Here is a 72,089-nt window from a genome sequence, read left to right as displayed (position 1 = left end):
TAGCTCCACTACATGTCTCCGTAGTTTACACATCAGAATAGCCTACTACATGTTCCTTACTTACACATTAGAATAACAGCCAATCATCACATTCCTTACTTGCTGTACATTATTAGAATATCTCTCAGTACATGTTCCTCCTTAATCTACACATCAGAAGCCAGCCCACTACATGTTCCTTCAGATTTCACACATCAGAATAGCTCTACTACATGTTCCTAACTCACACATCAGAGTAGCCCAGTAATCATGTTCCTCTTTACTTACACACAACACACAGAATAGCCCATCATATGTTCCGGTACTTAGCACATCATGAATAGCCTACTACATGTTCCTAATTTACACATCAGAGTAGCTCATCACCATATGTTCCTTTACTTACACATTAGAATAGCTCACTACATGTTCCTACTTACACATTAGAATAGCCCACTACATCGCCTTTACTTACACATCATCAGAATACTCCAATATATCGCCCTCGGCCATACATCGAATAGTACATGTCTTTACTTACACATCAACAGAATAGCTCATTACATGTTCCTTATTTACACATCAGAATAGCCCAATACAACATGTTACTTACTTGCCAGGACCCTCCATATTGGTTCTTTTATGAACCACTGGAGGAAGCTTAAATAAGAAGTGGATGAATGGGTAGTTCATGGAATGTGCAAACAAAAAGCAATGCAGATCCACATATTTCCTAAATTAATCAACACATCAACATTTGCTTTCCATCTTAGCTCTCCATGGTTTGATTTGTTCAGTCTAAGTTTTCCATAGCCTCCTCAGTGTGTTGTATGTTGCTTCTAAGAACTCCCATTAGTAGAGTGTTAGCAAGCGTAAATAAGTGATGCTGGGCTGTGTACCTTATGTTGAAGCATTAAAATGTTCCTTTCTATACTTATATTCACCATAATGTTGCATGTTGTGGCGTGTTGCAAAGCTCTATCTGTGTAGCCCAAGATCAAGAAATCATGCCAATGAATACTCAAGCGGTAATATCACACACTTGTAAAGTGCACACATTATTGCACTACTATTCACCCAGTGAAACATTTGTGCTAGCATCCTTCCAGGTGCCAAATGCATACTCACATACTGCTGCAGTGCTGCATACTGCTCCTTAATGGTTCTTGGAACCAATGAGTATATTATGTGCTATTCATTCATAGAAGACACACAGTGCTATCCCTCTCCAATGCTCTGTAAAGTTGTTTCTTGTTGTAGGCCATACAATTCTGTCGTATGGGCAGTTAGAAACCCAATTCAGCATTTGCCCCTCAAAACACTTTTATGTGCAGTGCTGTTGTAGGTAGTTCAGGTTCATAGGTTCATAGGTTCATAGGTTCATACTAGGTATCTGCCCAAGTAAAGGCATTTATAAGCCTAGCCCATAGTTATGGCTTTCGCCAAATTCCTTTAGTTTGAATAAAAACTATGCCTATCATTTTGCTGTGCCTCTGTCAAGCAGTGACACTGAAGTAATCCCTGGGGTATATCTGTAATCTCCCATCCATTGGTCAAGATTCACTGCCTCTTGAACAAGGCCAGAGAGGTGCTCTAGCCCACATGTACCGGGATTTTGTTCCACAGCATAGGGAGTCTCACAGGTGATGAATCTGTCCCTCCAGCAGCACGCTCTCTATTTATAACTGCCGTGTCAGGTTTAAGTCTCCATACCTTGTGGGGTTCTGAGGGATCTAGATTTTTGAGGTGAAGCATATTCATCAAATCTGGGTTTGACATGGCCTTTATATGTCAGGCACAGGTCACCCCACTATGAGCAAAGCGGTATGAGACTGGAATAGAGCTGGAGTTCTTCAGTCGGGCAGCATAAGACATATTTTTGAGACCCTTTATCCTTTTGGTGAGGAACTTTTGCCTTTCAAGCTGCAGCAGGTGCCCGGTCAGATACATTCCGAACGGGGGCATTGTACCTCAATCATAGGTCTAATGAGTGATGAGAATTACAGGGGACGATGACCCTCCCTTGATCTAGATGTGAATCCCTTCATGATCAGGTGGGTGATATAGAAGGTTTTCCCTAACTACTTTCTTAGCAACATACGAGTGTCAAACGAAGGCTACTTTGGTCAACCTGGGTCCCCAGATCTCTGTACTGACTTTTTCTGTGCTCAGTGGATTGCCACCTATATGGTAGCTAGGTAACCTTGTTTTTCCCGAAGGGTATGACTGGGTCATTTTTTAGCGTTTAACTTCAGGGCCATGGCTCTGGCACCCAGTTATCCGCTTTCTGTGAGGCCCCTTCTGGAGGATATCTGTGCTGATGTAAGTGTTTTCGACCTATGGCGCCTAGTTTGCAAGTCATCCGCAAACTTTTGTCAGCCATTAAGCAACCCTCCTGTGTTTGCTTGTACTTCAGAAAAGTTAGATGCCAAACAAGAGTGGACCCAGGACTGAGCCCTGTGGGACACCACTTGTGACAGGCTTTGAGTCTGGGATATGGCTCCAGCAACTCTGACCCTGTGGGTTCTGTCACTAGCTGGGAAGTTTGCAACCCATCTTGTGATGTATGGGTTTATTCAAGCTGATGAGTTTTTTCTGGATGATACCTGAGTGGGAGTATTGTGCCTCGAAGGCCTTTGCCAGGTCAAGGAAGGCTGTATGGACTGCCTCTCATCAATGGCCTTGGTGACTGTCTCGAAAAAGTCAACCAAGTTTAAGAGGCAGGATCTGCCTTGACAAAGCCAAACTGGGTTGGATCCAAAGTCTGCAAGTTCCTATGTCTTTATTTATGAGTTCCATTATGATCCTCCATGGCTTTGCAGATAGCTAAGGCTTGTCCAAGCTAATGGTGGGGCGGTAATTTCCAGGGTCTGTGGAGGCACCGCCTCTTATGTAAGTGGGACCACAGTCGCCGTGGCGCCACTCCTTGGGTACGTGTATCCTGAGGTGAGGCTAAAGATTAAACAGCTGTCCTAACTTTGTGGGTTTTAATTCCTCGTTGAGTTCATGAAGCAACAGTCGGGACACTCATCCGGTCCCATGGATGCTGTAAGTTTTTTGCCTTAGTGATGAGGGCAGTTCTCACCTGAAGCGTTGGAGATGTTTGGGGGGCTACAATCCTCTGGAATAGATATCTCTCCTTGCTTGGGGAGGGGAAGTTTGCACTGGAACCTGTCAGCCAGTATGTTGGCAATGTGTGTAGGTTCAGTAATTTTTCACATCATTTTGAACTAATTCTGAGGCATATCTGGGAGTTTCCCTCCTAGGTTTCTAAATATAGCTAAAAGAAGGCCTTATGATTCTCTTTAGAGTCCTTGGGCGATTTTTCTCTCAAAATTTGCCTTGATGATTTTATGAGAGCTCTTAGTTTTTACTTATAATGATCAAAGGTGCTCTTACCTTTCAAGGATTTTGCTCTATCTTTGTAGTAGCTTCCCCTCCTTTGTTGTAGAGCTTGTTTATGGCTGGGGTCCACCAGACTGATGCTTGCCTTTGGTACAGAGAGTCTTAGTTTTGTTTGGGATTGCCTGATCCATGCAGTCCTGTAGGTGCTGGTAGAAGGCATTTGTAAGTGATTCAGCCGGGTTTGAGTAATGTTTATCACCACTGGCTCAGGGGCCTTAAAGGAGTATAATTCACACTAGTTTTTGTAAAAGTGTGAAAATCGGGCTTTGAGAAGTTTTTCACTGTGGTCTTTTGGTGTTTGTTTCCAGGTGGGAAGCGGATGAGGACCTCCAATCGAGATTAGGTTTATGATCTGATCTCACCAGTGAGGGGTATACTTCCGTGTTGAACATTTTGATCCCATGTTCGTGATGATGAGATCAAGTATGTTTTCTCCTCTTGTGGGGATGGTGACTAGTTGTTCCATGGCATTTGAGTTTATGAACTCCAGGAATCTTTGGGTTAGAGTGTTCTGGAGGCTTGATAGTGTTCCCAGTCTATATTATAGGTAGTTGAAGTCACCTAGTATGATGGTGTTTGAGATACATTTATCCCTCCAATGTTTCAGTGAGAAGGCCATGTGAGGTTCCTTGAGTTTGAGAGGGTGGCCTGTAATAGCATGCTACAAATTGCAGAGCAGTCTTGCCTATGGTTATTAATTGCACCTGGATGGTCTCCGATGATCGCAGCATTGGTTACTCAACCTGTGAGGTGTGGGTGTCCTTATGAATATGGACACCCCCTCCTTTCTTGGTGTTGTCCTCGGATTTTGGGGTCGGGAATCAAGATGATATGAGGTGAAACCTGTTAGGTGCTGGGGTGCTTCTCAGGAGCCTTGAACCAGGTTTCTGTCACAGCACAGACATCCCGATGTTCTCCATATTGAGAAGGGCCTCGAAAAGTGCGTGGGATCTTGAGATTGAGACTTCTGTGGCATTGAGCAGTATTACCCTTTAGTTTTTTTTCCTTTTGGTGTCTCTAGGGTGGTAGGTTTAGAATTTGAGCCTTGCCTCAAAAAAGGCACTATGGGAGGTGTGCAAGAGCCTTGCCAATATCCGGAAGCCCAGGGGAGTGACAGGTGTCAAGCCGTCCCTTGCGAAGCAGCGTGGCTTAGTCCAGCATGTCATCCCAGGCAGACAGACATTGGATCCCCTTTGAATGACACCAGAATTTAAGCCAATTATTAAAGCTGATCATCTTATCACTGTATTGTGGCATCATTCTAGGTGAAGGTAGGATACTGCTCAAGGTCAGGGTCACCTGCCTGGGCTACACCATGGCATAATCATCAGAGAGCTCCTCGATGTCCCTTTCATGTAGTCCAAGGAGGAGGTACATGCCTCAGGTCGCTGGACACCAGCGTGGACAATGACTGGAGTCGGATTTTATTTGTACCTGCTGCTGAGAGACCTGAGTGCTTGTGCGTTATGTGGCCGGATTCTAAGCGCCCGACAGGCAGCTTACTGTGACCTTCACTCAGTCTGGTGGAGCTGACGTCAGTGTGTCTGACTATGGAATCACCAATGACAAGTGTGTCTGGCATTTTGTTTGGCCTTAAGGGCTGTGACTGTTTGACACTCTGACTGTGTGGTCTATATGCCGTTGCATGTGTTAAATAGGAGGTGGTAGTTGTTTGGGGTGTCTGCTTTGGTGGCCCTGCTGTTTTGGTAAATTTTTGATCAGAGCCTCCGAGTATGTCTTGAAAGTAGTATGTGTATGATTTGAAGTTGTGATGGTACCATGTGTGACTGGGTATGTATTGTGTGTGTGTGGTTACCTTCTCCTCCTGTCTGGTCTTGCCAGTCCTATGTTGAGAGCTCAGCTCAGCCCAGTTTGGCCAGTATAGGAAGCATCTCTACAGCATGTATTGCATGAAAAAGCCTTTTGTGGGAGAAGTGGAGAGGATTGTCGTGTGTACATGAGGCAGTTGTAACATTGCCTCAATATTCCCAGGTTCACTGAAGTTGAGCTGGAGAGGACACTAGCAACTGATCCTCTCGATGATACTAGAAGTAGTAGATAAAGTGACTTTCAAAGGACTCCGGGGGAAGTGGGTTTTAGGCTGGTGGGGTACTATCTATAATAAGAGTGCTTTATCAAGGTGCAAGTACTGTAGGAGTAAGTGCTAGGTTTATAGATAGAGAATAGTCTACTTGGGGAATCAAGTAGAGATGAACTTTTCAGTTATAGGATATGCTGGTTAGATCAATAAAGCAGTACAGCCTTCGTAGGAAAGGTAGTTTTAAGGAAAATTGGAAGAAGATTGGAATTTAGATGGCCCAAATAGTTTAACCTTGTTTAACCGCCACTGCTCTGTGATGCAACAGTGGAATTCGGCTCACATAAATCTCGCTTACGCCGGCTTAGCGTGTTTTATAGTTAGGCTGAAGGGGGAGCTAGAAATTCTGGCCCAAAGCGACCAATGGACTACTAGTTTCTGGCTGAAACTTCACCAAATCAGACAAAAAGGGCCAGCTTCAGTGCTTCCCACTCCCACTGGTAAGCAAAGAAACTCTCCTTCCTAATAGAAGGCAATGGATCCCAGTAACAGGAACTAAAAACAAAGCCCAGGATCGCAACCTGAAACTGACTACTCTCTGAAAGTTCAGTAAGGTGGGAAAACAAGAGATTTTTTGTTTTATTACAGAGACAAGGAAAACAGACAGTAAATGCTACTAAATGCTGTAAATCGGCTGAAGCTTAATTATTAGTGTGTAGCCTACAGAAACAATTTGCATAACAATTAGTAACTTAAAGTGCAATAAACAGTGTAAATGCAGAAATCACTTAAAGTAGCAGTAAAACAGGCGGAAATGCAGTCAGCTTAATAACTGGGTGGGAAAGCCACAAAAATACTTATATCTGGTAGAAAGTCACTTTAGCTCTCCTGCTGCTTTGGATCACTCTGCAGTGCCACCACGAGGATCTGTGCTGAGTTTTGGTACAAGCTGGAAAACGCAGAAGTAGTCGTGTTTTATAAACAGGGGGCTGAAGGACTAGGAATTGCCCAAAACATTCATTAATGGACTACTAGTTTCTGGGCTGAAACTTCACCAAATCAGACAATTAGGCCGCTCAGTGCTTCCCACTCCCACTGGTAAGCAAAGAAACTCTCCTTCCTAATAAGGCAATGGATCAGCAACAGGAACTAAAAACAAAGCCCAGGGATCGCAACCTGAAACTGACCACTTAGTTCAAAAAGGCGGAAAACAAGAGATTTGTTTTGTTTTATTACAGAGACAAGGAAAAAAAACACATCAGAATAGCCCACTACATGTTCCTAGTTTACACATCAGAATAGCCACTACATGTTCCTTACTTACACATTAGAATAGCCAACTACATTCTTACTTGCACATTAGAATATCTCAGTACATGTTCCTTAATTACACATCAGAATAGCCCACTACATGTTCTGCTTACACATCAGAATAGCCACTACATGTTCCTAACTCACATCAGAGTAGCCCACTACATGTTCCTTACTTACACAACAGAATAGCCCACTACATGTTCCGTACTTACACATCAGAATAGCCCACTACATGTTCCTAATTTACACATCAGAGTAGCCCACTACATGTTCCTTACTTACACATTAGAATAGCTCACTACATGTTCCTTACTTACACATTAGAATAGCCCACTACACGTTCCTTACTTACACATCAGAATAGCCCAGTACACGTCCCTTACTTACACATCAGAATAGCTCATTACATGTTCCTTATTTACACATCAGAATAGCCCACAACATGTTACTTACTTGCCAGGACCCTCCATATTGTCTTTTATGAACCACGGAGTGTGAAGCTTAAATAAGAAGTGGATGAATGGGTAGTTCATGGGAATGTGCAACAAAAGCAATGCAGATCCACATATTTCCTAAATTAATCAACACATCAACATTTGCTTTCCATCTTAGCTCTGATGGTTTGATTTGTTCAGTCTGTTTTCCATAGCCTCTCAGTGTGTTGTATGTTGCTTCTAAGAACTCCCATTAGTAGAGGTTAGCAAGGTAAATAGTGATGCTGGGTTGTGTACCTTATGTTGAAGTATTAAAATGTTCCTTTCATACTTTATGCACCATAATGTTGCATGTTGTATGTTGCAGCTCTACTGTGTAGCCCAAGATCAAGAAATCATGCCAATGAATATCAAGGGTAATATTCACTTGTAAAGTGCACATTATTGCACTACTATTCACCAGTGAAACATTTGTGCTATCCTTCCAGGTGCCAAATGCATACTGCATACTGCTGCAGTGCTGCATACCGTTCCTTAATGGTTCTTGAACCAATGAGTATATTATGTGCTATTCATTCATAGAAGACACACAGTGCTATCCCTCCCAATGCTCTGTGTGTTGCTCTGTTGTAGGCCATACAATCTTGTCGTATGGCAGTTAGAACCCAATCTAGCATTTGCCCTCAAACACTTTATGTGCAGTGCTGTTGTAGGTAGTTCATAGGTTCATAGGTTCATAGGTTCATAGGTTCATACTAGGCTATCTGCCCAAGGGCATTTATAAGCCTAGCCCATAGTTATGTGGCTTTCGCCACCCCTTTAGTTTGAATAAAAACTATGCCTATCATTTTGCTGTGCCTCTGTCAAGCAGTGACACTGAAGTAATCCCTGGGTATATCTGCAATCTCCCATCCATTGGTCAAGATTCCTCTTGAACAAGGCCAGAGAGGTGCTCTGCCTCACATGTACCGGGATTTTGTTCCACAGCATAGGGAGTCTCTGGGTGATGAATCTGTCCCTCCAGCACGTTCTATTTATAACCGTGTCAAGGTTTAAGTCTCCCGCCCTTGTGGTTCTGAGGGATCTAGATTTTTTGAGGTGAAGCATATTCATCAAATCTGGGTTTGACATGGCCTTATATGTCAGGCACAGGTCACCTCTGAGCGGTATGAGACTGAATAGAGCTGGAGTTCTTTCAGTCGGGCAGCATAAGACATATTTTTGAGACCCTTTATCCTTTTGGTGAGGAACTTTTGGGGCCTTTCAAGCTGCAGCAGGTGTCTGGTCAGATACATTCGAACGGGCATTGTACTCAATCATAGGTCTAATGAGTGATGAGTACAGGGGGACGATGACCTCCCTTGATCTAGATGTGAATCCCTTCATGATCAGGTGGGTGATATAGAAGGTTTTCCTAACTACTTTAGCAACATGAGTGTCAAACGAAAGGCTACTGTCAACCTGGGTCCCCAGATCTCTGGTGACTTTTTCTGTGCTCAGTGGATTGCCACCTATATGGTAGCTAGTTGTAGCCTTGTTTTTCCCGAAGGTATGACTATGCATTTTTGGCGTTTAACTTCAGGCCATGGCTCTGGCACCAGTTATCCGTTTCTGTGAGGCCCTTCTGGAGGATATCTGTGTCAGATGTGTTTTCGACTATGGCGCCCAGTTTGCAGTCATCTGCAAACTTTGTCAGCCATAACCCTCCTGTGTTTGCTTGTACTTCAGAAAAGTAGATGCCAAACAAGAGTGGACCCAGGACTGAGCCCTGTGGGACACCACTTGTGACAGGCTTTGAGTCTGACATGGCTCCAGCAACTCTGACCCTGTGGGTTCTGTCACTTAGCCAGTTTGCAACCCATCTTGTGATGTATGGGTTTACATTCAAGCTGATGAGTTTTCGATGATACCTGAGTGGGGTATTGTGTCGAAGGCCTTTGCCAGGTCAAGGTAGGCTGTATGGACTGCCTTTCCTCATCAATGGCCTTGGTGACTGTCTCAAAAAGTCAACCAAGTTTAAGAGGCAGGATCTGCCTTTGACAAAGCCAAACTGGGTTGGATCCAAAGTCTGCAAGTTCCCTATGTCTTTATTTATGAGTTCCATTATGATCCTCTCCATGGCTTTGCAGATAAGGCTTGTCAAGCTAATGGGCGGTAATTTCCAGGGTCTGTGGAGGCACCGCCCTTATGAAGTGGGACCACAGTGCGCCACTCCTTGGGTACGTATCCTGAGGTGAGGCTAAGATTAAACAGCTGTCCTAACTGTGGGTTTAATTCCTCGTTGAGTTCATGAAGCACACAGCCGGGGACACCATCCGGTCCCATGGATGCTGTGTTTTTGCCTTAGTGAGGCAGTTCTCACCTGGGCGTTGGAGATGTTTGGGGCTACAATCCTCTGGAATAGATTTCTGTCCTTTTGGGGGGGGGAGAAGTTTGCACTGAACCTGTCAGCCAGTATGTTGGCAATGTGTGTAGGTTCAGTAATTTTCACATCATTTTGAACTAATTCTGAGCATATCTGGGAGTTTCCTCCTAGGTTTCTAACATAGCTAAAGAAGGCCTTATGATTCTCTTTAGAGTCCTTGGCGATTTTTCTCTCAAAATTTGCCTTGGATGATTTTATGAGAGCTCTTAGTTTTTTTACTTATAATGATCAAAGGTGTCTTACCTTTCAAGGATTTTGCTCTATCTTGTAGTAGCTTCCTCCTTTTGTTGTAGAGCTTGTTTATGGCTGGGGTCCACCAGACTGGATGCTTGCCTTTGGTACAGAGAGTCTTAGTTTTGTTTGGGATTGCCTGATCCATGCAGTCCTGTAGGTGCTGGTAGAAGGCATTTGTAAGTGATTCAGCGGTTTGAGTAATGTTTACCACTGGCTCAGGGGCCTTAAAGGAGACCACACTAGTTTTTAGAAGTGTGAAATCGGCTTTTGAGAAGTTTTTCACTGTGGTCTTTTTTGTTTCAGGTGGGGGCGGGATGAGGACCTCCAACGAGATTAGTTTATGATCTGATCTCACCAGTGAGGGGTATACTTCCGGTGCTGAACATTTTGATCCCATGTTCGTGATGATGAGATCAAGTATGTTTTCTCCTCTTGTGGGGATGGTGACTAGTTGTTCCATGGCATTTGAGTTTATGAACTCCAGGAATCGTTGGGTTAGAGTTTTCGGGCTTGAGTAGTGTTCCCAGTCTATATTAGGGTAGTTGAAGTCACCTAGTATGATGGTGTTTGGAGATACATTTATCCCCTCCAATGTTTTCAGGAAGGCCATGTGAGGTTCCTGAGTTTGAGAGGGTGGCCTGTAATATGCTACAAATTGCAGAGCAGTCTTGCCTATGGTTAATTGCACCTGGATGGTCTCCGATGCATCGTGCATTGCCACCAACCTTGAGGTGTGGGTGTCCTTTATGAATATGGACACCCCTCCTTTCTTGGTGTTGTCCGGATTTTGGGGCGGAGCATGATATGAGGTGAAACCTGTTAGTGCTGGGGTGCTCTCAGGAGCCTTGAACCAGGTTTCTGTCACAGCACAGACATCGATGTTCTCCATATTGAGAAGGGCCCCGAGCGTGCATCTTGAGATTGAGACTTCTGGCATTGAGCAGTATTACCCTTAGTTTTTCCTTTTTGGTGTTCTAGGGTGGCAGGTTTAGAATTTGAGCCTTGCCTAAAAAGGCACTATGGGGTGGCAAGAGCCTTTGCCAATATCCGGAAGCCCAGGGGTGACAGGTGCAAGCCGTCCCTTACCGAAGCAGCGTGGCTTGTCCAGCATGTCATCCCAGGCAGACAGACATTGGATCCCTTTGAATGACACCAGAATTTAAGCCAATTATTAAAGCTGATCATCTTATCACTGTATTGTGGCATCATTCTAGGTGAAGGTAGGATACTGCTCAAGGTCAGGGTCATACCTGCCTGGGCTACATAATCAGAGAGCTCCTCGATGTCCCTTTTCATGTAGTCCAAGGAGGTGCGTCTCAGGTCGTTGACACCAGTGTGGACAATGACTGAGTCGACTTGTACCTGCTGTTGAGAGACCTGAGTGCTTGTGTTATGTGGATTCTAGCCCGACAGGCAGCTTACTGTGACCTTCTCTTTACTCAGTCTGGTGAGCGGGCGTCAGTGTGTCTGACTATGGAATCACCAATGACAAGTGTGTCTGGCATTTTGTTTGGCCTTAAGGGCTGTGACTGTTTGACACTCTGACTGTGTGGTCTATGTGTTGCATGTGTTGGGTCGTGAGGTGGTAGTTGTTTGGGTGTCTGCTTTGGTGGCCTCTGCTGTTTTGGTAAATTTTTGATCAGAGCCTCCGAGTATGTCTTTGTGCGAGTATGTGTATGATTTGAAGTTGTGATGGTACCATGTGTGACTGGGTATGTATTGTGTGTGGTTACCTTCTCCTCCTGTCTGGTCTTGCCAGTCCTATGTTGAGAGAGCTCAGCCTCCAGTTTGGCCGTATAGTTGCATCTCTCGCATGTATTTGTGTTTTGTGGGAGAAGGAGAGGATTGTCTGTGTATATGAGGCAGTTGTAACATTGCCTCAATATTCCCAGGTTCACCAGTTGAGCTGGAGAGGACACTAGCAACTGATCCCTCGACATACTAGAAGTAGTAGATAAAGTGACTTTCAAAGGACTCCGGGGAAGTGGGTTTTAGGCTGGTGGGGTACTATCTATAATAAGAGTGCTTTATCAAGGTGCAAGTACTGTAGGAGTAAGTGCTAGGCTTTACAGATAGAGAATAGTCTACTTGGGAATCAAGTAGAGATGAACTTTTCAGTTATAGGATATGCTGTTTAGATCAGCAGTACAGCTCGAGGAAGGTAGTTTTAAGGGAAAATTGGAAGAGTGGAATTTAGATGGCCCAAATAGTTTAACCTTGTTTAACCGCCACTGCTCTTGTGTGCAACAGTGGTAACTCGCTTCTAAACTTACAGCGTTTAGCGTGTTTTATAGCAGGGGCTGAAGGGAGCTAGGAATTGGCCCAAAACGACCAATGGACTACTAGTTTCTGGCTGAAACTTCACCAAATCAGACAAAAGGCCGCTCAGTGCTTCCCACTCCCACTGGTAAGCAAAGAAACTTCCCTCCTTCCTAATAAGGCAATGGATCAGTAACAGGAACTAAAAACAAAGCCCAGGGATCAGCAACTCTGAAACTGGACTACTCTAGTTCAGTAAGGTGGAAAACAAGAGATTTTTACTTTTCTTACAGAGACAAGGAAAAAAACAGACAGTAAATGCTATAAATGCTGTAAATCGGCTAACGCACTTTAGTGTGTAGCCTACAGAAACAATTTGCAACAATTAGTAACTTAAAGTGCAATAAACAGTGTAAAATGCAGAAATCACTTAAAGTAGCAGTAAAACAGGCGAAATGCAGTCACTAGCTTAATAACAGTGGGAAAGCCACAAAAATACTTATATCTGGTAGAAAGTCACTCTTTTAGCTCTCTGCTGCTTGGATCACTCTGCAGGCCACCACGAGGATCTGTGCTGAGTTGGTACAAGCTGGAAAATCCGTGTTTAGCGTGTTTTATAGCAGGGGGCTGAAAGGAGCTAGGAATTGGCCCAAAACGACCAATGGACTACTAGTTTCTGGCTGAAACTTCACCAAATCAGACAAAAAGGCCGCTCAGTGCTTCCCACTCCCACTGGTAAGCAAAGAAACTTCCCTCCTTCCTAATAAGGCAATGGATCAGTAACAGGAACTAAAAACAAAGCCCAGGGATCAGCAACTCTGAAACTGGACTACTCTAGTTCAGTAAGGCGGGAAAACAAGAGATTTGTTTTGTTTTATTACAGAGACAAGGAAAAAAACAGACAGTAAATGCTATAAATGCTGTAAATCGGCTAGCGCACTTTAGTGTGTAGCCTACAGAAACAATATGCAACAATTAGTAACTTAAAGTGCAATAAACAGTTTAAAATGCAGAAATCACTTAAAGTAGCAATAAAACAGGCGAAATGCAATCGCTAGCTTAAATAACAGTGGGAAAGCCACAAAAAATACTTATATCTGGTAGAAAGTCACTCTTTTAGCTCTCTGCTGCTTGGATCACTCTGCAGGCCACCACGAGGATCTGTGCTGAGTTGGTACAAGCTGGAAAATGCGTGTTTAGCGTGTTTTATAGCAGGGGCTGAAAGGAGCTAGAATTGGCCCAAAGCGACCAATGGACTACTAGTTTCTGGCTGAAACTTCACCAAATCGGACAGAAAGGCCGCTCAGTGCTTCCCACTCCCACTGGTAAGCAAAGAAACTTCCCTCCTTCCTAATAAGGCAATGGATCAGTAACAGGAACTAAAAACAAAGCCCAGGAATCAGCAACTCTGAAACTGGACTACTCTAGTTCAGTAAGGCGGGAAAACAAGAGATTTTTTTTTTTTATTACAGAGACAAGGAAAAAAACAGACAGTAAATGCTATAAATGCTGTAAATCGGCTAGCGCACTTTAGTGTGTAGCCTACAGAAACAATTTGCAACAATTAGTAACTTAAAGTGCAATAAACAGTGTAAAATGCAGAAATCACTTAAAGTAGCAGTAAAACAGAAATGCAGTCGCTAGCTTAAATAACAGTGGAAAGCCACAAAAATACTTATATCTGGTAGAAAGTCACTCTTTTAGCTCTCTGCTGCTTGGATCACTCTGCAGGCCACCACGAGGATCTGTGCTGAGTTGGTACAAGCTGGAAAACGCGTGTTTAGCGTGTTTTATAGCAGGGAGCTGAAAAGAGATGGAATTGGCCCAAAGCGACCAATGGACTACTAGTTTCTGGCTGAAACTTCACCAAATCGGACAAAAAGGCTGCTCAGTGCTTCCCACTCCCACTGGTAAGCAAAGAAACTTCCTCCTCCCTAATAAGGCAATGGATCAGTAACAGGAACTAAAAACAAAGCTCAGGGATCAGCAACTCTGAAACTGGACTACTCTAGTTCAGTAAGGCGGGAAAACAAGAGATTTTTTTTTTTTTTTACAGAGACAAGGAAAAAGACAGACAGTAAATGCTATAAATGCTGTAAATCGCTAGCACTTTAGTGTGTAGCCTACAGAAACAATTTGCAACAATTAGTAACTTAAAGTGCAATAAACAGTGTAAAATGCAGAAATCACTTAAAGTAGCAGTAAAACAGGCGAAATGCAGTTGCTAGCTTAATAACTGTGGGAAAGCCACAAAAAATACTTATATCTGGTAGAAAGTCACTCTTTTAGCTCTCTGCTGCTTGGATCACTCTGCAGGCCACCACGAGGATCTGTGCTGAGTTGGTACAAGCTGGAAAACGCGTGTTTAGCGTGTTTTATAGCAGGGGGCTGAAAGGAGCTAGGAATTGGCCCAAAACGACCATGTTGCTACCTTTCATTTTATACTTTCCAATTGCTTTGTGTGCCTTTTACTTGTAGGGTGCACTGTATAGTCTTGTTCTGCTCTATGCCCTACTTTTCATACCAGAACCCCAAATGTCTTGCATATTACTTATTTGGAGGAAGTGCAGTACTTCCCTTAGGTGTATTCTACCTTTCATACTGCACCCTTGCATACCTGGTACATAATTTAATTGCACAGCACTCAGTGTTGACCTACTCCGCACCCTGCCTTAAATATTGTAGTCCAAAATGCTGTTCTATTGTGTAGGGTTCTCTTTGCCCTAGAAATAAATTGGACTATAATGTGTCTTTGCTGTGCATCATTCATTTTATTTATTCATTCAGGGATGACCCGTATGAAGTTTGGATATGACTCTGAATCTCAGTCTATGTGTTTGAAATTGAAAAGGATGAGACCAAGTGGCTGCATTTTTTCAGCTTTTGAAATCTGATTGTGATTTAAATAGTTTTCTTGAAGATAAAAAAGTGACATTTAAGCAGTTTGGTAGTATTTAACTATGGGAGCAAGCCCTCCTCCCACAACATAGTTCATATACCAGCTGAGAATTTAAATGCATTTACGTAATGCTCCACTGAATTACCACACCTTCTGCTGTTAGCACTGCTGCATAGCACAGTGAGCCTAAGTACAAAGTATCATATGTTATCTGATTGGTCCACTATTATACTAAGCCTTCATTATACATTCTACCCTGATTTTCTTTACAAAACACAGGTGCTTTATTTGACCTTGTCATTATAGACTGCTGAAACTTTATTTGGCCTTGTCTTTATAGACTGCTGAAGCTTTATTTGACCTTGACTTCATAGAATGCTGAAACTTATTTGACCTTGACTTCATAGACTGATGAAGCTTTATTTGACCTTGTCTTTATAGACTGCTGAAGCTTTAATTGACCTTGACTTCATAGAATGCTGAAACTTATTTGACCTTGACTTCATAGACTGATGAAGCTTTATTTGACCTTGTCTTTATAGACTGCTGAAGCTTTAATTGACCTTGACTTCATAGACTGCTGAAGCTTTATTTGACCTTGACGTCATAGATTGCCGAAACTTTATTTAACCTTGACTTCATAGACTGATGAAGCTTTATTTGGCCTTGTCTTTATAGACTGCTGAAGCTTTATTTGACCTTGTCATTATAGACTGCTGAAACTTTATTTGACCTTGACTTCATAGACCGCTGAAACTTTATTTGACCTTGACTTCATAGACTGCTGAAACTGTATTTGAAGCGTTATTTGACTCTGACTTCATAGACTGCTGAAGCTTTATTTGACTTTGACTTCATAGACTGCTGAAGCTTTATTTGACCCTGACTTCATAGATTGCTGAAACTTTATTTAACCTTGACTTCATAGACTGATGAAGCTTTATTTGGCCTTGTCTTTACAGACTGCTGAAGCTTTATTTGACCTTGTCATTATAGACTGCTGAAACTTTATTTGACCTTGTCTTTATAGACTGCTGAAGCTTTATTTAACCTTGTCATTATAGACTGCTGAAGCTGTTGTTATTATTCCTAAGATGGAGAACGAGCAATACTTCTCCTGAACAATGACCCTCATCTGTGCTCATCATAGTCAAATCAAGAGATGGATAACAGCGATAGACACATTATTTGGTCCTAAATACATGTTGCTCATGAATTAGGAGTCTAGGATACTATGTCCTGCATCAGTTGCTTAGAAAATTAATTATTGTATCACTTTTGATAGAATGAGGAACTGGAACACTGGGCAGTAATTATCTAGGGACTCTCAGTAACCAATTTTGTTATAGGAAGAACATTTGCCACTTTTCATTTTCCTGGAACAGTTATAGATAACATGAAGTCTAGACTGAAGGCAAATGCTGTTGTAGTGAAGAAATCTGGGCTGCAAGACTGACTTATGGCATTCAATGTAACAGTTTTTTGACTAGCTTAGTGATACAACTTTGATGTATGAATAGCTGGTAACCAAAGGTTAAGGTTAGAGTTAGGGGTCAGATTGGACTCTAAAGGCTAAAGCTGCCAGAGTTAGATCAGGCATCATACTTGCTTTGAACACACTTGCTGTCAGATTTTGGCTTTTAGTTGCAGAACAATAATAACTGAAATGGTCTGGTGACTAGAGACCCAGAAAATGTATTTTTTTATTTCCATGCTTTAGATTTAATAGGTATACTTGAGCATTACACACCTGTCACTGAACTGAGAGAGTTTGCTTATCTGTTTACTGCTCCTCCATGAGGGTCCCGAGTTATATATTTAACTATTTAAACCATCTCCACTAGCCATTTTAGTCCACATAGAAAAGAGTCTGTTCATCATTCTAGCAGGGAAATAGTGAAGATGTTCATCCTTACAAAGGTGCAGTCTGTAGAAAATAGTCCATTCTTTTGGAAATCATATATTATCTCAAGCAGTGACTCCTCTCAAATGTTAGTCAGGTCCTGCTGTGCAGAGAATTTGGAATTGAGGGCAGACATGAGGCTGTGCTGGTGAGAACCAGTTTGTCTGCATGAGTCATCAATGAACAAATGTAATAATGCCTACTTCTTTAATGCTTTCAGTCAGTTGGAGAGAATCCAAATACTGTTGTCTGCTTTTTGAATGCTTAAATCATTTTAAATGGGCAGAAATTTCAATCTAAACTAGAACTACATCTGTTCTGTGCTTTGAGTTTTGCTTAGTCCATCCAAATACACAGTATCAAGAATAAAAAAAAAATTGTAGTAATTTTTTGCAAGTTGGCTTTCCTTCTTTGAGGAAGTCCATAAATCTTCACATGGGAAAAAGATGCTCCCACGGTGTATTTTCACAGCTCCTAAAGCAATTCCCACTATGACCCAATGTACAATTTATAGGTGGCACAGATAAAGCTCTTTTCATAGATGATTAATTAACAAACAACTATTTTGGGGTAGTTGTACACAAGTATTCAATAACAGACTGGTGCGGGGTAAAAATGCGCCAGGACCTCCTTTGGAAATTGCCAATCAGATCTTGCTGAACGTAGTCTGACAAAAAAATAGGTAATACCTACAGTTGTGCATAAGGAAACAAATTACTTGTTAGGGAAATAAACAAAGGTGGTGAGACAAACAGCAAATGACTGAGGTTAAGGGACCTCTCACTGTATTTTGTCTGTCTCATATAAAAACTTGAGCAGTGAACTGTGTGTGTTGTTCTGTTTTAAATGGGACAAATACAGGGCTAACTCCAGGTAGTGTAGCTTTCTAATAAAATTAAATATAAATTATTAGGAAAAAAAGAATGATTCGTGACACAGTGCTTACCTAGATTTTGCAAAGTGATGTTATTTTCAGTTAAGCAATGCATGTTTTTGTCTACATTTATGAAGTTTCTAGATAATTTTATGAGTGGTAAGATAAATAGATATGAGGTTATATCAAACAGGCTTCTTTAAAACTACAAGTTTAATATTTAACCCCATGAATCTTGAGTTGAGGAACTAAGTGAAAAACTGCAATGATATCTTTGGAAGTGTTTAAAAGAAAGGTCTGTTGAATTTAATAAGTACCTGATAAAATGGTATCATGGACATATATATATATATATATATATATATATATATATATATATATATATATATATATATATATATATATATATATATATATATATATATATATATATAAAGATACTGACATCAAAAGGCCCACAACCCAAGAAATTTTACTGAGTATTGCAGCTAACCCTGCACAGTAACCTTCCCATCCTTCTCTATTGCCCCAGCATTTCCTTAACTTATTCCAAATACATGCAAACTTTCAAGGTACCACTTTTTCAAGTAGCTTACCAGCATCTCTGTAAAGCAGTAATTCCTTACGTCTGTCTTGAACTACACCTCCAGTTGTAACCTATGTCACCTCCACGTGTCTCTTTTCTTTTTAACGCTACCCCTCACACTTGCCCTCAAACAACGCAGTGCATACAGATCATGGAGTAATACTGAAATAATGAAGATATCAGGAATGCCTACTACAAGCATAAACAGTTTTCATGAAAGGTAGGACAAAGCAGACTTTGTTAGCTCAATCAATATCTTACTGAATATGTACTCAGAGGAACACACTAGTAAAGCAGATGGTCATTATATACCACTAAAATTATGATTTTGCTTTTCAAAGGACATACAGCAGAGGTGATCCAGACGGCATAAACTAAAACAGAAGAAATCTGCTTCAAAAGCTCTACAAAAAATAGAGATTAAACCAGCTCTACAGCACTGCTGTGCTGGGACCTATCTACTATCCACTCCTGGATCTCTCATACGTTCTTGGACATCAGGCTATTCAAAATCACAGCCACATTAAACATGGTCTGTACTAAGTGGCAGTCTCCTGCTTTTCTAATATGACTTGTTATGTAACACAGAGTCAAGGAATACATCATATATGACATTGTGACAATTTATTGAGTATATATGTATAACAACCATGAAAGATGCCAGACCAAAGAACATCATAATCAAGGAGCAGTAAAATTTGAACTACTGTTGGTTGGTAGGTTGGTATAACCAAGCCCATTCTGTCTACCCACTAGGGTCCAGGTGCATAAACCAAGCAGCCTCAGACCTAACTTATAATGAACACTTTTGGGCTTACCTCCCAGCCCAATGTTAACTTGCCTTACCCAAGGCTTTCTACTCAAACCAAACTGACAACCATAAACAGGCCACTGAGGAATTAAACAGGAGGGAAGACAAGGGGGAAAGCCACAAGGAAGATAGTTACAACTCTTTAATTAGGGGTGGATGAGTTGGGTTCTTATGAGCCACTGCCAAAATCACTCCTAACGTCAGTGAGGCAGCCTATAATGGCCCATTAAGCCCCCACCCTCTTGATTCTGCTTGAGAACAACAGAGCTTAGGGTAAGCTGTCCCTGTCCTCTAAAGCTGAGTCAATGAATACATCATATATGACTTTCTGACCATTTATTGAGTATATATATATATATATATATATATATATATATATATATGAAACAACCATGAAATGTGTAAGGCCAAAGAACATTATAATGAAAGAGTAGTAAAATTTGAACTAACTGCTAGTTGGCATAACTACGTCCAGATGCATAACTCAAGCAGCCTTGAACCTAACTTATAATGAACATTTTTGGGCTTAACTCACAGTGCAAGGATAACTTGCCTTACCCAAGGCTTTCTACTCAAACCAAACTAACAGCCATAAAGAGGCCACTGAGGTATAAAACCAGGAGGAAGACAAGGGGGGAGGCCACAAGGTGGCTGTCCACTGGCAGGCTTGCAATGCCATTCCCCCAAAAGCCTCCTAAACTGGAACTAATGATGAATAACAACTAAAAAAGAATTCCAAATTAAGCCATATCCTTAAACAAAATTTTAACTGAGAATGTAATTTGTAGATTGAATAAATCAAAGCCCAAACAGTTCAAATGAATTCCATCTGGATAATAAAAAGTCTGTATCCGCTTTTGTTAAATTATTATGCTCTATCATCTGGAAACAAATCTGCTTGGTAGCCTGAGCCATTCTGTGATTAATAAAGTGCCTGGATTGCTCCACTGGTTTAGGTTTCTGGGCTCCTTGCCAATGAATCCTAGGTAAAACTGAGGACCAAAACAAAACTAAATCTCGATATAGACAATGCAGTCTGTGGATATTTGAGAAAATTCTGGCAAATAAAATGTTCTGGGGGGGTCTACTCCTAAGATGGGTGATCAATGCATTTTTAAACTGTTATTTGCTGGCAGGTACCAAACCTCCTATAAGTGAAACCAGGACAGTTCTGGTAAACCAAAAATGGTGAACTAGCCAGTGATTGGGTTCTAATGACCCTTTGTGTCCTGTAGGGCATGATGATGCCTGTTGTGCAACACTTTGAATGAAAGAATGACCCAGGATCTATAATACCTTCTTTCCTGTAACACAAAATCATGCTGTTATTGTCTAGTTTAATATAAAAAGGCAGCAGACAACCACCTACTGGTTCGTTTAAGAACTTGAGTAGAGTGACCCCCATTGCTAGGTCAGATGTGTGAGTCATGTGAAAAGAAAGAGACAAATACCCTTGTGCATAGATGCCCTTGCATGTGTGGGCTTTAGATGGCATTGTATTCATTTCTACTAATGTGATGGGCTGACCAGCCTCAGAACTGGACACAAGTCCAGATAACCTAGACTTTGAAAGTATCTTGTTGTAACAAAGTCACTCAATGAACTGTGCAAGTAAGCAATAGTCTAGAGTTGTCCATGCGATCCTGATGTCCTCTGCCTGACTGATCAGTCTTGGATCTGCCTAACCATATTAAAATAAACTCTGTATCAATCACAATGTCATTCCAGCACAAATAATTTATTGATTCCCTTGCCAGAAAGTCCCAGAGTAAAGATAAGTAAAAACAGTAGCTCACATGGTAAATGAATAGAAATCATCTAGAGTGAAATAATGACCTTTTACAATGACACCCAAAAGGTGATAGCCTCTCAGCTTCCTGGGATCCCTTGATACTCCTCTAACATTATTCCAACCCTGACTATGATCCAGTGACTCGAACAATCAGATAGACCCAATAAGCGATCTATATAACCAACCCAACACCAGCAGATGCATGCACAACGTGCTGGGTGATTATTCCTTGCAACATCTGAGTAAAGAACTGTACTAGAAGGGATTGATCCTACTGTCTGTGTACTTGGGGCAATGATAAAAACACTTAATGGTTTGAAGTGATGATGAGTATATTCTTCTAGTGTTTCAAGCTCATGAAATGGCCAGAAGTATCTCACTATTCTTCTCCAACGAGCCCCACTCACAGAGGATTGAGGGTCCCAGCAGCTGCTGCATCTGGGACCAACTGACCAAACCTGGCAAACTGAAATCAGGAAGGACTGTCAGCTATACTGTTGTCACAACCTGGGATGTGATGACTAGAAAATGTTAGATTCATTTGCAAAACTAATATCCTTATCACTGAGTGCACCCACCTAGATTTGGAAGATTGTTTGTTCAGAGCATGTCCTACTACTAAGTTGTCAGAGCGAAAGGAAATCTTACTGTTCCTCAACCAGTCCTGCCAGAGCAATGTACCCAGCCAAATAGGAAAAATCTCTAGAAAGGTGATATCTTTTCTCCTGTCCTTGCACCAGGACTGCGGCCATTCTGCAGTGAACTATCTACCTCACAATTATCCCCATACCAGTGCCTGCTGCTGGGTCTGTGAATAGCTGTAACTCACTAGATGAGATCCAAGGAGATTGCCATAAGGAAACTCCATTAAATTGCCACAAAAAGGTATTCCATAAATGCAGATCCTATTTAACTCTGCTGGTGAGATGCACACTATGGTGTTTAGGCTTGCTACCTTTCAAGAGAGTAGATATAGATCTCAGAAATGTCCTGCCTGTGGCAATGGCCCTATAGGCAAAATTCAGCAGCCTATGTATTTGCATGACCTCACCAATATGGGATTTGCAAGCCTCCAAAAACTTCTCAATTATGTGCCTGAGTTAAACAAGTTTCTTGATGGGAAGCCTAAATATGGTAGCTGGAACACTGATGAGTAATCCCAGGAATGTCAAAGCCTGGCTTGGCCCTTCTAACTTATCCTCCAAGTAATGACAAAGATCCACAAATTTTCCCATCTTTTTTGAATCACCATCTCTAGCTTCCCCCACAATCAAAATATGATTGAGATAGTGAATGTTTGTTTGATCAGGTGGCCTCTTCTACCTGCACCAATGTAAGGGCGAACTAATAGTCTCAAACGTGGCTCATGCCACCGAACAACCCATAGGCATGGCTGTGTCAAAGAATAATCTGCCCTCAAACTGAAAATGAAAAAACAGGCCAGTCTTTTTGTCTAATAGGAAGCAGATGAACCACTGACTGTATATACAGCTTACAGCCAATGTCTGAAGAACTTGAAATAATCTGGCCAGCTTACTCCAATGAAGCATAATGAGCCTTAGATTGCTTTCTGTCAATGAACTTGTTAAATGAGAAACCTGCCTGGTAAAAGAGGTGGTGAATAAATCTAAATGTCCATTTGTTCTTCTTAGAGATCAGCCCTATGGGTGACATTTTGAAATTCGGGTAAGGACTGTAACAAGGGGCACCTGACCCTGCCTGCTATAATCTCCTTCTAAATCAATTTGGCAGATACTGTTTCATTACCTTTAATGCATGAGGGATTTTTAACTCTCTTAGATTCCAGCTCGACTGATGAACCTATATCAAATTCTGCTCGAAAACCTTGGATGATAAATGAGGCAGCCTTACCATCTGGGTAATTTGATAAAAGCTGAGTCAGTCTGTTTACCTTGATAGGGGAATGAGAAGGTTTGTAAATGCCCCTGCTCCCTGGATATGCTGCCTTTTTGGATGCTTAAGTCTGCCCTGGATCTCATGTGACAAGGATGCACTGTTTTCCTGCTAAGACAGCTCAACCAGCATTTAACATCTGAATGAGATTTCTCACAAAAGGAGCATAGATGGTCAAACTTATAGGCTGGCCATGAACATAAATTTATCTTCCAAAATGCTCTTTAAATTTAAATCAGCCTTGCGTGCATTTGGCCTGTCTCTCATAATGCTTAACCATGCCCAGATCCCTTTCTCTGTAGCTTTCAATTTCCTGAATTTTTGATCATAGAAAGACCAGGATATATCTCTCCAAATGTGGTGAGCCATGCTAAATAAAAAATATTTTAGTAAAAGTAATGCCTGACTTGGGTCATTCCCTACAAGAATACCCATAAAAAACACAAAACCACATACCCAATAATCACAAGACCTAGTTACCACCTTGGATGAGGCTTTCTTCCTTACGGTTGCTAATGCTGCACTAAGTGCTTTGCCCCTGGGTTCTCAGAGTCAAGAATATGACGAATACTCTCCATGTCAATTACATTGAATATATCAAAAAAACTCCCTCGTAATAATTTTGTTCTTAACATTCATCTGGACATGAGCTGTAATATGAGAGCCCAGAGATGCCAAGCTGTTTGAGTTAATAAGACCCATGGAGGATAAAAACTTCATGGCAGTATGGTCCGGATCCACCAGGGTATTCCCAGTAGTGGGCAACAGGGGAACAACCACAGCTTGGGAAGTTGTTGAAGGGGCTGGAGGGTAATGGGCCAGTGTAGCCCCTTGTTGGTTACTAGCTGTCTAAGGTTGCATGGCACCAACATGTCTTTCTAGCAGCGTATCAAATATTCTAGCCCTGCCTTCATTGGGAAGGAAATTAATAAACTCTCCCAAATATCTGGTCACTGATTGTCCCCTAACTGGAATACACAAACGTGACTCCCTCTCTCATCATTACCTTCATCATGCTGTGTGCCTTTTGAAATTGTGTCAGAGATTTTGAGGAGCAGGGATATCCTTCTTGGCCTTGCACTTTAACTTCTTGGCAGGGGTTGACTCATATGTAGCCTTTTCTTCAGAAAGTGGCAATGCTCTTTTCCTGTTAGATGAGCCTTGATCCTGGATGCATGCTGCCTCTAGGTAGAGAAATAATTATTGAGCCTCTTGCATAATTTGGTGTCATCTATCATTCAGCTTCAGTACCTGAAGGGATGATGGTCCTGAAAAACAAATATGGACAATTAGATTCCTGGGCTCAAGATGCCTGCTTTTACCAGCCATAGATCCATGCACCTGGCAGTGCCCATGATTCCCCCCCCAAAAAAAATTATAATCAAAGCCCACCTAACAACAATATTTTATACATACCCTACTATACATACCTTCCTTACTGAATATTTAAAGTTGCCATATCGAAAAACAATGATGACACCATTGTGATTCCTGACCAACCTGTACCTCCAGAAACTATAAGGGAAAACAATTCCTATCCTGAACATATAACTATTAAACATCTTTTATGGAAAATAGCTCTTATTATTATAAACTAACTACTTACTTACTATATTTATTTTATTTATTTAACATTATGTTCTATTACTTCTGTTTTTTTAATAAATATATATGGGTCCCCTTCAGAAACCCAAATGCTTACTTACCTGACTTTCAAAATAGCGAGATGAAAAGACCAATGACTTCCCGTAAACCAACTTTCCACTCCAGGTAAGTAACCGCTTGGCTATCCTGTTGAACTTTTCCCCTTACCCCCACGGTAGTATGATCTTGGAGTTGGTATATTTAGTTGGGGGGATGGTGGGTTTGGTTTTCTTCGGTTTATGTTTTTGTTTAGAATGGCCAAGTGATTACTTACCTGGCGTGGTAAGTTGGTGTTCCAGGATGTCGGGGTGCTGGTGCTGCTTTTGTTCTTGCAAAGTAGACCCATATAAAGTAGTGCAGGTTCTGGGTGCACTGCTGCAGCATTCTAGAACACAAAAAGGGCTGCACACACATCCAAAAGTGTCAAAGTGTAAAGTCTGGTCCAGTCCTTATATTAAATCCTGACAATCAAGGGCAAAACTCCCTCATGGCTGTCACCCTTCCATCCCAACAATGAAAACAGCTACATGCCATAACGAGGAACAACTTGCAGAATGTGGATACCCACTATCACCTTACTAGAAACTCCAAGTACAAACACTATACATATGGTTAAACTGTGTGAGCTTACATGCATATTGGAGCACGTGATGAATTAATTACTCATTACTGAAAGACTCAAAGCCTACACCTTTACAAGTCCCACACTACCTGACAGTGCTCTGTGCCCCAGTATCAAGAAAAAAGGTGGCATTACAATTCACCATGACTCACAGAACTGCAATGATTCATGCCATTGATCCATGCTACCAAGTGTATTCACACAAATCCTTGATGAACAACTGCCCCTACACAGGGCTACTGCTCCTGCCAAGCAACTCATAAAACAACACAATAAGCCAAGCAGAAAAAGGAAGGAAAGATGATTAAGCCAAACCTGGATCAACAATAAGGCAATAAATCACAACATTTACAGTCTTAACCAGGTTACTACCTGGATGGTCACAGACAGATGGCTTCTTTCCCACAGTGGTGAATCTTTATCCACTGACCTCCATTCTTATGAGTCCCTGCTGAAATCACTCCTCGTGTCAGTGAGGTGACTTTATAATGACTTCTTAAGCCCCATACCCTTGACTCAACTTGAGGACAATGGAGCTTAGGGGTAAACCATCTTTAGTGTAAATAACTCAGTACACACATTCCTGTATCTAGGATTATGGCTAGATTCCACCGCCACTTATTGTACCTATCAGGGCTCTCTGAATACCAAATTTATCACACTACTCAAACTGACAATTACATTCAAATGTCTTAATTCACAAAGCATATATTTCTCTTGGAAAAAGGAGTAAGTTTGCAAATCAAGTATGCCTAAACTGGTGCAGCTGTTGTTTTAGCCCAAGAAATAAGGCTGGACATCATGTAACAACATACTATTTCATACTTGTATCACCATTTAGGGAACACCACTTTCTTTCATTTTTATATATATATATATATATATATATGGTTCTACCTGACTTCGTCGACAGCGCAGAAGACCGACAAGAATTGTGACCAGAGAAGATCAACGAAAGAAGACCGACGCGAATCGCGAGTGGCAGAACATCGACAATGCAGAAGAAAGGCTGTGTGAGTATGCGGTGACGACGTTAGTTAGCAGGCAGGTAAGTGTGGAGATTGACGGTCTGTGGGGATAGGGTGGGTTAGGACCTTAGGGTTAGGTAAGGTTTAGTGTGGGCTTGTAAGGATTTTGGTGTGCTTGTGTTGTGTGTGTGGTTTGTGGAATGGGGATGTGTTTTGTTTTAATTGTTATTGTGGTGTGTGCAGTAATATGTGGTGTCGGTGATGTGGTTGTCGGTGTTGTGTGGTTTCGACTATGTCAGGTAGAACCATATATATATATATATATATATATATATATGTATGACAAAAATGAATGTTCATATCTTTTTTGAACCATTTAAATGACTTGTGTTATAATTTGTGTTATAATTTTAAATCTCTTCTTCAGAAGCCACTGTCACATTTTAGATCACTGATTAGTTTTCCAGACCTACTATAACTCCTGTTTTCTTTACTTTCCTCTCAACATTCATTGGCTGTACCTTTCTGTAAATCTGTCTCTGTAACTAAACATTCTCAGTCTTTTTGCCTGAACAGAAGTCTTTCCTTGTATATGTATTTCTTCCTGCAAATCACCAGTTCCCAACACAGGTCTATATTCATTTGCTGAATGGCTATTCAGCAAATACCCATTTGTCAAACACCTATTCAGCGAAGTTGCTCTTCACTGAATGGCAAATTTTAACTAGGCAAACCAGCATTTGGCCACCATCTGGAATTTGCCCTTTTCATCACTGTAGTGCAATCTCAAGAGTTGGTATATTTAGTGTGGGGGGGGGGGGTGCAGTCCCCCTCTATGGCAGGTTTTACATTTTATTTTATTTTTTTTGCAGTTGCTTGGTTGACCAACCACTTGTCTGCCCTACTTAAAATTTCCCATTTGATGAAGAGCGACTTCACTGAATAGGTGTTCGATGAATGGCTATTCGCTGAATAGCCATTCGACGAAGTGATATAGACCCTTCCAACACAACACTCAAATGTAATCTCTAAATCTGTTTATGAATGCTTCCCTGCATGTATGTTTTCCTTTATGGCACCTTTGTCATACAAAGTTAATATGGTTGCTGAGCTTCTTCTTTCTGGATTTTCGTTGTCATATTTAATATATTAATCGAATGTTATCTGCACTCATAATATCCTGCCTTGCATTCTATATATCTTTGTTCTTGTTGCACCTACCTTGTGACTGAAAATTTCCCTGGAGGATTAGGCTATTTACTTAGTTAATTTAACAACTAAACAAATTGATAGATTTGAGACATATAGCTGCATTACATAATAACTTTAACGCAGGAAGGAAATATTTTTGAAAAAGAGTGATAAAGCAAAGTGATTCAGCTCACTGTTGCATGGACAAGCTAGTCTGCCTGTGCAGGCTGCTGGAAGCCTGGTTATAACAAAAACCTTCAGAGGGCTGGCAAGAAAATGTTGGGGGAAATAGAATCAAAGGACTGAAAAGCTAAGGGCCAAGCTATCTCCCTTTCCTCAGGAGGATGTCAGATCTGGCATACCAACAGCAGCTATTAGTGGATACTGTATAAGCTGCAGTAATGCCTGCTGCTAAGCAAATTGGCACAGTGATCAGGAGTAGGTGCATAGGAACATGTGTGCATCATGTCTCCATGATACACTGGTTACATGTGACACCAAAAATTCACTTGTGTCTTTTTCATGATAATAATGCTATGAACTCTTGCTGCCTTTCTGTACTGCTGAGCTCAGAGTACATCTAGTTTATCAATGTGGAACTTTCTTTCATTTTATCAAGGGACTTACTCATAAAGCACTTGCTGTATTCCATTATTGTCAGTGAAATAGGAGACAGCATGCTCATTTTGGTTGTATTTATGGCACTGCACTTTTGTTTCTGTTTTTACCGAGTCTGAAGTTGTACAACTTCATAGACTGGGTAAGCAGCTGTTAATTTAAAATGAGTGTTCTCCATTCTCTAAGGCAGTGCAACTTCAATGTGAAAAAAATATATGTTGTAGGGGTGTGTGAAATAACTTCTGACATTGGTGTGCAGAGACAATAGTACTGTTTGGTTGTTTTGAGGTTTTATAGGATCATAGGATCATAGGATCATAGGACATTACTAGTCTAATGGCCCTGGGTCCCTTACAAGGCTAGCCAAGAGTTTATCCTCAAAAGGAAACCTCAGTCAGCACCTGTCACCCCTGTCAATGAGGGACACAGGTGGAATCCCTGGGACAAATTTGTGGTTTTCTATCCACTCGTCAAGGTTGTCCTTAAGGAGGGTCAGTGAGGTGCTCATGTATGGGAAGTCGATTCCAGAGACAGGGCAGCCTCTGGGAGACAAATCTGTCTCTCCAGGATTTTTTGTTGATGTTGAATATTAGATTCAGGCCTTTTGAGTGAGTAATGCGTGAGGAGTTAGACTTATGGACATGGAGCATCTCTAGTAGGGAAGGGTCTGAGATTGCCTTGTAAGTGATACACAGATCACCCTGAGCAATCTGTATGATACCAAATAGAGTGATAGTGATTTGAGCCTGTCCACATAGGACAGGTGTTGGAGGCCATGGATTCTCTTTGTGAGGTATTTCAGTGGCCTTTCCAGTTGATGCAAATGTTTGGAGAGGTACATACCAAACAGGGCATTATACTCAATTACTGGTCTAATGAGGGAGGAGTTAGAGAGTTAAAAACTTACTTTTTTCTGGATGCAATCCCTTTACTTATGAGATGACCAAGTAAAGGTTTTTCTGACCACTGCCGCTACATGATGGTTGAATGTGAGGTTGTTTTCAACCTGAGCGCCCAGGTTTCTCACCACGGGTTGTGTGCTTAGGGGGTTGCCGTTGATGTGATAATCAGAGGGGCCGTGTTTTTGCCGAATGGTATGATAATACATTTTTTTGCATTTAGCTTGAGGCCATGACTTTGGCACTTGTCATTAGTTGTTGTGAGACCCTCTTGCAGTATGTTAACATCATTTGGGGAGTCAATGACAGCGCCAATTTACAGTCATCAGCAAACTTGTTCAGCCACAGGCCTTTTGTCTTTGCCTGGACCTGTGAGAAGTAGATGCAAACAGTAGGGGTCCCAGGACAGATCCCTGGGGAACTTCACTAGTGACAGGTCTGCTATCAGAGGTGGAGGTGTCTATTTTGACTTTGAGGGTCCTGTTGGTGAGCCAGTTGGCCACCCTCCTGATGGGATAGGGACTTACACAAAGTTGTGTTAGCTTTTTGATGATGCCAAGTTGGGGATTGCATCAAAGGCCTTGGATAAGTCAAGGTAAGCTGTATGCACTGACTTTCCCTCATCCAGAGCCTTGGTGACAGTCTCAAAGAAGTCAACCAGGTTCAACAGGCAAGATTTGCCCTTGACGAATCCGAAGTGGGTGGGGTCAAGTGCTTAGAGATTGCCTATGTTCTTGTTTATGAGATCCATAATAATATGGTCCATGGCTTTACAGATCAGACCTGTCAAACTAATGGGGCAATAGTTTCTAGGGACAGTAGTGGCACCCACTTGGTGCAAGGGGACGACAGTGGCAGTTCTCCACTCTGCTGGAATGAAGCCTGTACGTAGGCTGTGGTTGAATAAGGTGCTCACTGGCAAAGCCAGTTCTTGTTGGAGATGGTGCAGAATACAGCCTGGGATACTATCAAGTCCCAAGGAAGCTGTGTTCCCTGTCTTGGATAGGGCCTTTAACATTTGATATGTGGAGATGTGAGGTGCAGGACAAGTATTGGGGATGTGGAAACAGCCTTTGGGGGGGATAGGGGGGTGAAGTCTGCACTGAACCTATGTGGTAGCAGGTTAGCTAAGTCAACAGGATCAGTGTAAGTGATACTGTTAAGTATTAATTCGGAACAAACCTGGGCGTTGCCATGGAGGTTCCTGATGTAACTGAAGAAGGCTTTGTGGTTTCCCTTTGTATCAGATGCTAGTCTCAATTCATAACTGGCTTTGGATGCTTTCACTAGTGATCTAATTTGCTTGTTGAGGCTAAGAAGGGAGATTTTTCAATTTGGAATATGTTCCCTTTTTACCCTTGAACAACAATTTCTTCCTTTTGTTGTAAAGCCTGTTATTAGAGGATGTCCACCAAACAGATTTGTATTTCCTTGTGGAGCAGGTTTTAGTTCTGTTGGGTATGGTTGAGTCCATGCATTTGTACAGGTGCTTGAATACTGCATTGGTGTACTGTTCAGCATAGTTGTCTGCATCCTGTGAGGGGGGGGGGTGGTTTGAAGCTACAGATACTGTCCCTTAGGAGGTTGTAGTCAGCTTTTGAGAAGTTTTTTAGCTTGATTACAGTTTGGGGGGGGTTGGGGGGGATAGAAATTTCCAATGAGATAGTCCGATGATCTGATCTCACCAGGGAAGAACATACTATGGGAGTGGTGCAGCGGTCAACCGTGTTGGTGAGAACCAATTCCAGGATATATTTATAATTCTGTTTTAGGTACCAGCAGGTTGCGGTATTGCTTCAATCAGTTATATATGGGTTGGTGTTCATTTTGTTGCGTTAGTGTATATCTGTTCTGTGTTAGTTTTTCAATTTTTCTGTTTTAGAAACTTTTTTTTTTTTTTTTTTTCAAAATATATTGGAGATAGACCCTTAGCCCTGTTGCCATTTGTTAAAATTTCATTTCTCCCCAAGAAGTTCCACCCACTAAATCTTTAATTTTCATAGCTAGGGTCTATATGGTCACTCAAGCCTCCTGCATAGTAAAACCCATGAACATAAATAAGTGCTTAAAGGGGACCAAGCTGAGAAGAAATAATAGGTTAAAGAAATGAATGCATGCCATAATTAGAAGAAAAGCTGTAGTGGTTGGTGGGCAGTGGGACTATTGACAAGAGTGGATTAAAAAACACTGTTTTGAAAGATGTGGCAAGAAAGATACTCTTTTTACAAAGTGATGAAATGCTTTATGACCTCCAAGCACAAGTGAAGGGACAAAATTAGCAAGTGGAGCGACAAAATTAGCAAGTGGAGCAAATAATAGTGACTATATATTAACTATTTAGGGTGACTACATATTCAGCTTTGCTTAAGGGCTAGGTAGGCTAGAATTCAGTGGATCTATTTAATCAGCTGAAATATTTCAAATGGCTTTTGAACATAAATTTCTGTGCTGTTTTAAAAACAGAAATGATTCATCCAGCCACTTAAACTTTATAAAGCCTTCCTGCTTGCCTGCCTAGATTAAACTGCCTTCCAGTGAACAAGAATAGGTAACAGGTGAGCAACAATATAAGCAGTTAATCCCACCTGTTTGAGTTCCCTGGTTTTGGTGTGGGAACCCTTGTCTCTTTGTATTGATGGCTCAGGCTGATTCTCTGTGTTGTATTTCAGCTCTGTTTGACACTGCTTACAGTTTTAAAAATTTCTCTTTCAGCAAGCAGCCTTTTTAATGTTTGTAACACCTGTAATGTAAAAAGCACTGCTTATGTTCTTTCTGAACTTGTCCTAATATTTTCATTCACAGGGTTGCATGTGAAGGGAATGTAAGACACACTAGTGTGCTCTATTTTAAGTTGGGCACGTTTGTTCTTTAACATAAAGTCTGACACCTGTTGCTATTTCTTTGCTGTGTACTTCATGCCCCGCCCCCAATTAATGGCTGGATTTCTTTCTGTCAGTTTCTTTTAGCTCAGACACCAGCTGTTTAAATAGGAGTGGTCTAGCTTAAAACTAGAGAGAGGGTATGGAAAGACCATCAGTGACCTTGCAGAGAAGAGACAGAGAGTAAGAGACGACTGCGGAGATAGAGACCTTCAGCAACTGAATTTTGACACATTTAAAAGTAGGGAAATCAAGAAAAAAAAGCAGGTAGTACAAAGGCGGAAGTAATAATTTGCATAGCAGCACATTTTAAAAAGTTTTAAGTGTAAAGGTACCAGGTGTCTTTTTCATCAATCTCTGCAGTCCTGAAAATACAGAAAGGGTTGTAGTTAACTCCTTGGTGTCTTTACTGCTGCTGTTCTCGAACTCTCTAGTTTCTGCAACTTGCTAACGATGCCCACTCATCGCCTGGTGATTGTGAGGCATGGGGAAAGCACCTGGAACCAAGAGAACCGTTTCTGTGGTTGGTTTGATGCTGACTTGAGTGAGAAGGGTCTGGAAGAAGCCAAACGTGGAGCCCAGGCAGTAAAAGAAGCTGGATTCCAGTTTGACTACTGTTACACTTCTGTCCTGAAAAGGGCTATTCGAACCCTCTGGCTGATATTGGATGAGATTGATCAGATGTGGCTGCCAGTGGTGCGAAGCTGGCGCCTGAATGAGCGTCACTATGGTGGACTGACTGGACTCAATAAAGCGGAGACGGCTGCCAAGCATGGTGAGGAGCAAGTGAAAATTTGGAGGCGATCATATGATATCCCACCCCCACCCATGGATGCAGATCATCCTCTGTACCAAGTTATTAGCAAGGTGAGTTGTTTCAGTCTATTGGAATCCCACTACAGTAGGCATGTAAAGTATACCACTAATAAGTCTGTCACCCTGCACATGTTAGTAGCACAGGCATTGCCCTAAATTCCTTTTAGACCTAGCTGGCTTTCTAGTATCCTAACCTAGCACATCTTTGCTTTAGGACATCACACTTAATGTAGGTTGTGGGTGGTTAGGACATCGCACTTAATGTAGGTTGTGGGTGGGGGACTAATCAGTGGAGATACCTATTAAAGTATATTCAGTCTGATCACATTAGTTTGTGTTATCAAAACCTGGGTTTCCGGGCAGGAGCTCTCTAGGTTTGTGTCACCATTGCTGTGACAAACTGCACTATATGGGGAGCAATATATTGCTGAAAAGAGGTTCATGTTGGAAGCTGGGGATTGCTTTTCAGACTAACATCAATTCTGCTTATGAGAGGTTAGTTCGACATGTTGAGTATAACGTACAGCTTGCTGTCTCATATGTGTATATAGAAGACTTTGACTTTAAAATTTGGTAAAGCTTGCAGGGTTTGCCAGCAGGCCTCTTTATTCTTTTAGACTGGTAGAGAGGTAAGTGGAAAAGCCAAACTTTTCCAGCTGACCTGCACTTTTTGTATGGGGCAGTCATGGTTGTCTCTTATGCTCTGAGATTCTCATTTCGGGTCTACACGATGACCAAAACGTCTGATAATGAAATCATGTATAGATATTCTTGTGTAATATGTTGAACACCTGGTTACGGTTACTAGAAGAGGGAGTGCCAAAGGCCACCTTTTTGTTGCACTGTAGCACCTTGATTTTCAGTAGTACTGCTCATGGGATTTATAGCTGAGTCGGTAGAACTGAGAGAGATGAGATGAGATTTTAAAACTGATATATACTCTCTATACAGACAGACAAACGCACACACAAATATATGTATGCATATAAATTACCTTGTGATGCAGTTTTACAAAGGTTTGAGTATTGTCATCACAAGCAGCTGCTGAGACGGCTTGTACATTGTGAACCTGTGTTGTAGAAAGTGTTTTGGGCATCTGTAGTATCGATATTTTGTTTATTGTAGAGTTAAAGATGGCTTGCAAATTCAAGAATGCATGAAGTAGACCTGATTCCTTTATTAGCAAGTAGAAGGAAATAGGACATTAGCAAGTAGTTCAGCTTGTATGAGCAAACTGTGTGTCTAAGCTGACTGCTATGCAGATCTGTGCCTCCCTCATCTAAACTCATCACAACGTATCTCCACTTCAGAGTGATTATATATCATGGCACCCAAACTACAAAAGTACTATAGAGTAATTAAGTGATAGGTGAGACACAAGGTGTGCATTCGGAAGCTTCATTCCCTAGCCTCACACTACCGAATTTTTGGAGTTCTGCCCACCCATGGTGCCTTACATTGCACATTTTCTGTTCTTCCTGTCCATTTCCCTCTTGGTACAGTACCACAACTTGTGAAGCAACCCTGCCTAGATCCTTGCAGCTGCTGTCACTCTAAGAGGATCTCTTACCTGCTGAGCATGTAGAGGTGCTATGGTGGGCTAATGCACCTTCACAAGGCTAGTATTCATAAGGGACTTCAATCACCATACACCTAAAGCCCTCAGGGTGTCGGTGGTATGTAGAAATCTCCTAAACCTTCTATTTAAGAAAAAGCACTAGCTGCTTCATTTTCAGTTTTGCTAGTGCTCTGGTCTCTGTACTGAACCTGGATCACTGGGGCTGTGATCAAACTGACCCATACCTCTCAACTGTTCAGGATTTCACAGAATGTCTAGATTTTTACGTCGCATTTTTAGTCCGTTCTCGTGCTCTGAGGACTGAAGGTACTAAATGACATACAGTTTCAGACTTCATATCCTTCAGAAAATGCATGCTAACTCAATCCTGTTATTCTAGCAAAGTTGTAAGTTTATAAAAGCGATATTTAAAATCTGATCTGAGGACTGAAGGTACTAAATGACATACACGGAGTTTCAGACTTCATATCCTTCAGAAAATGCATGCTAACTCAATCCTGTTATTCTAGTTTATAAAAGCGATATTTAAAATCTGTTCCTATTTTTGGGCCTTTGTCCCCCCCCCCCCCCCATTATTTCAGGCTTTGTCCAAATTTCTTGCTCTTAAGTAGGTGAGAGGTATGGCGCTGCCTTCTGCCTTAAGCCAGCCTTGGAAGCAAGTGACTCTCTGGATTAGAGAACACTTTTTATATTATACACTTTACGGTTATTTGCTAAGTTTTTAAATGGTGCCCACATTAATGTTATAGAACTGCTGTGACAGTTACGCAACCACTGCACATTTCACTTTACTGAAGTAGTAAGATTTCAGGTCAAGTCTGGGATGTGTTCATACATTTTGGAAAGTCATAAATCAAATGGGTAATGCATTTAACAAGGCCGTTCTCTTGCTGAGCAACTGAATGCATCATGTGCACTGTTAGTACAGAAAAAAGGAAATGCAAAAGTCAAGAAAAAAGATGTCAAACTAGGTCCCACCCCCTTATCAGGAAGAGGTCACTAGTGTTATTGCTTAGACTTGGGAGTCTCAACGAGAAGCTTCAACCCCTTGAAGCACTTCTCACTCTCCAGGGTGAGAACATCTGTGCAGTTACGGAGACCTTGTCTAAAGCCATGGAATTGCACCCTGGCAGTACAAGGCTATAAAGACTTCCATACATTTAGACTAGCTACTGCAGACGAAGGGACAAGAGGCGGAGGTGTATCGATCTACATTAAAAGTAAGCACACGCCAAGATTCCTCAAACAATGACATGACTGAACTACTCAATGTCCAACTAACCTTAGGGTAAGTTACATAGTATAGCCTTGTTAGCTATAGGCCCCTGTCTATGACCTAGGATAACTATACCACTTTACTGGAGTCACTCACAATTCAGCCCAACAACATATTCATGGGGGATTTCAACTATCCCACCATAAACTGAGATGCATACATGCACAACCACTAACATGCAGGCTCAAAGATTCTTGGATTTTGTCAATGCAAACACCTCTGATAAGTGGTAACCCTTGAAATAAATATTAAGCTTGAACTTATGGTAAACCCCCCAAACCTTTAAGAACTTTTCCAAGGCAAACTACCTGCTATTAAGTGAAGGTATAGCTAAATTCCAAGCCACCAGCTTCAGAGAACAAAGTGGTTTATGTAGAAGGGTTTACAGAAATCTGTAGAAGCATGTAAATAACTGTATATAAATCCATTCTAAACCAAAATAAAGTTAGGACAAACTCCAAAACCAAACCCCCTTGGTGGACCCCCAGTATAAATAGGTTGTACAATAAAATAATGAAAATCCTGTCCAAAAATAGGAAGGCCTGTACCCAAATTTCCCTCCAGGAAATATTTTCTACCATTCTCCCCCAACTATCACTAAAGAACAGGTCCTCACTGTATTTCCAGAGCTAAAATATCAGTGGACCCTGATAATATCTCTGGATGCCTCCTGAATAGCTTGAAACATGATCTGTCAGGTTTACTAGAATCTCTATTCAATTTCAGCCAGCAGATGGGCTTCATCCTTGGGGAAATGCAGGACTTCAACTGTCATCCCTCTACTCAAAGGTGGACCATGAACAGATCTATAAATTTGACTAGTCATTTTTTTTTTATGCAAGGCCACGGAAAGAATTATTGTGATCCTAATAAACTTAAGACCTAGGAAATCTTCAAATATTGGACTCATCCCAGTTTGGTTTCATCAAAGACAGGTCATGCCTACTAAACTTGGTGGACTTATCTCCATTGTTGAGAATAAAACGGTACACACTGTCTACCTTGACCTAGCAAAGGCATTTGACACAATACCTTACTCTGGTATTGGACAAACTTCATAAATCCTATGTCATCCAATGGATAGCCAAATTGGTCACTGATGGGGCACATGAAGTTAGTGGGGGAATCTGCCAAGCAGCCTGTTACTAGTGGTGTCCCACAGGGCTCCATACTGGGAACACTCCTGTTTGGAATAGACTTCTCTGAAGTAGAGGCAAATGTAGAGGGCCCTTTGACTGACTAAATTTGCAACTGCAAGCTGGGTGGAATTATTGATTCTGAAAAGATGTAGACATCTCCAGTATCTGAAACAGACAAATACATAAGATGACAGAACCATGGCCTGCCTAAAACTCAATGCAAAAAAAAAAAAAAAAACATAATTATGCTCTAAGACTGCCCCAACAAATTACAACATTGATAACACACTGCTAAGAGTAGACCCAGTGGTAAGGGGACTTGGGAACTCAGGTTGACAGTAACCTGAAGTTTGATCACCATGTATCTAAAGTAGTGAAAAAATGTGGCACAACTTGTATGTAAGGGCATGGCATTAAGATCTTGGGAGATCATAGTCCCCCCTACACTCAGCCCTCATTACTCCAATAATGGAGCACAATGAACCCTTCAGCATCTACCTAAATAGACATTTGCAACAATTGGAATGGCCACAGAGGTTCCTCACTAAAAGACTATAGGGTGTAAATAACATGTCCTATATGGACTGCTTCAAAGTCCTTGCCCCTGTAATTGTGTCCTACAGACTACTGGGGGATGATCTATGCCTAACCTACGAGGCATTCTCTGATCCAGCATTGATGTATCTGCGGCACATTTGCAAAACAAACGGCACTAGAATTACCCGATCCAAGCCTAGTCTGTTAACATAAACAAAACCTGTTTCAGGGCTAAGAATGTGTTCAGATTACCCCTTATTTGGAAGACTCCCCATTCATTTGAAACTGCTCTACCCTAAACCTATTCAAACACAATTTGGGCCAATGGATGAGGAATTAAATTCACCTGTGGCTTGTCACCCATGGCCCTTATGGACAAGGGCAGTCTGTAGATGTCCTAGGTCACCAGCATATACCAAAGCTATTCTAGCCCATGGGCATTGATAGTTGGGAAATTTGGGGCATGAATGGCTAGGCTGAAAAAGGCTCTAAGGCCACTAGCCTAGTAGCCTCCTGTGATCATTATGCAAACAGTTCTCTTTAGCTTCATCCATCTTGCAATTTAATACTAAAAGTATGAGAAACCTCAAAATTAACCCATGAGGTGAACATATCAACAGCATCTCATTAACCATTATTTTTAAGTCCTTTTTTTACAAGATTCACTAGGGGTAGGCTAATGCTGAAGCTCTGGTGTGGGCAGCATTAGTGGATACTGAGAGACATGAGACTGCTGACATCCACAGGCATGTTTGTGGGAAATAGCAAGCCCACATCAAGTAAATGATTTAATGTCTAAGGTATAGTGCTGAATTTAATTCTTTTTTTTTTTTTTTTTTTCCTGATATATTTTGAATCACTAAGAGGCAGCAAAATTCACATCCACCGTGGTGGCCTAATGGCTCAAAAGAAAGGTACATGTCTGTGCCGTCAGCACTTTTAATTTGGGAGAATAACTCTCCCTGATAAGTGGAAAAGAAGCTGAAATCAAGCCAGGTATGGGCAGTATGCTAAGCCCTTTCTCAACTAATTGTATTCTGAGAAATACTGCCAGGTTTGCCTGTAGTCTTTTCGTAAATGTCCTATGTAATTAAAATGACAGTAATATTTACTTCCATTGTTTGGTCCAGTAGCACTGAAACAAGATGTCCAGCTCTGCTGATGTTGCTCAAGTTCAGGAGGAATCTTTGGTGGTTGGGACTTGGCCATAAAGGACAATATTGAGAGGACTGCTGTCATACAGAGGAAGAAATGGGGCCGCCCTTGACATGCCCCTACCACCACCATGGTGTAAATTGAAAGCAAATTAATGCTGTTGCAGAAACATTTAAGGCAGAGAATGATTAATGTAGCCAGCACACACATCAGCAGCTGCCTGTAGACTGTGTGAAAAATGTTGTCCTTAATAATCACCACTACAAACACTGACCCATGTAGGCTGCCTTGATGCATATGTAGAATGAGACATGGTGTCCATTACTCCTGTCTGTTTTCAGTTGGGATTAAACTAAAACACTGATTAGTTAGCTACCAAGATTAATCCCACATAGTCAAAAACCTTTTTACAGAGGTAATAGTGATAGAAAGGCTCTGCAATAAATCTACAAATTACATCGGCTCTACAATAAATCTACAGTTTACATCTGGAGATGGTATTTTAAGGTAACGGCAGTCTAAGGACTGGCAGTCCAAAATGAGCATAAAAAATGGTTTATGAATCACTTTAGATGCTAAGTGGGTGTAGAGCATAGGAAAATATTATTTCTTTATCTGTGTTTATATTTAGGTTTGGTGCACCATGACAACAAAATATTCAAAACAAATGGCAAAACCCAGAGCAACAGGTATGATGGGTAAACTGCTGTGTTCATAGTGGAATAATTGTAGCTTACTGTTGATAAAAAATACTATAAAACAACTTGTGATTAGAATGTCTTGTTTCTGTTTTTTAGGACAGACGCTATGAAGGGCTACAGTCTGGAGAACTTCCAAGCTGTGAGAGCTTGAAAGATACCATTGCTCGAGCATTGCCTTTCTGGAATGATGTGGTAGCACCACAAATCAAAGCTGGGAAGAGAGTGCTTATCGCAGCACATGGCAACAGTCTGCGTGGAGTTGTCAAACACCTGGAAGGTAAGTTGTTACTGAAGGGCTTCTTACCACTGAGCAAAAGATATTAGACAATTAGTGTGAAAATTGTGCAATATGACAAGTAAATCAAAACCAATCCCTACAGCATGGCCTGCTGTAAGGAATAACTGGCAGGAATGCTGTTTTGGCTATAAGTCACAACACCACACAGGTAGAACAGGAACCACCAAGAAGTAAACCACCACATTAGCGAAAGCAAATTTTGGATTTTTTTATAGTAGTTTGGTTCTTGCTCCTCCATCTTCTCGATATACCAGTCACAACAGACTGATCCTGTCTTGGTTATGTGGAAGTAATGGTCCATGCACCATGTTCACAGGGGGGGGAACTTTCTAAAACAAGCTGAACCAGAGATCCTTTACAATATGAAGACTTCATGTATCACTTTCAGAAAAAATAAATCTTTTCTTGAACATATGCTAAATTGACACTTGGAATGCTTTCATTATGCATATAAAATGGCATACTTGTAAATTAGACATTTTTGTGGCTTAGAGCCCCAATGTTTGTTTTTACACTGACCAGGCAGTATTTCAAAAGAGTTGCTCTCCGAGTCTGCCCTGACTTCTGGAAGATGTGCTCAGTATAAGTGACTTAACTTGGTGCAAGGCCTGTCTGTAAACAGGTTTACACCCTGAGATGCAGATAAAACCTGATTCTGTCAGATCCTGGAATTCCTGAGATCCTATTAATTTATCTAGTTCATACAAATGGACCTGATCCACACAGAAGCCTGAAGAAAGGATATATTTTCTAATACTGATATGCTCTTTACATTACTGTCCATTACTTTACAGAATTACTACTATGCAAGGCTATACCATCCTTTTTCTTAACATAGCATAACCTACACTCTACCTCTCTAGAATGTAGTTGATCTTTTGTGAGCTTACATAGTCCATTGCAAAGTTCCTACGGCATGTATTACCTACTTTCTCTTGACTTCGACTGAAAAACCTCCACTATGAATTTTCAAGACTGTGGCTCCTTTAAAATGTTTGCTTTGGTTGGGGGTGGGGGGGAGTGAGTGTCTCTGTCATGTTCTCTGGTTCGTGCACCACCATTTCCAAACAGTCTTCAAGTCTGTCTGTTTTAGCTGTTCTATTATCTGGCAAGTCCTCCCCAGTATGCAAGATAAACTCAGGGTGACAAAGGCTAAACTCTTGATGGTTAGGAAGAAAGGTACCTTCCATTGTGAAAATATATATATATATATATATATATATATATATATATATATATATATATATATATATATATATATATATATATTTTTTATGAAAGAACTACTTCTGACTAAACAGTGAAATGACCCTGTGACTTGAAACTGACCCATGTAATTGGAGAACAAAATAGTGCTCTATAAATGTGCAAACCCCCCCATTTTCCATCTTGACCGCCCAGCACTGGCCCACTTACCCCCCATTTCCATCCCATCTGTGGCCAGCACTGGCCCAGTAATAGGATGACCAGTATCCAAGTGCAATTTCCATTAAGAGCACACGGAGATCAGTCAGTCTGTGGATGATTTCTATCTCTTTCTCCAGATCCCCAATAAGACTTGGCACAGCTATAAGGTTGAGATCTCAGCTGAGTGGCCAAACCAAGATTTCCAGTACCCCTCTGTCCAACCAGTGCTTTATGTCCCTGCCCAAGTAGCTGCCATGCTCGTTGAGATTGTAGTGTGCTCACACTCCTGGGAAAGGCTGCCAGTTGTACTAGCTATACCTCCTTTTGCCCAAGCCCACTCTTATCGGCTACTTTAAGGCCCTTGTGCAATGTTACTATTAATCCAAATGGTAGTCGGACCAAGAGCAAGGCCATTTAGCAGTGGCCTGTACAGTGTCACCAAATAAATATGCAAGTACTCTAAATATCTCTAAACAGACCAGCCATCATTGAAAGGTTCTCTCTTGTTAAATTAATAGCAAATATTACTGATGGGTAGCTTGGATGACTATCCCTTTTTGTCACCTGACTTCAGTTCCCAGGCTACACCCCACTGCTGTAGCATCTAGGATCTATCTGAAAATACATAGCCTTCAGATGTTTGTGGTTGCTAGAAGACAATTTACAAAACAATGCAGAAGGGACCCTAGTTCTAGACATGTCTCAAACTATCTCTTATACAATCCTAACTAATTTCAACTATCCTGAAGTTTTGCAAGTTAATTGTTCTAGTTTCTACTGTTAAAGCATATACATTTGCACAAGTATAAGGTTTATATACATTTTCCTCTTCCAGTACACACTGTGGACACATCTTGAACCCTGTTCAACATATACTTCTATACCAGTAGCTTAAATGTAAGACAAGCATATGAATCCTGTTGATATTTGCAAATCGAATCAAAATTACTGGTAGTATCTCCTTCTGTCACACTTCTATGTAATCATATTAATATTCACAAATTGCCTAGAATTATTTACAAAATTCCAGCTGGCTGGGCTGGCAGTATTTCCCTTTGTCACACCACCCCTGCTACTTGTATATACCAGCTACAAAGTTGCACCATCACAGCAAAAAGGACGAATCTTGCTATACAAGCAAGTCAACCTTGTAAGGAAAAGCCTAGCAATGGCATGCTAGTGATTGATGCAATACCTGCGTGTCAGTTGTATTGTCGCATTGTCATTGCTGAGCTTAATTTGAAATCTTAACTTGAGGAAAACTGAGGAGATTTCAGATGAAGCCTTTTAAATATTAGCCATCACCTAACACCTGTATGCATGCTGGACTAGTGTGCACTACACTGCTTTATCAGGAGGGCATTTTGAAATGCCTGGGGACAGCATTTTTTTCTAGTAAAGAAGAATTGCTAACAGATTTGTATCATCTGTCGTACATATTCTCAAATCATAATATCTACACTCTATATAAAACATCCAAGGTTCCCAAGGCTTACTTTGCAAATGTCAGGAAAATATGGTACAACTTTTTTTTTTTTTTTTTTTCTCCTTAATGAAACATGGCCTATGCATGACCTGTTTAGCAGTAGTGCACGCTATACTAACTTTGTGTATAATGGTGCAACAGTTAGGATCGTTGCCTCACAGTAATTGGTTCTCTATTTTATTTCCTGGGTGGGGTACCTTCTCTGTGGAGTTTGCATATTCTTCCTATGTGCTGAGTGGGCTAGAAGCTCAAGCTTCCTCCTACACCTGGATAGGCAAATGGGTGATGGCTTAAATTTCCTGTGTGTGTCCTATGACAACATTTTCCATTGAAACCTGTATTACTCCCACTGTTTCTCAGGATTATCTCCTTGTAACCCTAAACTGGGTAAATTGGATATTGAAATTGCATGGATGGATGGTCAGATGGATGGATTGCAATTTTCACAAAAAGAACCAGCATGCAGTAGATGAGCATTTGCAGCCAAGGCCTTTATAGATCTTTTCATACAGCTTACAAATGCTTACCCATACTGCAAAGTATGCATTTCTGGAGCACCTACCATCTGAGCATGTAAACTATATTTAAATTCACATTCCAAGCCCTTTCTCATGAAGGGGTATAATCCAGGTTGTTGGCTCTCTGCAGCAAGTGGAAAGATCAACACACAACGGCACAAACACTGTAGCATGCCTCGTATTTCTTCTATGATTTTGAGAAATGTAAAATTTATTTTAACATTGCTGTTTTTACAAACTGCATGCAGTAAAAATGTCACATGGTCACAATTTAATTAAAATAGCAGTCAGATGGCTGTCATATCCTGCAGCAACACAGAAGGCATGCATAACTTTGAGCCCCAGTCGTAGCCAGCAACAGAATTTTCCATTTAGAAGAACGAAAATATGTGCAGTGAAGGTTGCTTCCATTCTCTTGTGTAAGAGTAGAGGTCAGGGTATTTAGTGTACTCCCTTAATGTAAGAGGTCAGATAAAGGGTTCATGTTGACCTTTATGAACTGTGCCCTTTCTACACAATGTGACCTTTTTACATTAAAAGCAGTGTACAGTAAAACTGGCCATGGGCCCTTTGGTAGTGTGACAACGGCAGTATACAGTAAAAGGTTACAGAGCATGTTACTATTTCTGTTGAAGCTTTGCTGACCCTGCACGTCTATTTCTGCTTGGCAAATTCCTTTTTCCTGCTGCTATCTGAGGAGCTGTGCTGTGAGATTAGATTGCAATAAGAGGTCACAGACTGAAGCACACAGCTTCCAATAAAAGGTCAAGTATTCTTAAGAATCCAGGGAGGGCGAATGCTACCAAGGTTAAAATGCTAAAAGGTTTCAGAATTGGCAGGTTACCTTTCTGTCCAGAAATAAAAAACAGTTTGATAATTCACAGAAATAAAACAAAGGAATAGAAAAATAAACACTCCTTATATGCACTACATGAATTCCAGATAAGTTTAATTCTAGTTATAAGTACGAGAACATCACCACTGAGAGAAGATTTAAATGTGTTTTCAATACTCTTGTTCCAAAAGCATTTCTTTCTGGAATCTAGTACTTATAATTTCCACCAATTAGTCCAACTCCAGTATGGTCCTATGACCAAGAGTAAGTCCTCCACAAGCGCACACACACACACTTGCAGTAATAACTGTCTTGTTATGGCTCAAATAATGGCATATAGTGATGCCTAGAGGAGAAAATGGGGAATGAGTTAATACTATGTTTATATTCTAGTTTGTCAGACCTGGGAGGAGGAATGTGAAACATGGCTTTAAACTTAAGGTGAGATTCATGCACAAGATGTTGTCACGAATTCATAAAACTATGGGTGCTGAACATACCTCTCAATTGTCCAGATTTTTGCCTCTTATTGGTCTATTTCTCATAAAATTGTGGTCCTCTGGCAATATCCTTGAGGACTAAAGTGAAAAAATAAGGGCAGTGGACTTCATAGCCAAGTTTGTAGGAGCAATATTTAAAGTGTCTCTGTTTTTGGGTCTTTGTCACCCATTATTTGTGGCTTTGTCCAGATTTCTTGCTTTAAAAGGTTGAGAGAGAGGTATGGTGCTGAGACATCATGTGATTTTAAGTACAAGTTGCATTCAAACAAGTGTCCTCATTGGGCATAGATGAGATCCAGTGAGAGATCACATCAAATGCTATGAATTCCTGGGTAAAGTAAGACTGTTCTGTACAGGAAGTCTTGGCTGTAGTAGTAACTGCCTTGTTACAGCTGAAGTTATTTCAAATTAATTGTTAATGTGGATAACTGATTTTGAATATTTCAGCATGTGGTGTTCTCTCCAACGTCACTGCAGCCTCCCATTGCTGGGAACAGTTGCTTGCTGAATGGAAAGATCTCTCATTGCTGAGCTGCCTTCATGGTAAACTCTTAAGGGCACCCTTCAGAATTTCTGCGAATTAGAACTTCTCACCAAGAGCAAATAATGCAGCGTAGGAGGTCTAAATTTAACATTTAACTAGGCTTTCCACCTATAAGGAAATGTTCCTGTCAGTCTGGAAATTGGGAGCTGTGTAAATGTGTGAGTACTTGTTTGCTTGACCCTTTTTTATTGCAATCTGTCACTAGTGTAAACTTGGCGAGAGGGTGACAAACCTTAGAAAAGAGTAGTTTTTTAAACCGTTTATAAGCTATCATTAACTGCAATCGCTTAGACTGCTTGAAAAAGCAATGTATTTTATTATATATATATGTGTGTGTGTAATATATAAATAAATATATACACACTCTGGCAGGCAGTTTACAAGCTGTCTAAGTGATGAGTCGCTTGGTAGCTTGTAAACTGCTAACTTGGGCAGCACAGTGGATAGTGCTGTTGCCTCACGGCAAGAGGTTCTCTGGTTCAATTCTCAGATAAGGTGCCTTCTTTGTGGAGTCTGCATGTCTTCCCTGAATTCTGAAGTTTTCCTCCCACACTGCAAAGGCATGCAGTAGGTGGATTGGGCACTCTAAATTGCAAATAGATATGAGTGTGCATGCGAGTGTGTGATGTTGAAAGACCTGTGGCAGGGCTAGTCACCTGGTGGTGTGAACCTTGGCTCTAGATTGTCACCAAGTGACACCTGAGCCCATGTGGGAAAATGGTATGTGGACTGATGAATGACAAGGGCATCAATATATCAATATGATTCTGATCAGTAGACTGCAGGGAAGGGGACAAGGATATGCTATCTAGATCACAAAATTACTTTGAAAATCTAAATGAAACTGTGCTGCAGCAATTTTTTGTATCTTATGAGAAATGTATGGATTAAAGGAAGCTGCATTTCTAGAGAGCCTTTTGACCCAACTGCAGTGTAACTGAAAACTTATGAAATTCATAAAACTTACTTGTAGTCAAAATAGACTTACTAGTTTTAAGTGGTACTCTGAAATGCATGAAATATGACTACAGACTGATCAAAACAATCCTTTTAATGTTGCTTAAAGTGCACAAAACATCTAACTGGATTCAAGAAAATTATAGATTCATAGTATCCTGTGTTCAGGCCAAAATTGAACATGTACTCCAAAACATTCATAGAAAAAAAGTGGAGCAACCCAAATGTCTAATTTTTTTGAACAGTGAAAGTCTGTCAGAATGTCTAAACAGTAAAAGCCTATTCAAACAACTAGCTATAGAGGGAGAAACTTGCTCTTCCTGGTGAGAGGTGGCAAGAATGATTACTACTCCTTATAGAACTTAATCTGATAATTTCTAGTCCTAACACTCTGGGTTATAAGGTTCTTAATGATCCCATATTCAAACAAAATGTTATGTGCCCGTATATGAGTATAGTCAGTAATAACATGTGCTCTGTGAAGACCATTTTACCCCCAAGGTGGTATTCTGTAAGTGACCAGTTAAGAAGGCAAACACTGCAAGAAATAGTATTTGGTCTGGTCCTTATCACATGTCCTTGTTCTAACTCTAGTGTAATAGTTTTAGTAAATATGCCATTTGCTGAAGCCGTAAGCAGGGATGACGTTATAAATGATGGGGCTCAATTTGGACCATTTCGGTGGGTCTCCCCTGGCTGCCACCCCACCCTCATACCAACCTCCCTCCCATCTGCTAGCCTTCTTGACTTAATTCCATACTAGGTATCAGGAATGTATGCCATTACGTGTTAAAATACAATACATTAGTTTTAAAAATGCATGTTAAAGCAGAAGACTGTCAAATGTGCTTGGTATGACACACTCATTACACAGCATAGCTTTTGGGAGTAACTGCGGCCATCACTAAGCAGACCATGTTATTCTGACATCTGCTCATATGAAACATGAAACTGGTAAAACTGACTTGTCATAGATGCCAACTCTTACATTCAATGCCCAGTATCCTTGGTTTCCAGAACTGTGAGAAGTGAATCAGAAGGATGGGACTGATGGTTGGTTGTAAGGAAATGTGGGTGCCAAAAAGAGCATGTAGGGAGATGTGGAGGTCTAAAAAGAGCATGACTATTTTTTAAACTGCATTGCACGTTATTGCCCATTTCTTCCTCATGGGCTGACTATCCTCCCATGTACCTGCTCTGAATTATTGAAGTCCCTTGCCCCCTTAAATTTTGTACCTTGCTACAGGCATTGTGTTTCCACAAAGCTATGTAAAACTGAACTTCCTTAGAATGCTCACCAATAGTAACCGTACTAATCATGATTTTAGTAGTAATAATCATGTCAGTAATGGTGATCATCCGCTCTGGCATTTCCTTAGAAATTACACTGCTCAAATCATTTGTAACTATTTCTGAAAGTTTATTTTAATTATTTGCTAAATTGGGTAAGTGAACTTAATGCTTGCTGATCATTTCTAGCCATAGTGCAGGCTCCAAAACTCCTCCCCAGTCCAAATGGACCATTTTCTGTCTGTTTCTGCTTGTCCTCATTTTTTATGCGACCTGAATCCATGCTGTACCCTTGTGAAGCAAACTTTTTGCAAGTGTTTTCCCTCTTTCAAGCAAGTGGAATCATGTCTCACTCTCACCTCAACACACACACCTTTTGTTTATGTCTCTGTACTTGACTCCATCTGCAACTGCCTGCCATACTGCTGAACTGGCAGTATTCTTTTTAGAAGTCTTGGAGATAACAGTTGCCTCATCACAGTATCTGTGTTTTAATTTTTATTCTGGCATTGGATTTTCTACAGAATCTAAGATGGAAAATACCTTGCACTGTCTGGGCAGGTCTGTGGGCTGCATGAGGCATAATGAATTACCCTTTCATAGTTTGGTATAGCCCCCCCCCCCCCAGGTGGGAGCAGGGATGTTTGGCCTAATGGTTGGTTGGCCTAAGGCTAGCCCTGACCCTTTCATAGTTTGGTATACCCCCCAGGTGGGAGCAGGGATGCATTTGGCCTAACGGTTGGTTGGCCTAAGGCTAGCCCTGGCACCAAGAATCCTGCAGAAGAACCTTTAACATCAGTAGACTCCTAGGGATTTTTGTTAGCTGCATTAAGTACATTTATTATTTCTTCAAGATTGTCAGTAGCATATTTATTGCCTCCATAAAAAGAAGCCATGCACATTATTTGGTGAAATAAGTGGAACAGGTCCAGACTTAAGGCTGTGTCTATTGTTTGCAGACTTGCTGAGTGATCTAAATAAACCTTATCCATAGATGCATGTCACATTGCCCCATGGGCTGACTGACTTGACCTTGGAATACCTTATTACAATGATCATTATATCTACCTGATGGGTGTGTATCTGTCTGTGTGGGAAGTTGCAGTGAATGCATTCTCCTAATTTCAGCAACTATGATGAGGGAAATGTTGGGGTTCATTTCCAGAACGAGTAGGCGGTGCCATGTGGCAATCTCAGATATGCACTGCATTTTATAAAGGCTTTTAGAGACTAGAATGTGAGATTCACAAACTGATATGGAAGAAGTGTGCAACTGAGATCTGAGCAAACAAGCCTTGAAGAGGCACTATCTGGATGCATAAAGTTAAGTGTTTCATACCAACCTGTCTTGCTGTATTTCCATGAGTCCAACCTGTCTTGCTGTATTTCCATGAGTCAAGCTCCTCTGTCATTTCTGCAAAAAATATGGTTATGGGCAACAGTGTGCAGGATAAAGTACGTAACTTTTATAACAAAGTGCCTTGTAGTAACAGTGGTCATCTATGTACAAAAGGCGCCTACCTGTGGTGTTTGCTATAAAAGCAATATGGCTTCAGCATTGTATCAAAACTTACTGTGTAGTTGTATGAGGATGGAAGAATTTCAAATCCAAAACTCAAAAGTGAATCTACTTTGTAGGATAAGTCTTACTTAATAGCTTCATAGGTCAATATGGTTTGTATGAGGCTTAATTTGAGGGAAAATATACAGGTCCTCTTAATTTGCTCTTTTACATTCAAAACCTAAATCTTTGAAAAGGAAAGAACAGCACTTGCACAAAGCATATTAAACTGTAAATTTAAAAATGTTTGCTATATTTAAATATTGTTCACCTGTGGGTTCTGAGGGAGATCTAGTGATTTTGTTCTGAAAACGCTGACCTTCGGGACTCCTGGGTTTACACAGACATTCCGCTATGTCTTTACTTGTAATCTCTACATTTGGGATAACATGCTTAAGGAAAGTGATGTTAATCTACAAGGTTTCAGGGTTTCCCAGGATTAGTATTGCCTGTACTAAGGATATGAAATGTGGGTATGAAATGTGACAGCTTAAACGGATATCTGTTCTGAGGGGCCACTTGTGTAGATATCTATAAACCTTGGCTTGGAGACCTGCATAGCAATCTATTCTGGCTAATATGAGATTTGCTTTCCCCAGATGAGCTATTCTGGCTAATCCTAAGAGGAGGTGTGAAGCAGTATTGCTTGCCCTCTGTGCACCATAGTTGCTTTACTGAATGCATAGTGGCTAGCAGTAATGCTTTTTCTTCCCCCTAACGATATTCACTTGATAATTGTTGGAAGATCAAACAGCATTAGTTGCAAACTTTTTGGACTTCCATTATGCTAAGTTTCACTTCCCACCATTTTGCTTTCTGTATATGATGATGGTGTATGGTATGAATAGGTAGCAAAGGCTAACATTGCCTCCTGGTGCTGTTGAAACCATCCTGTGTCTTCGAGTGATTCCCTTCCATAGGTAGATCCCTTCCATAGGTAGATTCGGATAATTGTATAGTTCTTGAACTATGATGTGGATGTTTCTGCTTTCATCATAAATAGCTTGCATGGTACTCTAGTCAGAACTTTCATTTGTCGCTTCTACTTCTGCTTCTTCTTTCGGCTTTTCCCAGTTAGGGGTCACCACAGTGGATCATCTGTCCACTCATGATTGGCAGTGGAGTTTTACAGTGTCGAGTTGCCAGCCCAGCACCCAACCTTCTACAGAAGAGACAGTCACACCTAGGGCCAGTTTAGTGTCCAATCCACCTACTGCATGTCTTTGGAATGTGGGAGGAAACTGGAGGAAACCCACGTGACCACAGGGAGGACATGCAGACTCTGCACAGAAGGCACCCCAGTCTAGAATCGAACCGGAGCACCTATTTGCTGTGAGGTGGCAATGCTAACTGCTGCACCACCGTGGCCACCCAACTTTCATTTAAGTCTCTAAATATGACTATTTGTAATGACTCAACTAGTAAGAGCTGATTTACTCAAACTTTTAACCACACGATGCACCCCATACACCTCAAACATCAGTAGCATTGAAATAACATGCTCTACATACTGACTTCTATAAGTGAAGATAATGTAATTAACTAGCAAAAAATCCATATGTATAGAAAAGTTGTAACTGCAGACATTGTCTTTAAGATGCATTATCCTGGATAGCTGCTAATATATTTGAAACTATCCTAGGTGACCTTAATATTGATTGGCCCGTGTGTGCTCAAACTGTGGAGTGCTATCAAGTCAGTATGGATTAACACAGGTAATACAGATGGTCACAAAGAAAAGTTAGTATAAAAAACCTTTTGGGCTGCATGCTAACAGATCCCAGCAAAATTTCCCATTTAAGAATTCTGACACCATTAGTGATCATAACCCGGTCTTTCCCAAATGGGGAAAAAATACCAAAATTCATACAAATATCCAATATGAAATGCAACCAGATTCCATGGGGAACTGTTGATCTATCATTTAGCACAATTGGGAACCATTAAAAATACTGTCTTTGTATGATACAATCTTTCTCTCCACAAACTCCCTACCTCCTCACCGTAGGGAAAGTTGGTCAAATCTTGCACTACGGTTTACACCAGATATAATAAGCTAATGCATAGCAGAGATGCATGGAAAAACTGGCATTTAGAAAAAAACTAGCAATATTGACACTTATGAAATATATAAGAATGCAAGGCTAAGCCAAAATACTGTAGTAGTCTACAGGAACACCCCCCCCCCCTCAACTGTCAAAATGTCAAAATTATACATCTGGTTTTAAAAAAAAAAAAAAAAAAAAAAAAAATCCTGCCCTTTCACTTATGCAAACGATAACTTACTGTGCAGATTTAACTCATACTATGGAAGTCAGTCCAAAAAGATGCGTGACTTTCCAATGAGCAATAAAATGAAAGTAGAAATTCAAACAAATAAATCCATGTAAGTTAGCAAATTGTTTATTCAAAGGCTTCTTCAGACTCTTTACACAAACTAAAACTTTGAACATCACTTTTAAAACCAACAAAAGCTTGTGATAGGATCTCTATAATCACATGTTTCCTTCATTTAAAAATACAGTAACCCATTAAACTCAGTTCCATGAATGTTACCTTGTTCAGCTAAGAAAAATACTGGTATATTAAAAGTAAGAACTGAATAGTTCAAAATAAACATACATAAAAAACATACATAAAAACATACATAAAAAGCCCAAACATACATTATATTATATTAAACAATTGAGTATATCTCGGAGCCTTGTCATATTTACTTATCTCATGGTGCTTTAGGAAAATCTCGTACTGAACTTTCAGGCAGTATATATCAAAAAAGCCATTTCAGACTTGGTTAGTATAACCCAAACTGCTTGTAATGCACATATTTACAAAGTGTGACTTTAGATATTTCCGTGTTTTACTGGAAGTTCATACTATCGAAAACAGTCAACAATTACAGGTGGTTAAAAACTTGTATCACATTAGTTAGGCTATTCTCGTATAAATCAAAAGTTAAAAACAGTTTTTCAAAATTACTTATTTTCTGCAGACTCTGAAACGCTTTTAAAAATCACAGCACAACAAAGTATTATGTGCCTGGTTAATTCTTGAATGCAAAACAAATCATAAAATAAACATTGTGTCTATTTAAAAACAGCCGATTAGGCTTACAACAGGCATAGGTACATGACGAGCTTTTCAATAGCTGTCCATTAGTTCATGCCTTAGTCTCTTCAATCTCCGTTAATAAACAGGGACATTCGACATTTCAGAATGTTACAAAATGTGGGTGGAAGAATGCTTCAACAATAAACGAAGCAACAAAACGTCTATATGGAAACAGAGCAATATCTTAATAATTAACTTGACTATCGTACAGATCCACAATGGTGGAAATAAGCACACTGACTTATACTATGGAAGTGTTAACTCCATTTAATAATGATGTGTTGGATGCATTTAGTTTAAGTAAAACGGTCACTAGTGTCTTCTCAACTCCTACCCACAACAGAAAAATTATTCAAAAACTTAAACTCACCTCCCTTGCAGCTCATAACCTTTAAAAGCAGCGCATCTTAGAATAACTACAGAAATCATTGCATTCCAATACCAATACTTCTAAACCGAAGGTATAGCCCCCAGAATATTGAAACCATTTTGTCTTTTCCTTACATAAAGATGGCAAATCAGTTGGACTAGCAAACTACAAACCTATAGCAGTTCTGTCCCCTGTATCTAACGTACTTAAAAATGTACACCATCAAATGGGGAACAAATTACTTTCCTCAACACAGGATCATTGGATCAAAGATCAGTGATTACTACAACAGCCCTGAAAGGCCTTTTTAAGCCTAGCCACATTACCCAAATGTAATGGACCAGTTTGGATCCTATAAGTTTTGTGTACAGTATATATAATTTGGGCATGGCTGGTCAAGCACCCTCTTTCTAATAGGATTGTAAGTATGAGGCCAAGAATAAATTTATGATCCCCCGCCCCCATCCAGTGATCTAGGTTGTGCTATGAAGAACTGTACTTCATGTGAACAGAAACCCTGTCCAAAAGAAGTGTCAATCTCTGAGATACGCACTGTCCAACTTGTCTTGTATATGTTGCAGGTGAGGTTGAGGTCCCTAGATTGAGGGATTTTTGATTCTATTTGTTTTGAGGATATGCAGCAGGTCTGTTATGACTGTGCTAGATCATGCTTTGTAGGTAGGTAGGCATAGGTCGCCTCTTTTCAGTGTGCAAAAAATCATGTGCAAGGATAAAGCTTTGAGGTGACCCATATAGGACATACTTGACTACACCATGCATTCTTTTTGTGAAGAATCTCTATAGTCATGCTCCTCCTTGCATATGCCTGGTCAGATACAGAAGTGGGCAACAATTTAACAATGACACCTTTGGACCTGGATGCCATGCCTTTGCTTATAAGCTGTGCAGCATAGAATGATTCCTTTCTAATTAGAAATTATAGAAAGTCTGTATACAAGCAGCTTTGAAGGGTACAACTGAACTATGAGCAACTTTGCTTATGTTCCATTAAACATTAAGAGCTTCAGGTGTCTCTTCTGTGCCAGCAATTCACACTGAGATGCCTGCATCATTGCTGAATATGGCTAAAATATGAAACTGATTTGTGAGCAATCCAGCTATTGCAAAATACTATTGAGCAATAATGCTAGAACTGAGCTAATACAAACTGGAGTGTTATAATAAAATTACAAAGTTTTCAAGTAACCATATTAGCACATCGTCTGGCAACTTCACTCCTTTAAAATTTGTTCATAAAGTACATTGCAGCATTTAATGAGTTAAGCACCGCAATGCACTCTACTTTTATGCTGACCATTTTTATTAAAAGTGCTTCATGAACTTTTATATAAAAAATGGCCCAAATATAGTATATCCCTCAGTGATGGATAACATGGTATGTCCATAAATTTTAATGGAGCCACATGTGAGGAGATCCATAGTCTATGGAAGCACCACACATTTTCCCTACACTGATGTCCTGGTTAATGGTCTATACCCTATATACACTGTTAAACTGTGGCACTAAGGCCTCGCATATATATCCATTTCTTATCTTCCCTGCAATTTTAAAATCTCTTTTTTTTTGAAGACCTGCATCTCCAGAAAGTAGCCCTGCAACGACCCCATATTTCCTGCTTATGCAGTCAAATCAAACAAATAAATATTGCACAATTCTAACTATTCAAATAACATTTTGCATTATATAGTGCCTATAACAATTTAACTGTTGCATAATAATAGTATTATGTTCTATATAAGTATCTGTGGGTCCAGTTCTTGAAGAAATGCATACACAAATAGTGATAACTACATTTACATTTAAAACTGGCTGGTTCTTCAAAACTGCACTAAAGGAATGAAAACTCCTCTTGCATGATGGCTCTATGTGCACATAGCCTACCATTGGTATTTTAGTGAAATGATTGCTTATGTCTTATTATTTTGATGTGCTCTAATCCAAGCATGAACTATGAATATCCTGATTTTCTTTTTCATAACTATGCATTGTACTTAACACATGCCATTGCTCACTAATCTTTATCCAATTAATGCATTTCATGATTTTGGCCCAGGTTAAGATTGAGAAAAATCTTTGCATTGATTCACTTACCTACTTGACGACCATTTTTGGTCTTCAGATGAAATGTTTGATACTCTAAGATTCTTAGCTTAGTAAAAAAGGATTTCACATATAAGTAAACACATTGTTTGTTTTATACAAGTACTATAATCCTTGCAAATGTATCTGTTTTGAATAAGTAAGCATAAAGGGCTAACCTATGCACTTAAAAGCAGTGATTGGAGAAATTAAGCATTTGTGTGGCCTACTGCTATTTCGATTCCACCTTATCAAAGTTGTTTTTGAACAACTGTATCTGGTGACTGCTCCCATGTTAAACAGTCTTATGAAGTGCATATGTACGATGCAGAGGAACAGCTGGGCACAAAACCAGGCTGCTTCATGCTACTTACCAAGGGGATTCAAATTTGATGCTTGGTAGCTGCTGTACCTCTCATCTGACAGTCCATAAATATTACCCAGAGTAAATAAGCTTGTGCACCTTGTTTTAAAAAGCAATCTAGGTATATCGGTGACTGTGCTGCGGTAGCGTTGTCGCCTCAAGTAAGACGTCCTGTTCGATTCTCAGCTAGAGCATGAATGGGCATACCTTCGTTGAAGGCTGTGTGTCAGGGCCAGCAACTCTGCGCACAAAAATCTACTGCCAATCATTAGTGGACCGGAGTTCCACTGTGGCGACCCCTAACCGGAAAAAGCCAAAAGACACAACAACAAACTGCCATACAAAGTCTCTTAGTACAGATAAACCCACAAACACCTGTGAGATCCAGAACCTTAAATGCATTAGAATCTCATGCAAATAAATAATAAGACTTGTCAAACACTTTTTTATTGTACTCAAAAAAAGTAATTCTTTAGTTATTTCCATTTGTTTACCAGGAAAGTCCAAATGGGGCCTGGTTAGAAAAACTTTTACAAAAGCATACAAGAGAATACAAAGGATGTTAAAATCACCAGTATAATACAACTGCAGTTGCAACAAAGCAAGTTCTGTTTGTTCTCCCCCCCCCCCCCCAACATTGGAATGACCTAGATAAGAAAATTGTTTTGGAATGAAAGAGGAAGATGTCATTTTGGGATTATAAGGAATAAATGGGTACTAAACATTACAGTTATCTGTTGGGTACATGACCTCCTATGAATAATCAATGGAGATTAGGTTGTATTCTTAAGTGCTAGATGAGTTGTTGCTGTCCTTCGGCTTTTCCCGGTTAGGGGTTGCCACCGCAGAACTCCGGTCTGCTAATGATTGGCAGTGGCTTGCTGGGCCTAAAGCACAACCTTCAATGAAGGAACACCCGTTATGAATAGGAAATGAGAGGGGGTAAAACTGATAGGGAATCAGTACCATGTATAATAAAATAAAAAAAAAAAATACAATAAAGGAACATGAGGTTAGGGATTGTAAGTAGAGATGAGAACGGTAATGAGGGACCATTGCAGGTATGGCTTATCAACTTCAGCACATTTTGGACTGAGTAATGAAAGGTACAGTGTACTATTGAATGGTCTAGGTGCAAAGGCAGGGCATTTTTCTGCTATGATGTCAACTAAGGTTCAAGAACTAATTTGCACACCTGGAGGCCTAGCTGGATGATAAAAGGATTGAACAGAAGCCAGCTTGCTGTTCTGAGGCTGAATCCTGGGTCAGAAGTGTTTAGGGATCCTTCATGAAATGGCTGCCCCTGTTGGATGTTGAACAAATTTGTAATGATACCACTTTAGGGTGATGGAACATGTGTAAGAAAGACTGAAGCATATATCTACTGTGACATTACTGTATGCTAGGAGCACAAAAATGTAAGCAGATGTGTATACCTTCATTTACAGCCAAACCACTATAAATGGATATGAAGGTGCTTACCTCAGACATGTAGTACAGGATGGGAAATTTAGTCTTAAAATGGCCCACAAGAGCAGATGGCCTAGAGCCTATGTGGGTCATAGCTGCTAGCACTGAAACATCTGAGTGAAATTGATGTGATACACGGGGGGGGGGGGGGGCAATGGCCATGTGATTTTCCACAAAATTAAAGTGATAAATTAAGGCTCTTATTGCATTACTGAACTATTTTGAAAAAAGGTGCAAAGTATTTATGCCAAAAGTGTGGGATATTCAGGCTTTGCATAACAGCCTAATTCACTGTAATGACTGGCATCTCCTGATCAAAAACATGGTTGGTCTGTATTCCATTACTTCCATCCACAAAAGTGTATAGTTTAAGCCCAAATCATAAGGTAAATCAGTTATGGTGCTGATTTTTGGGCATTCATAAAATAGTTCCTGAAGTGGCATGTTCAGTTTTTTTAGTGAACCTAAGAAGAAAAACAAATGATCCCAACAGACGGCTGGATACACTGACTTTATTCACCCACACAATAATCCAGTGACTAAGCGCTTTCGCCAATTATCTGGCTTCATCAGAGTAATGGGATAATCCAAATGTAGTCATTTATATCTACATCAATCAAGGTGTTAACTTATATTTAAATTTGAGTTTTTATGATTGGCTAACAAGTACGTATCAACTGCTGCTTAATCAATTCCTATAATAATCATAATGTTAAGTCTCCTTTTCTCACAAATAAAATGAGGTAAAAGAAATTTTTTGTTGGTGAATTTTTTTATCATGAAGCAACTGATGTAAAAAGAAAGAAAATAAATAAGCAAGCCCCATTAAACCCAGGAGCCATATAACCCAGGAGCCATATACAAGCCCCTAAATAACTGGCTCTCTGTTTCAAAACGGAAATAAATGAAATGCCTTCACTTAATCCTGGTGGATGCATGGCATTAAGCCTAAGTTGCCATGTTTTCAACCATAAGTTTGTCATCTCCCCTATCACTTGGTGCAACTCGATAACATTTCTTAAAGTTAGAACAAACAGTGCTATGACCAAACGATGCATTATGCGCATCTTTTATTTTGATGGCTCTCAAGTGTTCCCCAATTCTGTCTAAGCCTACAAACTGTTTTGCCCACATAGAAAGCACGACAGCTGACACATGTTGCCACATAATACCAGCATTGTAGTATTGCAGCTGCTGGGCATGAAAGGACATAATTATATTCATGTATTTCCATATAGGGCCCACATGCCCCACACTTTAATGAATCTTGCCATCTAAAGTTACTAACTTCTAGTATATTTTTTTCTCCCCCTACTGAATACAACCTTGGGTTGAGACCCCAACCTTTCTTTAATATGGTCATCAAAACATACCTGCCATGTTCTTTTTTAATCACTTCAATTAGTGATGAGCTCAAAAAGTTGTATTTCAAAACAAATGCATCAGAGCCTACACACACTGTTGGTACCTGATGTCAATATGGGAGAAAAAGATGTGGGTCCTTTTTTCCACAACCAAACATCTTCTACTCAATAGGAGTTTTAAAGGGTAACTTCTCTCTCCAAAAACATCCTTACAAGGGAATACATTTCTTTCAAAAATATTGTCACTAACAAGCCTCGACAGCCTCACCATCTGCCTCTTTAACAATGCTTTTTCTCTGGTGATATGGGTGACAACTATTGAAGTGTAATAAAGAATTTGAATGGGTATTCTTCCTATGAATATTACTCTGTAAACCTGTCTTTTCTTCAAATGGATATCAAGAGAATCAATTTCCAACAGGTGCCAAGTGTGTGTAAATTCAAGAAAGGTAGTGGTGCTATTAAAGTACTCTACAAAAGTTTTTGCATCCTGTTCACTTCCTTTCCATAGAATTAGAATGTCATCAAATCTGTTTATATAGCAAGATTTTATCCATAAATTCTGAAGGAAAGATGAATGTTCTTTCCCAATGTAGCAAAACTAGATTTGCATAAACGGGTGCGCATTTAGCACCCATAGCTACACCAGCAATCTGAACTAATTAAACCTCAAAGCTTAAGTAATTGTTCCTGAGAACCATTTCCATAAGTTCTGCATCAATCTTGTCACTCTTAAGCAAAAGATTCTCTAAAATAAGTCAAACCTTCGTCATGAAGGATGACTGTAAATAAATTTACCACGTCGAGTATTTACTTGAATTGTCTGTTTCAGACGCTCCAAGCAATGCCACGAATCTTAGTATGTGCTCAACCTCATTAACCACACATTGGGATCCTATAGCAACAAATGCTGCTAGGGGTTCTGTCTTGGAACCCTTTGCTGACCACTATAGGTCTAAATGGCGGGTTATTAACATCTTTGTGGACTTTGGGGATCCCAAAGATAACTGGTGTAATGGTGTGAGCCACACTCAGAAATTTCATTTCATTTTCATCAAGGGCTTCTTGGTACAGGGCATCAGGTAAATGCAAATCCACTTCAGTGTAGGCCCTATTAATTTCACTTCTTGACACTCATTGTTGTGGTGTCATTCAAAATATCATACGTTTTAGGTAATCAATAATGCCTCCACCCTTGTCTGGCTTCATAATTCTGAATTCTTTACTCTTAGCCAGGTTTAACAGGGTTAATCGCTCTTCATAACTTAGTTCTCATTGCACATGGAATGTTTTTTATTTTGAATTCACTTCCTAAATTCTTTCACACATTCTTTTGAACATTGTCACACTATGATTCGGGGGAATTTTAAAACTTATTGTGTTTTGTTCATGAAAACATTCTTGAATTTAGTTGTCTTGTGTATAATTTCAAACTAGTAACATCAGCTACATCCAGATTAAAAGATGGCACAAATGTAGTTCTTTACTAAATTTAAAATTTACATCCTGTATAACTAAATTACTATCACACAACAGCAAAAATCATTAGTCAAATTAAAATCTTCCTTGGTACCTCCTGCTGTGATAATTCCTGTATTGATTGTGACCATTGTATTGGTTCCAAGAGCCCCCTTCCCTTTTCTCAACCGTTCTGACCTCAGTTGGTGTTGTTGGTCTAAAAAATGGTCACCATTGTTGGTTACCACCAGGATTGTTCACATGCTTGCCAAAATGCCCTTCATTATTGCTATGTGGTTGTTCTCCAGTCCCATAGCTAACAATGGGAGTGTCCCTTGCCTCCCCTATGCAATGAGAATTTTAAGTTATGAAGACAGATTAACCCTGTTAAACCTGGCTAAGAGTAAAGAATTCAGAATTATGAAGCCAGACAAGGGTGGAGGTGTTATGAGCCATATTGATTATGCATCTAAAATGCATTATATTTTGAATGACACCAACATACAATAGTTTCATGAAGTAAAATTTAATAGGGCCTACACTGGAGTGGATTTGTACTTGTCTGATTCCCTGTACTTAGGAGCCCTTGAGAATGAAATTAAATTTCTGTGTGGCTCACCCCATTACACCTGGTTATTTTTGGATCCCCAAAGTTCACAAGATGTTAACCCGTCATTTAGACCTATAGTGGCAGCAAAGGGTTCCAAGCCAGAACCCCTAGTGGCATTTGTTGATGTAGGATGCCAATGTCTGGTTAATGAGGCTGAGCACATACGAAGAGATTCGTGCCATTGCCTGGAGCATCTAAAACGGACCATTCAAGTCCATACTCTTGTAACTATTACAAAGCAAACTGTTAAGTGACAGTTGGCCAAAATCTGTGGCTCCCCCCAAACCCTGATTGCACAGCTATGTGTGCTGAATTATTTACAGAACCTGTGCAAACATGTAAATGGTTGAACTGAGGCTGCTGTTCCTACCAGAAAATTCCACTGTTGGAATCCTTACCTTAAACAGCATATATAACAAAAGAAAAAAGTAATGGCCAAAATTGGGAAGAGAAACTCTGACAAGAGCTCTGAGTCGACTAAAGGTCTAAAAGTCTAAGGCCAATTATGAGGTCAGGATAGCCTCCCAGGACAATCACAAGGCCTTCTTCAGCTATGTCAGGAGCCTTTAATGTAACACAACAGTCTGCTGAACTGGTGGTAAATGCAACTGTTGACCAGGATGACTCTGCAAATCTACTAGCTCATAAGGTTAGCTCTTTCACCCCTCCCACCCCCTTGGAAATCTCTTCTAGCATAACCCCCCACAATTATCAACAGAGAGCAGGTCCTGGTGGTGCTCGCTAAGGCAAAAAACACTGCTTCAGTTGGTCATGACAATATCCTTGGTTGCCTCCTAAATGGCCTAAAGCATCACTACTTGAAGCACAACAGGTTATGTGCCAGGTGAATGGAGGACCATAATGGTTCTCCCTCTTCATAAGGGTGAACCATCAACTAACCCTGGGAACTACAGACCCATAAGTCTCAGTCTTGTTTGTAAAGCCATGGAAAGAATTTATTATGGAAATTATCAATAATGATATAGTAAACCTCCAGACACTGGATCCAACCCAGTTTGTTTTAATCAAGGTTTAGATTATGCTTACTCAACCTGATCAAGGTTTAGATTATGCTTACTCAACCTGGTGGATTTCTTTGAGAAGGTAATCAAAGGAATGGATGAGGGCAGACTGGTTCACACTACCTACCTTGACCTGGCCAAGGCATTTGACAAAATACCAGTCTCTGGCAATGACAAACTCAAGAGGTTGGGTACAAACTCGTATGGTCAACCGGTGGATAGAGTCCACCTCTACAAAGGACAGCCACAAGTGGGAGTCCCTCAGGGTCAGTCCTTGGACCACTCCTTTTTGGCATTGGTCTCTGGCTGACTAAATTTACAGATTGCAAATTAGGAGCTGTCGCTGAATCCCACACAGACACATGTCCTTCAGGAAGGGCTGACGCAAACAACTAGTGTCAGAGCCATGGACTAAAGCTAAATGCCAAGAAATTCATAATGGTATCCTTCAGAAAGTCATCCAAGTTGACCAGTAGTCTGGTACTTGGGGGGACACTGATTAGTAGTCTAGCCTTTGACCATGTCTACAGTAGTGAGGAAATAGGTATGGCATCCAAGTCCAAGGAAGTCATTGTACCACTATAGTTGGCATTCATCAGACCCATCACCAAGTACAGTGCCCCCTTTGGTATGTACCTAACCAAGCATAGCCAACCATTGGAATGTCCACAGAGGTTCCAAGAATACAGGGCTCAAGTAAAATGTCATATGCAGACTGCCTCAAGACTCTGTCCCTGTAGTCTGTCTCCTACAGACTCTTAGGGGCGATCTATGCCTGACATACAGGGCATTGTCAGACCCCATTTTGATGGACTTCCTGCATATCTGTAAAAGCATATCTGTAAAACAAGACTTGAAGAAACCTTTCCTCCCAAGCCCCTGCTGAACAAGGTTATCAGAACTTGTCAAGAGATTTGGGATGCATGACTAGGCTTAAAAAGGCCCTTGTGGTAGTTGGTCTAGTAAATACCTGTGAACCTATGACCCATCAGTCTGCAAGTTTAATATGCAAAGTCATTAAATTATGGCAATGAATCAAGGATATTGGAAACCTATAGACCCAGGGCCCATCCCAGCTTGGTTTTGCCTACTTAACCTGGCAAGAGGTTCCCAAAGGCTATGGATGAGGAAAAATGATGCATACCACCTACCTTGACCTGGCAAAGGCATTTGACACTATCCCACCAAGATAATTCTTGACAAACTCTCGGAACTAGGCATAAATTACTGGTTGGCTCTGAGATGGGACCAAAAAAGTCAAGATCGGTGAAACCACCTCCACCAGGAGACCTGTCACCAGAGTATCACAGGGCTCCATGTTAGGCCCACCCTTGTTTGGCGGCCCACCCTTGTTTGGCTTCTATTTCTTGGAAGTCTAGGCTAATGTCAAAGACCTCTGACTCGCCAAATTCAGATGACTGTATATTAGGAGCTATCCTAGATTCCCCCCAGACAGCAACATCCTACAATAGGGTCTAACACAAATGACTGGTGCCAAAGCCATGGATTAAAACTCCATGTAAAGAAATGAATTGGTCTGTCACATGCACTCTGATCTACAGAGTCCTGTGGGAAATCTCCATTCATAACACCTCTACGAGTTGACCCAATAGTTGGGGATCTGAGAACATGTATGTGGACAGTAATCTGGCCTTGGGCCAGCATATAGCTAAGATAGTAAGAAAATCATCCTGGTCATCTAACTCCTAGGCAAGGGTATTGCATCCAGGTCCAAGGAATTTGTAGTACCACTCTACTTGGCCATATCAGACCCATCATTGAGTGCAATTCCCTCTTTGGCATGTACCTACTTGTAATAGTTGTAAAACTCTCAAAGGCTCCTCACCAGGAGAATCCAGGGTATGAATACATATAATGCCCTTTCTCTCTATACTCTGTTTCCTACAGAATGCTGAGAAGTGATCTATGCCCAAATTCACCAGAACCACTACATTGGAGGATCTGCACTTTGCTGTGACATAAGAGCATGCTGGCAAGACTGATGTGTCTCAAAGGATCTCTGCATTAGTTTATTCCTGAACCTGTTCAAACAAACCTGGATCATTGGATAGGAAATTGCAAATTCACCCCTCCCCCCACATTATCCTCCTCTCCTGTCTTAATGAGCCTACCCTACCATATAGACATCCAAGTAACTTGGACAAAATTGGGTTGGTTTGCATGGCTAGGCTTGCAAAAGACCCTGGTAGTTCTGGATCTAGAAAATTACACACCTTGTTCCATCACCAAAATTCTCTGTGCTTCGTTTTGCCTGATCATTCGCATCTCCATCTTTTTCAACCTTCAGTCTCCCTTACTTCAGAAAGAGGCAATGCATGCTCTCACATTGAGAGTTGCCCAACAGAGGCTTGATTCCATCGTGCAATGTCAACGGTCTAGGATTTTGGGATTTAGAAATGGGTATGGAAAATATAACTGCTAGGGATGGAGGGGTGGATCTTTCCTGCTGCTGGGAGTTGGGACTGCATTTATGCAGGAGAGATCCCTAATGAAGGAAAGGATTAAGGATTGTCTCCTAGCAACTGTACTTCCTAATGAGTTGTGTGCATGTGTAAGAAGTGTGTACTGGTGTCTCTCTCCCCAGAAATAGCCTGTGGCTTAGCTGGAAGATGGTACACCAGGGGGTCTTGATTCTGTCTCCTAAAACTTGCAACATGGAATTTTCTCTCTAGTTAGCAGCCCTTGTCAAGGAGTAAGATGGAACAACCTGATGGCAGATGCTCCAAGATTTGGGAGACTGCAAGCACAAGAGGTATGTAATACACACACAGCACCTTATGGAATGTGCTTTTAGAGCATCTTGGATGCTTTCATATTAATCCAAGCTTTTGTAATGAAATAAACAACAAAAAAGAAAAAAAAAAAAAAAAAAAAAGCAAAACAATGCTAAAAAAAAACAAAAAACCCTGGAACACACACTATTTCAGCAAAAAAAAAAAATATAGACTATATTAAAAATGCTGAAACGTAGAGAGAAGCTCCCCCCATCATCAGACAACTTTATTTAAAAAACAAACTTTCTTGTATATCCATAGCTTCTTAATTAATTAATTATAATTAATGCTACTGAAATGATTGGTTTAACCATAATTGAATCTGTTTGCTTGTGTTGTTTAAATATTGAACTTAACTTAACAAACTATGATGAAATTAGAATAAAACAAAATAGAATAATAAAAAAAAATGGTAAAAAAAACATTCAATAAATTGAGTTTTAAAACTCTTTAAATGACTTAAACATATCTGAACATATTTTAAAATGCCTGGCCAAGATATGGTCTCTGGGAGAAGTGTTTTTCTCAGGAAAAAACAGGCAGGTTTTTTTTTTTTTTCCTCCAGCATAATATCTTGTGTTTATGTATTAACTTTTTCTTTCTGAAACAAAATGAGATCTACACTCACAATGTACAGAAAGATAAAAAAATGGTGCTGTGTCTTTTTGGCCATGGCGGTGCATTATAGAGGCAGATGGTGCCATAAGATTGAATGTCTGAACCTTTTCCAGTGGGGGAAAAATGAAACCCTCAAAATATTTACTGAAATGTTTTTAAATATGTTTTGGGGCAGTATCTGTGTGATTAGTTTCTGATATGCACTTGGATTACTTGTCTAATCCCAAATAAGTTGTACCATTATTTTGTCAATGACACTCCAACTCTCAATAGGAAACCATGCTTAAAGTAAAAAATATTTACTGTGTGCAACTGTCTTACCTCCACCTACACAGAAAACTAGTGACGCCAGTGTCTATGATCATTTGACTTGCAATCATAGAAGTAAAAGATATTGGCTGTCATTTGTGACTCCAACTCCATACTTTGCTGGTGTTACTGCCATTGGACCAAAAGAGCCAATAGACAGGAGTTTTACAAACACACAACTTCAGAGAAAGTTTTCTGGTTATGCACTGTTAGAATCTACACTTGGTCAAATTGTCTGTGCATGTTTGCTTGTAAAATACATTTTCTTGGGCAAAAATTTATCAGAGCTTAACCTCTTATGAAATTGGATAATAAAGTTCATTATGTCCAAATCTGAGGCCATGGTCCTCGTAGAAAAGAATGGATTGCGGTCTCCTCTCTGCAGGTGAAGTAGAGTGGATGCCAAAGGTGGAGGAGTTTAAGAATCTCCTGGTCATGCTCTTACATGTGGGTAGAGGGGATCAGGAGATGTAACAGAGGACAGGTGCAGCAAGAGGGGATCAGGAGATGTAACAGAGGACAGGTGCAGCAGCAATGCAATAGGTGCTGTACTGGTCTGAGGGGATGGGGCAGGAACTGACTCATAAGATCAAATTTAGTTTAGTGGTCACATCCCCATCTGTGGTAATGACCTTTTGAATAGTGACCAAAAGGAAGAGATTGCAGATGCATTCAGCAGAAATGGGGTACTCTCTAAGTGTCTAGGAAAAAATCTCTACTCTGTGCCGAGGCTTGAGAGGAGTCAGTTGAGCTGTTTTGATCACTGTGGGGCTTCCCTATGTGGGCCTCATGGAGAAGAAAGACAACTGGGAGGATGCCCACTGACTAAACTAGGTAAATCTAAAAAATTGTTTGTTGTGAAATGCATTTGGATCATGATTAGCTGGGCCGCTGGTTCCTGACAGGAGGATTCTCGTCTAACCCACTAAGCTTGCTACCACTAGAGCCCCTACCAAGCAGGACAAGTGGTTTAGAAATTGGATCAAACGAGGGATTGGTTATGTACATCCAAGCCGCAGCTTTCCTTTCTGGGGGAAAAACTTAGGAATAGTTTTAGACAGTTTCTGGTGGTAAAGTCAGGATATTGTGATCTAAAAGCAATAGAAATGTGGTGACATGGAGTCTCTCATACTTATACTTATAGCTAGAGCAACAGAATGGCTTTAGGCCTATCATAGCTAATCAGAGGTGAATGTCACACACTGGCTATCCACCCCCCCCCCCCCGTACGATTTCAGCTGCATGTCCCAGGCTGCTCTGTTCTCCCATGGGATTATTATGGCTGCCAAAATAGCTGCAACAGTGACAGTGGGGCATCCCTTCCCCTGGTAAACATGTAAAGGTATACAATCATCTAATGTAACTGGTACCATAGCCATGTAAGTGTGGTAATTAAAGCCAAATGAATGGTATGAGGAGCCTCTAGCAAAAAATAAAAATTAGTAATCCATAACAAATATTAAATCTTTGTCATACATTACTGTATAACAATAGCTGAATTTTATAGCAACACAATCTGCATTGTCATTAACTTTTTTTTTTTCCATCTTCTAACCAGGAATGTCAGATGCAGCCATTATGGAGCTAAATCTTCCTACTGGAATCCCTATTGTGTATGAGCTTGATGACAACCTGAAACCCATTAAACCAATGCAGTTTCTGGGAGATGAAGAGACTGTCCGCAAAGCCATGGAGGCAGTGGCAGCTCAGGGGAAGGTGAAGAAATAAAACCTAATGAGACCTTTCTTCATACCAAAATGAGCAGAAATGCTACAAGTACTGTAACCTCCCACTGGTAATATGAAAGGCACTGTAAAAACAATGCAAATAAAATTAATTGCTGAAAACATAAACGTGTGGCACTTTTTGACTGCAAACTGTGTAGGAGAGGTACAATGCACTTAAGACAGTCCATAGTCAGAATAATGTCAATAATAGAACAAACAAAAATGTAATGGAAAAATATTGTAGCTGGTTCCTTTCTTTTACTACTATTTTTTTTTTTTTTTAGGGAAAGTAATAGATAGACATTGTTGCTGCAAAGGGGTATGTATCTTTGTGTTTTAGGCAAAACAATACACACACACACACACACACACACACACACACACACACACACACACACACTCTTTTGCGTTTTAGGCAAAACAGTTGGATAGCTTTCATTTTGCTGGATGGATATTTTGTTCTGGCCAGTCTCTTCTGTCATTCACTTGATCATCTTCACACATGCGTTGTTAGATGCATGCTACTTACGGCCATGGTTACTTACAGCATGCAGCTAGAGGCTGTGTAAAAGTGAAACTATTGGTTGCATTAACAAAAAAGATTGTGCCACTCTGATGTGAAGTGTGCACATTGTAGGCAGGGTTTTGACTTTTAGGGTTAGGATTATGGAGTTTCTAGGAATAGGGTTATGGACAGAATTTAAAGATGGAGGGTTAGGAACAGTGTTTAAGGGATAGGAAGGGAGTTTTAGGGTTAGTTGTTCACAGGGAGTTATAGGGTTTGTAATGGAGTGTTCACAGTACATTTTAAAAAAGTGTTTGTTACGTAAAAGTAAAGAATTCAATGAGTATCTTCTCTTGTGGAAGTACTTAACCTTAGCCCCAGGAATGAACAGTGACCAGTCCTACAAACAAGGCCTGAGCCCTAGGAATGGCAAACTTTAGGAATGGAGGCTTACCCTGAGAACAATGACACAGTAAGCAAAGGCCTCTCTAGCAAAGATTACAGGCAGATAGCTGAATGGATGACTTGCATTCATGTTTGTCTGAGGAACTGACCTGCCTTAAGATCAAGGCTGATCCCATTCAATAAGCTGAATGAAAACTTAACAATGGATGAAACCTTTATCAGCCAAGAAGCAGCAGGAATCCAGCTCTAGAGGAAAAAATGATCTAATGATAAAAATTTAGGCCTTACATTTTTTTTTTTTACCAGGAAGATCCAATTACTTGCAGCACCATAATTATTTTAAGCACATCTCTGGTGTGGACATCACCCTACTACAAGTGGGAACAGGCTCATAACATTATATATAACCAAGATAGTTGGATACAATACATAGCATGGTTTATTAATCTGGGTATGTTCCAATTAGAAAATACTAAATTTAAAGTTGTACACTTGCAGTATTGTCCTTGTCAGTGCAATTTTAAGAGCTAACAATGGCAAATCCTATTAACGGCCAACCCATAGAGCCACTCTAACCCAGGAACAATAAGCTCTGCAAGACCAGTGGCTAGCTCTGGTAATGGTGACTAACACAATAGGTGATACCTGGGGTTTGAAGAAGCAGAATACTTTCTGTGAAAGTACTTCTGTTTTAGTCAAAAGCTTTTAGCATTCTAGTGTGAATAATTTGTACAGCAGTGTTTGGAAGGGGTCTTTCATTCTACTGAACTCTGTTGCGAGTCCCCAACCTTTGAGTGGTCTTCATTTAATTTTGGTATACTTGAATTTGAGCAGATTTGGAAAAGTGCCTTCTGACCATTGCGCTGCCTAGAGATGGGACAATTCAAACATCACAGAATTTTAATATCTTGGAGGGTGGCTTAGGTTCAGTGGTGATTACTAGACAAATAACCTTTGGGTATTTTTTTAAGCCTAGCTGTGCTACCTAAATGCATCTGACAACTTTGATACCCCAGGGTTGTTTTAAGGAGTACATGTAGTTTTAGGCATGACTGGTCAGGCATTTACAGGCTGACTCTGTCTGCTAGAGATGTAGGTGCCAGTCTTCATACCCTTTAGAAAATGCATGGTAACACAAAACCTTTTATAAGATTATGTAAGCATTCTTTAAAATTCTCCCTATTTTTGGGCCTTTGTTCCCCAATTTATTTTGGCTTTGTCCAGATTTCTTGTGCTATGAGGTTGAGAGGTATGCTCTCAACTGTCCATATTTTTGTGGAATGTCCAGATTTTTGCCTCATTTGTGGTATGTTCCTCATAAAATTTGTGTTTTAGCAAATCATTGAGGATTTCTACATACTGACAGTTGAGATTCAGACTTCATGTCCTTCAGAAAATGCATGCTCAAGCAAAATCTGTTCTAGCAAAATTTGAAAGTCTACAGAAGCAATATTTAAAATCTGTCCCTGATTTTGGGCCTTTGTCCCCCAACTATTTTTGGCTTTGTCCAGATTTCTTGCAGTAAAAGGTTGAGAGGTGTGATGATAGTGTAAAAAAAAAAAAAATGGAAGATGTCTGGATTAGGTGGAAGACAAGTGTGGAAGGAAAAGATAGAGATCTGTCAGAATGGGGTTGGTTTCCAGAGTGGTGACAGTTGTACCATGGCCTCGCTATCAAGGTAAGATTCATAGATGTACCAAAGCTTGGACATTGCTTCTGATGGCAAAGGTACACTTTCTTTCATTCTTAATGTAAAGCCTGGATATTTAACTGCTTGACATTTTACTATGGGATCATTTATTTTAGTTTATGAATTCTGTTGCACTTATGATGGGCTTTTGTTTTTGTACACCCAGGAGATAGAAAATGTACGTTCATGTAAGCTGTGTCTAACTTGTGTTAGGAGGGCAGTATATCAATGAGGGAAAGGTCACTTTGTTCATTTGACTGTCAAAATTTATTTAATGGTGCGGATGTTTAATGAAAAGACCACCAAGTTGTTGCTATTGTGTGCAATATAAATATGAAGGGACTGTGGGGCAACATACTCATGCTGGTCAGATGCATTTTTCACTTTGCTAAAACTGTCTTTGTTATAATTCCCTGTTGTATTTTGTGTGTGTATAGTTAGGATGCTATGAATGCTAATAGACATGGACAGACACTGTTTAAATAAATTTGAGCAGTCATGATGCCGTGGCTGCTTTAAATGACTGCTGATACTGCCCTCGTGCCTGATGAGCTTGTGTCCAAGGCAGCTGCCACCTTTGCCGCACCCTAACTGTGGTAGACATGTTGAAACTTAGGGAGCAAAGGAAGCAATGTGGGCTAAAGGTAGGAAGGGAGAAAAAGGCAATAAAAGCAGGAAATCTAGGGGATATTTAGGGATTTTAAAGCAACTTGTATAGAGAGGTTGGCCCAAAGGGGGAAGCACATGAAAGTGGGAATGGCTACTTCATTTTCAAGGGGGATTATGATTATTTGCATAAAGGTGTGGGATTAGGTGGTTAATTTGATGGTGAAACATATGAAGAGGAAAGCCTGTTGACTTTGACTTCTCCACTGACTTCTAGGACTATTTAATAATGTAAATAAAAGGAAGGTTCCAGAATCTAAAAAGGACTATCAGTGGTTGTGTGAGCAAAAGGAAAGGGGACATGGAAGACCTGGTGAGGTTTTACACAAATTCCCTTTCACACTGCAGATGCCAAATTGTTTCTAGGGTGCTGATGACTTGACTTGAAGACAAGCTGTCCATGTTAGTGGCAGAGGCCTAGGTGGGATCTGTGAATGGAAGATCTTTAATTTCTCCAAGTCTTTTGGTTTTCTAATACATGACGGGGGTGGACCCCATTCCAAGTCAATGTACGATTTAAAGTTCATGAAATTAGTATTGCTTCAGTCTTTGTGGGTGCTGCAAAGAGCACTTCTGCTTGACAACCTGCCCAGTAGACTCCTGCAATTCGTATGGAGTTACATGTGTATTGCTAGCATACAATTGTAGATTCTTTTTTATAAGACCCATTACTCCTAGTAGAACTGCCTGAGTATCTTCTACATTGCTCTCATTTCTGCCTGCAAATCCTGATATTCTATGACTTGTTTCTCTGTACGCAATACACTGTAGTTACTGGGTGTAGCAATTTCAATGATCAATGTTACTTTTCATGGACCACTATATCTGGTTTTCTTATCTCGTGAACTGTTGGTAATGAGTGATGATCCCATGTGATGTATTTTCTATGATGCTTTGTGGCTATGTTTCCGGTTCAATACCATAATGTTTGCAAAACAGTGCAACACTTTATGCCTTTTAGTATACAGTCCTTCTGCCATTAGTCACAACCAGCAACAAGGTGTATGACTATTTCCAATTCTGTTTTACAAAACCTACATTTCTTTTTCTCCCACATGTTCAATTGACTTCATCAGCTACCAGTGTGTATGTAGCTCACTATCTTGAGCTGCCAATATTCACTTCATCTTTTGGTTTGAATTCACCTCTCTAACCATTCCTGCATTCAATCCTGATTTTAATATGAATTTATTCCAGGAGTTTTCTATACTTGCAACTATATTTATGCATTTTCCACACTTCTTGCCTCTTCATCTGATCCTTCACCTTATATTCTTTTTTGTTTCTTGGCACATTCAGTTGCCTGATCTACTTCTGGTTTGATCTCCATTCCTGCTTGATGCCAATATGCTTCCGTTAGATTAAGCAGGGAAGTCATCTTAGATTTATTCTCATGTTTCAAAACTTTCACTACATTTGGGTCTTGTGAGGTCAGCAGATGTGTGCATTTCAACGACAGCAGATCTATAATGCAATCCATTTCAAGGAGGCCTATACCTCCTTCAGAACAGGGAATATATAATCTTGGTATGCACTTTTTATCATTTGAGCATCCTTTTCCTATGTAATCTATCCAACACCTTTTGGGGCCAGTCAAGAACTCCAAAACTGTAAATTAAGACAAGAGCAAATTGGTTTGTTTCTAGATGTCAACGCTGTTTTCAGAATTAATGTCTGTCTTCTAAAATATATTCCTAAATTTTATTCACATTTGTTCATCAGTTCCCAACTATTTCATATACTCCATCTTGCTCAGCTCTTTTATCACATTCTTGTTCCAAACTGATGTTTTCTTGGTGCCCCAGCTTTCCTGCTTTTAAAGGTTGCTTTTGCACATTACAAAGACCAAATGACCTTCTTACATCATTTGAAAAAGTTTTGACTACTTGCAGTTGTGCTTTTCAGTTCCTCATCTGATGAGCTATACACCTTTAAATCCTCGACAGAAGATGAGTCTTTGCACTTTTTAGGAGCCAAATTATAGCAGTGACCTCGTCTGTTAAGTAGACAGCTTAATGAGTTAAGGGCAAAAGAGAATAGCAGTGGTGACCGGGATTCACCCTGGAATATCCCAATTTCATTTTTATCCCTGGAATAATAATTTGTCCTTATCATGGCTTAATTGCAAAGTGGTCTGCCACTGTTTCATGGTCACTGTAATACAATTGGTGTAGGGTGTAACTTGTACATTTTTAAAACACTTTTATCCACGAATGTGGGGTACTGTCAAATGCTTTTGTAGTCCATGCATGCCATACTGTTCTCCACTATTTTTTTTTTTAACCACAAATTATCCTTTGCTCCATATGACTTTCTTTTATTACCCTTTTGTTCTATTGCCATAATTTTCTTCCACATGACTATAAACTCTGTCATCAATTCTGGTATATAGTTTATACATCTTCAGAAGGCAAGTTATTGGCCTATAATTTTTAGGATAACTTGCAGGTTCACTCAAGTAGGAGTATTGTTTTTCCTGTTAACCAGGTTGGTGTCTGTTCATGGTGTGCATATAAATAGTACTTGTGGTTAAATCTTTGTGTAAAGATGTTAATACTTTTAGCCATAACTTGGGTACTGCATCTGGGCCTGGGGGTTTCCAATTAGAGACTTTTCTTAACTTTGTTTCACTCTCTCTGGCTGTTATCCCGCTTAATATCCTACACCTTTGAATTTCTTATTCTTTCTTTATTACTTCTGTCCATTTAGTATCTTTGTTCCACAGGATCTTCATAGATATTTCTCTTTTTTTTTTTTTTTTTTGTGTGGTCTTTCAATTCCTTTTAGTTTCCCAGTTCTCTAAAACTTTTGAGATCATCAATAAATTGCTTATTTTGTATTTTTCTTTATATTTATCTACATATCTTCTAAGTTTTTCCACCTGTGCTGATATTTTTAGTTTTTGTGATAGTGCATGATAGATCCTGACGTTGCTTTTATCACATCTATCTTCAAGTATTTTTGTTGATCTGTTCTTTCTATACTCTTCTAACAGTGACACTTTTGCTTTATAGTTTTCTATATTTGATACTTCCATGATGGTATTCGATTTCTTCCCTTGCTACCATGCGTTCTTGTGGTAGAACTTTATCTGTTATTAATTTAGCTGCACAGTAATACATATTTACTTCTGTTATATTGAGTGTATCTTTATGGACAGTCCTAATTACTGTGTTCATTTGTTTTATCAAACTTCTGCGTTTTGAGGTTTTATTGA

The 72,089-nt window shown here is 40.3% G+C and overlaps 1 protein-coding gene across 1 annotated transcript; it reads left to right on the top strand.

Annotated features, from left to right (window-relative positions):
- Nucleotides 1-31,795: 31,795 nt before the first annotated feature.
- PGAM2 (phosphoglycerate mutase 2) lies at nt 31,796-65,728 on the top strand. Its single transcript, XM_044084225.1, has 3 exons — nt 31,796-32,555; nt 38,988-39,168; nt 65,438-65,728. Exons 1-3 carry the CDS (start codon nt 32,142-32,144, stop codon nt 65,605-65,607), a joined length of 765 nt encoding a protein of 254 aa, XP_043940160.1. The 5' UTR covers nt 31,796-32,141; the 3' UTR covers nt 65,608-65,728.
- Nucleotides 65,729-72,089: the final 6,361 nt, after the last annotated feature.

This window comes from Protopterus annectens, chromosome 9.part0 (assembly GCF_019279795.1).
Source record: "Protopterus annectens isolate FY-2018-M chromosome 9.part0, PAN1.0, whole genome shotgun sequence".
NCBI lineage: Eukaryota > Metazoa > Chordata > Ceratodontiformes > Protopteridae > Protopterus > Protopterus annectens.
Note: the sequence above shows the minus strand (reverse complement) of the source record. Positions and strands in the feature narration are given on the sequence as shown.

Bases quoted from the DNA above. Each gene is read 5' to 3' on its own strand.
- PGAM2 (XM_044084225.1), top strand. From the start codon at position 32,142: ATGCCCACTCATCGCCTGGTGATTGTGAGGCATGGGGAAAGCACCTGG. The intron at 32,556-38,987 runs GTGAGTTGTTTC...TCTGTTTTTTAG, and splicing joins TGTACCAAGTTATTAGCAAG to GACAGACGCTATGAAGGGCT. The intron at 39,169-65,437 runs GTAAGTTGTTAC...TCTTCTAACCAG, and splicing joins AGTTGTCAAACACCTGGAAG to GAATGTCAGATGCAGCCATT.